At 42.6% G+C, this 72,089-nt stretch overlaps 1 protein-coding gene across 1 annotated transcript; it reads right to left on the bottom strand.

Moving 5' to 3' along the window:
- Positions 1 to 4,452: 4,452 nt before the first annotated feature.
- On the bottom strand, positions 4,453 to 59,123 carry TIPARP (TCDD inducible poly(ADP-ribose) polymerase). Its single transcript, XM_068280850.1, has 6 exons — positions 58,876 to 59,123; positions 48,518 to 49,461; positions 17,564 to 17,732; positions 15,754 to 15,935; positions 8,630 to 8,905; positions 4,453 to 5,103 (listed from the first exon to the last, which is right to left on the bottom strand). Exons 2-6 carry the CDS (start codon positions 49,432 to 49,434, stop codon positions 4,656 to 4,658), a joined length of 1,992 nt encoding a protein of 663 aa, XP_068136951.1. The 5' UTR covers positions 49,435 to 49,461; positions 58,876 to 59,123; the 3' UTR covers positions 4,453 to 4,655.
- Between the last annotated feature and the right edge of the window lie 12,966 nt (positions 59,124 to 72,089).

The following is a 72,089-nucleotide window of genomic DNA, read 5'->3' on the forward strand; positions in this document are numbered from 1 at the left end:
CAGTTTATAAAACTACAGAAAATATGTCATCCTGCCAAACACTATTCCTCCTCGACTGCTCTGCTCAAGGGATTTTCAGCTGTAAGGGGTTCATTTAGGTGAGCCAATGAAGCTATTATGTAGCTAAAGAGCTATCTGTCATTGTTATCGGCCCCCAATGCTTGGAACTGAACTGGGTTGAAATCAATTAAATGTGAGTATCCTGAGATGCTATTCGTATTAAACCTGCCTATCCATTTACTGAATAATAGGAGCAGCTCCTGTGCATCAACATTATCATTAGATAGCATGCATTCAAGTGAACAGAGCTGAAAATGAACTGATGAGACAAACAATTATATTAATCCTCCTACTCGTAAAAATGACTTTACATGTCCCATGCTTTTATTTTATATTTACACACTTACAAAGTAGGTTGAATGTTTTACTGTCTCTAATTAGTGGCAGCCTATTAAGTGTCCCAGAGTTAGAAAAAGGTCAATGGTTCATGTATTTTATCTCTCCCTGCCCTCAGAAGTTGTATCCTGCCAGGAAAACTTTTATGGCTGTAATTTGCTTTCAGTGATGTTCACTACAATCCTGACAAGGTACCAACAAGACAGAAGCTGTCACTTCCATGACTAGAAATGAACTCTTTCAGGCAGCAAAATAAAAGAAGTAAAACAGCCTGGTCATTAATATGTTTGGCACTGTACATATACATGTTTATCTCATCATGTCACATATTGCCTCAGGTACACTTTAAAGAGACACTGAAGTCTCCTAAAAATCATGTTTTTAATTAAAAAATGTGTTTAACATCTTTGCCCTACCTAAACTGCCGCATCCCCGCCACTAAAATCTATCTAAATCCTCCCTAATTCCCCCCTCCCTCTCCGCCGCAAAATCCACGACTCTCTTGGTCGTTGATTTTGCTGCTATAGGAGGCAGAGCTATGAGCCACAGCTCTGCCTCCTTACGCATCAATCACCCGCATATCTCTGCCTCTCCCCCGCCCCTCTCAGTGAAGGAAGACTGAGAGGGGAGGGGGAGAGGCAGCAATCTGGGCTTATAGATGCGCTGAGAGGCAGAGCTGAAGCTCTCCCTCTCACGGAAGCGCTGCCCGGATTGCCCCCCGGGGAGTTTGGGGGGATTTAGTTAGTGAACAGCGGCAGGGATGTGGCAGTTTAGGTAGGGCAAAGATGTTAAACACATTTTTTTATTAAAAACATGATTTTTACGAGACTTCAGAGTCTCTTTAAAGCAGGATCCACCATCAAGGAAGTGAAAAAGTTTATCATTTTATTATACGATTGTTAGAGAAGGGAACTCATCCGGCACTACATCACAGGTTCCTCTTCAATAAACTGCTTTTCAAAACGTTCAAGCATAAGTTGCATTAGTCTAATAAATGTTTAAAAAACATACCCTGTGCTGCCTTTGCTGTGGGGCAATGTGGGAACGGCAGTCTGTCTGACGACCGTTCCGCTCTAAAAGAGCTTCTTCCGAGGCTCCGTGCACACATAAACCATTGACCTTTTTTTTAACTCTGGGACACTTAATAGGCTACCACTGATTAGAGACAGTAAAACATTCAACCTACTTTGTAAATGTTTAAATATAAAATAAAAGCATGGGACACGTAAAGGCATTTTTAGAGTGAAACGGTCGTCAGGCAGACCGCTGCTCCCACATTGCCTCACAGCGAAGGCAGCACAGGGTATGTTTTTTTTTACAAATTTATAGAACTAATTCAACTTATGCTTGAACGTTTTGAAAAGTACCTAAAATAGAGTTTATTGAAGACAAACATGTGATATAGTGCCGGATGATTTCCCTTCTCTAACAATTGTATAGAAAAATGTTTGTTCTGGCATCCTGAGCACGCTAAAGGTTTATGGGAAATCTTCAGTGCTTTCTGAAGATTTCCCATAAACCAATGCGCTATCATCAAAATCCTTGCCGTGTTAAAAAGTAACCATAACCAAGAATTGAACATCCCAATCAGTAGCTGACACCCCCTTTCCCACAAGAAATCTTTACCTTTTCTCAAATGGATCATCAGGGGGCTCTGTATGGCTGATATTGTCGTGAAACCCCTCCCACAGCGTGATATCAGCCTTGTTGCATCGTGGGAAAAATAAAAGCTGTTTCCAGCTGTTCAAAATGCATCATCTCCTTCCATACACATCACCTGCCAGCAGTAAAGATGTGGCCATGTGATAAATGCCAGAATGTAAATCAGAGAGAGGAATGATTTTACAGTGGGCAAACACTGACTAAATCATTTATACATAATTATTGTAAAACGAAGCACTATTTTCATTACGCTATTTTCACTGAAGTTCCTCTTTATCTTCAGTTGTGGCAGGTTTATTGAAACCAGTGGGCGGAGCAATCAGGTGAACTCAACATCATACTGGTATATTTATGGCCCAGCTTGTATAGTATTATGCCTAAGTGACTTACTGTAGATCCAATTTGAAGTGTGCCTTCAGGTTACCCTTCAGTACACCCACCTCTGCGCCCACAAGGTTGTTTGTCCCTGGACAATTTTATCAATCTTATTTTGCTTTCCACTCATGAAAAAATAAATTATTCTTCCTGTTCTGTGTGTAATTTTTTAAAACATTTGTTTCTGTGCTTAAAAAAATGAGATCTATTTACTAAATGGGGTGTGTTGAGCTGTGGCTGCTTTAAACGTCTAATCCTGCAGCTAAGGTCAGCGCCTATCTCTCCCTGGGTGGTCACCACCATTATTAACAAAGACCAGAGTTCCCAGACTAAAAAGTGTTTTCCCCCCTGATGTATAAACTTGTGCAAGTGACATAATGTACTGAAAAATGCAGCATTCATTTTTATTCTGATAACGTTTCCAGTATTAACATCTAATATTTTTAGATTGTTGGCACCTGTGCCTGTACACTCTCGTTTATGCAGCGAGTGGTATATCTGCTTGGTTTTTGTTATTGGAAATGTTTTGCCACCAACTCAGTGGCTTCCTTAGTTTATAGGTGAAAGAGCACCCAGAAATGTATGTATGGGTAGTATGTATTTCAGGCACCAGCAGTCCTGGCTATAGCTCAGTACACACACCAGAAGAAATCCGGCCGAGATGGGCGATCAACAGTGTGTGTATGGCAGCCCCGACCCCAAAGCCAGCAATACTTCCTGGTGGATCGTTTTTGCAGAACTATGGACTTCAACATTGTTCTCCTCACTCTCTCATCTCCAACGTGATGTCACTCCCCAGCCACTCTGTAACAACCCCCCCCCCCCAGCATAGCAACAGTACACATAACTAGCCTGGCTCTACAATGCCACCCGTGTGATCAGATACCGATTCCCACCGGGCGATATTGTTCTAGCGCTTGTACAGTCCTTTAGATGAGATATCTTTCGAATTGTGGAGATATTTGCATTCATCACAACAAAATGCATCACATTATACAAATGTCAGTTGTTCAAGTTACATGACTGAAGCTGTATAAAACTGTTAAAACTGTGAAAATGTTAAAATTTGGTGTATGCAGTCCAATGTTCTGAGGAGCTCAAAAATGTGCTCATTCAGGAGAACAAGCAACTTCTGGGCAGGTGCATGATCCAGCATAGGTGGGCTAAATCTCCATGTCAGTGATCTTCGGACTTCATGCGTCTCAAAGAGAAAGGACATTTTGGACAGAGAAGAAACTGGTTCATGACAGCAGTGCAGGAGGCAAGCTATGTCAGACTAGGACAGTCATCAGGGTTGGGGACCTCTGACATCACTCATCAGCAATATACAATGCTGCTTTAAGATCTTCACCTACACATTTAAATAATTCACAGCTTTGCCTCTGTAACATAAGGTCTTTAGAATGAGGTTCCTGGTGCTAAACTGAGGCAGTGAAGTGTATTGTGTGTTGACATAACCATCAAGTATATACAGAGACTCTGTAACTTAATCTAAGCCAGGCTTTCTGGTGCCAGAAATAAATACTGTCCAAACATGCACATTTCTGCCCTCATTGTAAAGGACGCCTGAACTAAGAGGGATATGGAGGCTGCCATATTTATTCCCTTTGAACAAAGACCACTTGCCTGAATCATGCTGACCTATTTGGCTGCAGTATTATTTGGATCACATAGCTGAAACAAGCATCGCACTAGTCAGTCAGAGCATCTGATCTGCATGCATGTTCAGAGTCTATGGCTAAATGTATTAGAGGAAAAGGATCAGCAGGACAGCCAGGCACCTTGCTTTGTTTAAAAGGAACTACATAATGTCAGCCTCCATACCACTCTCACTTCAGCTGTGCTTTAACTGATTTAGCTACTCGGTTGGTGGTAAAACATTTCAAGAATACAAAATAAATAATCCAGATGTAAAGAAGATTTGGGTCACAAAGAAAACCAGTTACTAGTATGTTTTGTAAACACCTATCATTATCAGACTCACAAATAAATTACTTAGGAACAAACTGATATTTCAACTCCGGAACATAAATAAACATTTTATTAACAAAAAGGCACACAATTAAACTGTTAACAAAGAAAAAAAACTATGTACAATATGCACATAAATTATGAGCAAGTGCACCATTGGTCATTATCACAGAACTTGGAAGTTTTCAGAGTCCTTTTCAAATCAGAATAAGACAGCGACTCCTGGAGCTTATGACAGCAGCATTTCCACCTTAAATGGAGACAGTGTTACTAACTTCCTCATACTGGATAATAAAATATGGGTAGCTCTGGTCATCGTTAAAGATAACAAAGATTTGAGGCTCAAAGAAATTGTCCACACAAGAGTCGTAAAGGTCGCTGGTTATGTCCCCGGGGTTTAGCGGCGGAGGCCTGCGCATGGTGTGATTTCCCACCACGTATCTTCCCGTTAATACTTTTGCCAGGAACATGTAGTGAACTCCCTTCGGTGAACGCTTGGAGAAATTGTGGGAATAACTCGCCTTCCTGGCAAAGTAACTGCCCTGTCCAAACATGGTGGCGTGTTTCCCACATACACGAGGGTCAAAGTTATGTTTGCAGATTCCATCAACAACGTCCTGGGAGGTCCCATGAAACAGATGCCTCTCATTCATAATCCTGTCCAGTCCTGTCATCTTCCTGGTCATGAATTCCTTCTTCCTAAAGCATGAGAGAAGAAACATGAGGTTAATATAGAAGCAGGAAGAGAGATGTACAACTCACATCACACTCATTCTGTCATGAAGGTTTGGCTGGACTGGGAAACATGCAGAGACACTAACATGACACTAACATGGCAGCTGCTGTCACCATTTATGTTTAGCAAACATAGGTTGCCTGGCTGACAAACTGACCTTTGCTTCCATTAGGTTTTATAGTAGTTGTCAGACTTGTTGTAGGTCAAGCCTGGAAGCATTGGACTAGCTCAGCGGCTGAGCAAATTACATTGTATTAAAGGGAATGAAAATGTCAGCCTCCATATCCCTCTCATTACAGGTTTGCTATAAACAATCACCCAATGACACAAAATGTCTGCTTTGGATGAAGTAAAAGTGTTCCAAAGAGCTTGTAAAATACAGGCAATTTAGTGTGAAAATACAATGCTGGCCACAGAAAGAAGCTGGACAGGACTGCATTAGGAGAATTATCAGGACTGTAATCATAAAATCATCATATTACACAATACTCTACGTCACTGATGTCTAATATATCTACATACAGAGTATTCCGTGCCTCTATTACTACACTGCATCAGTTGGAGCATAAAGCCCAGGTCCAAGACTGGTTTTATAATGTTACAGAATATGAAACAGGGTTATGTAACTATTTTTGAGGTGGGAAAAAAGTGGAAAGGGGATTTTTCTTTTATTTCTGGTTTCTGAAACCACCATGAAACTTTGTAGCTTTATTATGCAAATCAGTGGTTCCGGGAAAGGAAATGAAGGACAGAAACTTTTTCCCAGTGTGGACATGAGGTAATCTATTCTCACATTTGAGGACACGGGGTATATAAACTAAACTCTAGTAAACCTAACCTATGCAGGCAGTGCACATAATGTTTACTAGGCTCTACGTAAATTATGTAACATGTTACATAATTTGTGTAACTTGCATTACTACTACGATGCGTGTTACTCAAGATATTTAGTTGCTGCATATATAACCTAAATTACATAACGTGCAGGGCAAAGGTCCCTGTCATCACCTGACCATCTCCCCCTTATGACTTACTTATTTAATTATCTTTATGTGAGGTGAGTTTAACTGACTTCACTGGCCACACCTTGAACAACACAAAAATATACATTCTGTGTGCTGTTTTTCTACCAGTGAACATGGTTACAGATTAACATGAGAAAACAAAGTCGTACTTCATTATCATAGAAGGGACAATTCCATACAATATGTAACAATACAAGCACTTCTTACTGCATAATGGTGATCTACTGAAAGCTGACTAGTTACTATGGATTACTGGACAGATAGTGCAAGGAAAATTGGAGCAAAGTTGGAGTGGAAACCCTGTTCAAGGATACTGATAGGTTGCTCAGAGCAACCACTTCTCTTTTTGCACCGGTTAACTTGCACTGGTTTAGATAAATGTGTCCAATAACCGATAGTAGTTGTCAGTCTGTCACTGTCCCTTTTAGATTTAACTGAAACTCCACTTTTATTAAAATGACCACTCCAGCAAAAGAAGAAAGCAATTAAAATCTGACAGAACCGACAGGTGTTGGACAAGTCCATCTCCTTATGGTGTATTCTCAGGGTTTTCTTCATTTTCAAAAACACTTCCTGAATGGCAGTTCAACTGCCAAAATAGTAAGATACCAGCCAGCCTCCCTACTATCATGCACACTATTTTGTCAGTTAGACTTAGCAACTACCATTTAGAAAATGAGAATCCCCCATGAGGAGATGGACTAGTCCAAAACCTGTTGGTTCTGTCTGATTTTAACTGCTTTCTTTTTTTTTTATATGAAAAAAGACGTCTGCATCACCTATATGTAATCGGAGTTTGCTGGGGTCAAGATAATAAATGCAAAGTAAAAAACAGAAACCCCTTAATAACAGCACCACTCAGATAATATTGAAAAAAATCTGTAGAAAATCTTTATTTAACAATATTCATATAGATCTGGGGTTCAACACTTGTTTGTCTAGGCAGACCACTAGCACAGCAGGCTAGTCTAGGCATACCACTAGCACAGCAGGCTAGTCTAGGCATACCACTAGCACAGCAGGCTAGTCTAGGCATACCACTAGCACAGCAGGCTAGTCTAGGCATACCACTAGCACAGCAGGCTAGTCTAGGCATACCACTAGCACAGCAGGCTAGTCTAGGCATACCACTAGCACAGCAGGCTAGTCTAGGCATACCGCTAGCACAGCAGGCTAGTCTAGGCATACCACTAGCACAGCAGGCTAGTCTAGGCATACCACTAGCACAGCAGGCTAGTCTAGGCATACCACTAGCACAGCAGGCTAGTCTAGGCATACCACTAGCACAGCAGGCTAGTCTAGGCATACCACTAGCACAGCAGGCTAGTCTAGGCATACCACTAGCACAGCAGGCTAGTCTAGGCATACCACTAGCACAGCAGGCTAGTCTAGGCATACCACTAGCACAGCAGGCTAGTCTAGGCATACCGCTAGCACAGCAGGCTAGTCTAGGCATACCACTAGCACAGCAGGCTAGTCTAGGCATACCACTAGCACAGCAGGCTAGTCTAGGCATACCACTAGCACAGCAGGCTAGTCTAGGCATACCACTAGCACAGCAGGCTAGTCTAGGCATACCACTAGCACAGCAGGCTAGTCTAGGCATACCACTAGCACAGCAGGCTAGTCTAGGCATACCACTAGCACAGCAGGCTAGTCTAGGCATACCACTAGCACAGCAGGCTATCTGGTAATATGTCTTTTAAAGAGAAACTGTACTAAAAATGATGTAATGAATACATTTTTTTACCAATATTTAATTATACTGTAAATGATTTAGTCAGTGTTTGCTTTCCTCTCCCTGATAGATGCTGGGAATACACGATGCTTTCTGCCCCGCGATTCTCCATTCGATCGTTTTTGCTGCACGATTCTCTTATCTTCCGCTCGTTTTCCTTACGTTTTTCCATTCACTTCTATCAGAAATTGCGTGGCAAAACGATCGACCGTGAGATCGAACATGTCGGAAATTATCTATCGAACCATCTATCTGCTGCAGAAACGCATTGTGTATTCCCAGCATTGCATTCTGAAATGTATAACACACTCGGTGATCTGAAGCCAGTACAAAAAATACCTGGTCTCCTAGAGTGCTCTGGGAGAATGCTGCATAGCTAAACAGCCTAGGCTGTGACATCACTGGGGGAGTGGGGGTGGGGCTACATATCAATATACAATATTGAACAATAACATTTGTAAATCGCTTTTCTCCCATAGGATTAAATAAACAGCAATATACAGATAAAGGAAGTATTTCTGATGCGGAAATCAGGATAATTAACGTTAAAATCAGTATCTTAAATTATTTACTGCATTCTACTATATGTCATTAGAGTGCCTATTTAAGGATCCCTGTACATAGAATAACTGGGTCAGTTGCATGTAACTACACAGTACTCAATACCGCGGCATTGTAAACAATTTCTTGCCAGAGTCTGTTGTGATGAAACAAAATAATAATCACCTTTTATATTTCTCCCAAAGGAAGAGATTCTGAACTCGCATGATCTTTAGAATCCTGAACTTGGTCTCAGGCACTGTTTTGTGGAAAAGAGTGTAAACTGTTCGGTAGCTCTTGTCTTCCTTTGGCATAGGCACTTGGATAAACTCCTGAGATGAGTCCATTGGGATCCAGGTTTCGGGATAAAAGTTTGGGGTTGTTATGGCAACAGGTGATAAAGCTTGCAGCGATGTAGGATCCGCAACTGGACAAGATGCTGGTGTGACTCCACTCAGTGTCCTAGGAAGAGACAGAGCTTTCATCAGTTTCCAGTCTAATAAACAGTCTATTATAACACAGCAGCATAAAACACACACAGATGTAAAACCTGGTAAAGCATATATAGTGATCGACTAGACCAGCATCTTTCACACAAAAAAACTTAAGTTATATACAGCATCAGGTGACTGCCACACAACCCCAATCATTTACAGTCAGCCTGGGCAGTGATCTGATGGTCATATCCACAGGATACTGGATTGGTTGGATTTTCCTGGAACACTGCTATTGCTTTCTCATTCTCTCTTTTCCAAAGGAAATAATGTGTGCAAGTAGGTGGCTATCTAGTCTGTTGCTAGTCAGGTTCTGCCTGTATGTCTGAGCATTCAGGTAGCACCAGGCGTCATCTGAAGTTACTTCAACAATGGAATAAGGCTCTCTCCAGAGTTTATAAAAACTGTAGTTCTAATTGTAGTCTCCCCGAGGATCACTCATCAGCCTCCCCTTCTGATAAATCATGCTAAGCAGAGAGCAAACAGCATAACCCTTTTGGAGGAGAGGGGTGGGGAGTGACTAAAGTCAATGGCAGTTTTCATATGGCTGGATAATGCTGGGAACACTTGATACGTTTTTCTCGCTCAATTCTCCGCTCGATTTCTTATCTTCCGCTCGTTTTTCTTATCTTTTTCCATTCAATTCTATGAGGAATTGAGCAGTAAAATGATCGAGAGGAATATCGGACATGATGGATTTTATCAATCAAAAATACGTAATGTGTGTTCCCAGCATAAGACAGAAGGAAAACTGTTTCAGGGTAAGAAGCAACATCTGTGCTATTAATAAACACTTCTAAATTCACAAGTAAATTCACATGTATGGATCCACTGCAGGGTCACTTTAAAAGATCGTAAACATGTAATCATTTAAATAAAGAAGCTGCAATTACTGATTTATTTAGTAGTTGCTAATTCCTTCTCTAGTGCTGATTCTGCTGCTTAATAAATCCATCAAGCAGATGAAGACTTTCAGATGTTAATGGCTGCACGGTTGTGTATACAGAGCATAATCATGGGAATAGTGTAACAATGCAAGGAACCAGGGAACACAGAACTTCAGGGGGAAAAGCCTATCTCTGCTATAACAAGGTGACATACGGTAGCCAGATCTGAAGAGCAGGAATGTGATGGAAAGCATAATCTGACACACACGGTCATTCTTGTTACTGTACTCGCTGAACCTCCATACACACTGAGGGCATTAAGCCATGGCCCTGCATCAAATAAACAGCACTCACATCGGAAACAAGCGGAAAAGCAAGACTGGTGATAAATGCAATGACATTTTACTTCATTCTGCACAAAAGAAAACATTTTATGGGGAAGGAACTGATTTCAAGCGAAGCCAGAAAATAAATGATATTTCAAATGACTGGGCATTGAAGTGTGTGTAACACTCTGCTTCCTCAAAGTAAAATAATGAAAGATTTGATTCCAGTGGAAAGTACTTCTCAGCACGGATGTAAATGCAGCTCATTCATCTTATTTCCATGTCTATAGAGTGGTTATTCACACAGTGCTCAGGCAATGCAGCAGATCTCTGCACAAGGCCAATTATGTGCAGATTACACTTCCATCAAGGCTCTGGACAGCACTAGTAAAAGGCAGGTACAATCTGTATCACTGGGAGTTCAGAGCACTGAATGGGAAGGAAAGTTCAGAGCCAAAATCCAAGCACACACATCTTCAGAAAATCTATTAAAGTGCATCTGCTGCTGTCAACATTGTAAATATTTCTTTGGCTTATAAAGCTCTAAATAATATATGAACTCACAAAACGCCAGTATGCCTACTAGTGAGCCTCTTGCTGCCACAATGGAAGTAGTATTTGTGATTTCACACACAACCTCTTTTAGATCCACAACAAAGAGTAGTACTGTGGCAAAGTGGTTAACATGGCTACCTTGTACGCTGACATTCTACATTCTACCCCCACTTAGGCACACCATTTACTATGCATTTCTAGGTGTAGACTAAATGCCTTCCACAATGTCAGATATGCCTAGGCCATATTAGAAGAAATGAGACTTTATTCAAACATTATTTTTTTTAAAGCTGTAAGTTAAGCACAATCTAAAACAAAAAATGAACACCAAAGTCACAATCATTAAACATAAGGGATCCTTCTTCATAAAGTGGCATAGATGGCAGTTTGGTGCTTGATAAGTGCAATTCAGGTGCTACATGGCGCACGCCGTGCTCCAAGAAGCCCTGCCTAGAAAGTGCCAATTTCAGCATCCAGGCGTGTGTGTGTATCACTCAGGGCTGTGGAGTCGGAATTGAGGAGTCGGAGCAATTTTGGGAACCTGGAGTTGGAGTCGGTGGTTTCATAAACTGAGGAGTCGGGAGTCGGATGATTTTGGTACCAATTCCACAGCCCTGGTAAGTATTAGACTAAGGAGTCAGAGTCAAGGAGTCGGAGCCATTTTGGGTACCTGGAGTCGGAGTTGGAGCCGGAGTCTGTGGTTTCATAAACTGAAGAGTCGGAAGATTTTTGTACCGCACCACTGCCGCTCAGGCTGCAGTCAGGTCAGGTTGCTAGTGTTTGTGCGCGGAAGCAGGAAAGTGCGCCGCTTATTTAATTAATTTTATTTAAACAGGCTAAAAAGACTAGTAACTGATAAAGAGCTACAAATAATTATGAAAACTATATGCTGCAGCTAATCTCACAGCAGTGATTATTATTCATCTGCTTGCAGCTGCCAGAACAGTTGTCAACACAAACAAAAAGCAACGTGACAGTGTGGAGCATAAACACAAGTAAAAACACCAGAGATTTCCTGCTGTCCTTGTGTAACCATCTAACACGTCAGCAGCCTCTCCACAATGACGTCCCTAATTGGAACAATGAGTGTGAACTCTGCATACAACAATGTGCTAATGCATTTCTCACGCTACAAGCTGAGGTATGTCAGTGCGGACAGGCAGACCGTCTCCCTGCACCTACAATACTTTGTACTGACGTCTGTCCACTGCTCAGGCAAAGGCTCAATAACTCTGCAGATAACTACACATGCCAGACTATCCTCACCTGAAATAATCATTGTGATTGCTTCAGGTGACAAAGTACAATGTGTACAAAGGTCCCCTGCCATTATCTCCTTCTCCTTTAGCAGAAATTTCCCTGAGCAACTGTTACTGCCACTGCAGCTCCTGCTCATCCTCCTGCATAACCCCATAAGCAGGGCTGGTCCTAGACTTTTTGCTGCCCGAGGCAAACTTGTGAAAATGCGCACCTCGCCCCCCCCCCCCCAAATTGGAATGATCGCACAGCACCAGACAATTTGCACCACACGTTACAGCTGCGGTGAGCCCCCCACAAAACACCCTCAGTATAGGTAGGTAGCCAGTTATAGATGCCCCCAGTATTGGTAGCTAGGTACAGCTATCCCCAGTATAGGTTGACAAAGGCACACTCTTCACTTCCTGTTTCTGCCCCCAGACTTCTGCCGCTTGAGGAAGTCGCCTCACTTGGCATCAAGTGGCCTGCCCATAAGACAGAACATGCTGATCAGCTGGAAACTCTGCAGCAGTCTATACTATTAATGCAAACTGTCACCTGAAATGATCACAAATAGTAATTTTGGAAGATTATCTTGCATGTGTATGTAGTTAAACAATGGCTGCCAGCAGAACTGAAGCCTACTGAAATCTTGGCTAATTTCCAAAGGACAACATGGTACAACAGGATTGCTATCAGGAAGATATGAATTGTTTAATTGATTTACCATATACTGTATAATGTGTACCTTGCTTACTGCTCTACAATAGCCAACTATGAAAAACAGGAAGAAAAAGAATGCAAAGGACATCAGTCTATGTAGAAAAGGGAATTCAAAATACACTTCCCATTTTTAATACAGAAAAATGCTGCCGTTCATGTAATAAAGATGCAGCCAGGGACACTGTTAGTGTCACGTCACAACTCTCCATGGGAAAGAGGTAAGATCCTATCAGGTAAATAAGGCCATAATCGCAGCAATTTATGCTGCACACATCGCGTCGGCGTTAACCCCTTTCCAATCTATTTTCGCGATCACCCACATCCCCCAGCACTCAATTCTTTCAGGTGCGCTGGGCGGGTTGTGGGTGATCGCAAAAATGCTGCAGCCATTAGCAGTCAGAGGGTCTCTGCCTCCTTGCACTAGAGCATACATGTCAAACTCCGGTCCGCGGTCCAAATTCGGCCCTCAGAGCCATTAAATTTGGCCCTCAAGTGGTTTCCCCACTTTGCGTTACGTTTGGCCCACTCTAGACCACCAGGGAAGCTATATTGGAGGTGAAGCCCTAGAAAACCAGGGAGGCCATATGGGGGAGGGAGGGGGAAAGCACTAAACACCAGGGAACTGTATAGGGGAGGGAGGGAGTCTCTCGATACCAGGGAACTGTATAGGAGAGGGAGGACCTCTAGACACCAGAGAACTTTATAAGAGAGAAAGGTGGCCAGTAGACATTGAGGTTGGCCCGCGACTAGGCACCAGTGTACAAATTTGGCCTGTAACGAGGTTCCAGTGTATAATTTCGGCCCACTTTGTACTTGAGTTTGACACCCCTGCACTAGAGCAAGGAAACGGCCTGGCATTAGGGGGAGAAGTTGGTAACTTTATTCAACAATGTGATCTACAAAGGATGACACCATCACCATCTGCACCCCTACAGCAAGTCTAAGGGCCCTTTTCCACTAGTGGCGATTGCGATGCTGAATCGCAAACCGCTAATTATTTTAAAATCGCTACAGTTTGTATTTTAACATAGGAATCGCGGTAGGTAATTTCCACTACCGCGATTCATTTTTTACTGAAACGCAATGGCGCCGCGGAGCGTTTTTTGACGCAATTTTGCTATGCAGTCCAGTGCATAGCAAAATCGTGATCGCAAACGCCAGGAAAATTTGTTACTTTGCTGAATCGCAATCGCTAGAGTTCAGCACGAACACTAGCGATTGCTAGTGGAAAAGGGCCCTTAATGCTCTACTATGTTAATTACCGTAGTAGTGACCGCCCTGGTGAATCACTACCGCATGGCTATTGTAAACATCAGCCGTTGCTTAGTTACACACGCTATGCTGCCAGTATTGCGCATAGCAGGGTAATTAACTTGCGCTAGTTTATTAGCGGTTGAAAGGGGAAATAACTCATTAGGTTTGATGAATCATCCCCTTTGTGCTGAAGAGGCTGAAATCGTGCCGGATTTTATCCAGTAACAGCGCCACCTAGCTGCAGCCATTTTTCCTATGTCAGTCTATGTAGGATTGGAAAGGGTTAAACACTGTAACCAGCCCTTTATACATAAGCTGGTGCTTTGTGATGTGTTGCGATGGGCAGCAAGATATAAAGCGGGGAGATATAAGCCTCGGTTTAAGCCTTGGACCGGTAAGCTATGTAAGGTCTCAAGCGGGTTAAGAATCCTGAAATTCTTCCAGTAAGCCGTGTATCCTGAGATGTGAACACACAAGTGGCACACACGTCCTGGAGTGCTCAAGCCTAAACATGCCTGCCTGTGGCATACACCTCCAAGTGCTAAAAATAGCAGACAAAACATTACGCATTTTTTAGTCTTTTTCTCCACTCCTACGTGCAGCCTGTTGCAAAGTTCATGGCGAATGTGTGCTTTCTGTGATAACATGCTTAACTGCTTCCAGAGCCTCTTTCAGTAACTTCCAGCATGGTAAGCTCCTGCTAGACTGTGCATGTCAAGCCTTTGGGCAGACTAACAGCTTCCTGCTTTATCCTAAGAGGACAGCGTGTTCCTAAATACTGGGCTATTCAATCCTGCCTCCAGCTGTGCATGTGATGCCACAAACAGCTTTTCTACAGCTTCAAATCAAAACAGATTAAGCTGCAGCACCTGATAAACGTGCGCACCCACCCAAGCCAGCACTGCTCAGGAACATGACGGATCTGCTGTGTTCTGGCACACAGCACTCTATGTTCACACCGCACAATGTTACCAGCAATATTTACCAGTGTGGTTCCGATTAGGCTTTGTACGCCAATAAGAATATGTCCCCTTCTGTATGCAGTACAAACACAAGCTGTACACTGCTGAGAGCAGCAACATGTGTAGAAACCACATGTACTCCTGAACTGGGAGTGGTCACTGTGGATAACTATTTCACTCCAGTACACCTTTTACATTTTTTTTTTTATTTACCACAGAGAGGTCTTATGAACACAAATGTCTGAAGAAAGATCTGATCTTGCTCAACACAGAAAACTTATCTAAAAGGACACCTGAAGTGAGAGAGATACGGAGGCTGCCATGTTTATTTTCTTTTGAACAATACAAATTGCTTGGCTGTCCTGTTGATCCTCTGGTTTAATACATTTAGCCACAGAACCTAAATAAGCCTGCAGATCAGGTGTGTCTGGCTGGATTGGCCGCATGCTTATTTCAGTTGTGTGATTCAGACACTACTGAAGCAAGAAAGCTCAGCAGAACTTCCAGTCATCTGGTATTGTTTGAAGGGAAATTAATAAGGCAGCCTCCATATCCCTCTCACTTCGGGTTTCCTTTAATTCACCTTTCAAGTTGATAAGGCAAAACACATGACTACAGTGTTCTCCACACCTCCAATCTAAGGGTGACATCCTATAGAGTTTTAATGTACCTGAGAAATAATCCTAACAATCCTTGTTCAGTATCCAAGTCTTCTGGCCAGGGATAAGCTGAAAATTCTCCTACCATGCACATTTCCACTGCTAGCAAGTGAAAGACACTAGTTGCTAATCACTTAGCGGACAGTTAAGGGTTTGAGTACAGTTTGGGTAAATGGACTGGAAGAATACAGAAAGAGTGAACTTGATTACTTACTGTAGATGTGGCAATAACATGACAGATGAGCGGAAGAGCGGCCTTCTTTTGATTTCTTTCCTGAAGCAAGAGTTCTGCTGAAAGCCATCTTTGATGTTCAATACATAGTGATTGTGCCATGTAACAAAGCGGACTTCCTTCAGCCCACGGCAGTTGGCTTCCTCTATCAACTTCACCACAGGCTGTTTTGGAAAAGAAATAGAGATGGTTAACTTCTTCTGATAAGGCATAAAAAGGCATTATTTTTACTAACCAAAAAATGGGTGGGAGTAACAAAAGATAAATGAACTGAGATATATCCCCTTCCATATATGATACCATACCCTGGCTGCTAGAGAAGGATCTAGAGCTTCACAGTAGACCTGTATTCATAACCACTTTAGCCTCAGCTACAGTATCTCTACCGTATGTCCTCTGTGACTACAGGCAAGCTACAAGGACGTAGATGTAGGTCTTGCAGCTGAAGCACAGCTGTGCACAATCGTGCCTGCTCCTGTGATATGCCACCGGTACTATCGGCTGCAGCACTAATTTGTGAAAGGGAATATATGTTCTCTGAGCCAACTAGATTATTTTCTCCCTAATTTTTTACCATTAAAAATACTTTTATTTTCTCAGTTCAAAATTAAAAAGAACACACTGTAGCAAAAAAAAAAAAACACATTTATTTCAAAATCAAATATTATCACCATAAATTGTGACCGGAACATAATTTAAGTTTTGAGATAAACGGGAGAAATAGCCAAATAAGATTTGTTGATTTTATCTAAAGTATCGCTTTTTATTTTTAAACTAAAATTGGTAAAAACTGAAAAATAATGTATCTTTTTTGTTCTTGGGGAAAAAAATGCCAGTTTGTCTTGAAAAAGCGATTTATATATAATTTATGTGTTATAAGTAGAGATAAAGTTATTGCTGATTAAATAGGGACATAGCTAAAATGTCAAAACTGCTCAGGTCCATAAGAGGGAAACAAGTTCTAGATGCAAACGTGGTTAATTAAGTACACAATATGCTGCGTGCTACCATGACAGGGCCCCCTACAGCACAACTAATGTTAACATTCCATAGGAATATCATTGCATAACCTTGGGATGCAATGCTATTGTCCGTTGCAACTAGATGCAAAGTATTCCATGTGAAAGACCCTAAGATGTAAAAATAACACATCACTGCAGCAGCATTTTTTTGGGCTAGACTTACAGCAAATAACGCCCTCCCCTTTACATGGATTATGTAAAAGTTTAACTCATTTGGGACGGGAGCCTCTAGTTCCTTTAAGGACCAGAGGCTTTTTTTAAAGTTTTTTCCTTACCCGATCACTGTAATTGGCTCACAGTGATCAGGAAGTCAGGAGCCAATGAAAATGGCTCCTGACACCTAGGAGGAAGCTTCCTCTAAGAGTAGCGATCGGCTCGGGACAGCGGCAAGCAGCGGTGTAGAATCTACACCACATCAGATTTAGAGAGCCACAGATGTGGCATAGACTCTGTGTTTCTACACTGACAGCACCAGACAAATGGAAAAAACAACAAAAACAGGGGCTTCTGGGCCACAAAGGAGTAATGTGAAGAGCTGTGGTAGCATTCCCCCACTGAATGCTTTTCATACCCTGACTGGGCCTTCAAAAAATACAAAACAAACAAACAAACAACCACAAGAGAAAGAGCATTTCCTAATTAATCTGGGCCTCTAGACTACACCTGTTGACATGCTTTTACGTACTGGAGCTGCTGAGCTCACACAGGACACAGTGAGCTCGTTCATAGTGAGACAGAGATGTGGAGCAATAACATGGGGATGAGCTTACCTCAGAGTATTCCCTCCAGCCAAAGTGGTCTCTGCAGAAGTACTTCCACACTGTGTGGTAATTAGAGGTAATGCCAGAGGTAGAGGGGGTAGACAGTCGTCGGATTTGGTCAAATTCAAGAGATTCATAAATAGTCATACAGTCCAAATTCACTAAAAAGTCGTGTCCCCTAGAAGCAAACACAAAAAAGAGGCGATTAACATACATGTTTCCAAAAGTAACATATACACGTAGGTACAAAGACACATGTTTCATGACAGACACTGCACACAACAACTACCATATACCATTGTTAATGTTACTGATTTAATATGGTGTCATCATCATCTTCTACGGCATAAGAAACAAACAGATACAGAGGTGGTAGACAAAGTATATGTGACAGTGTCATGGTTAACAAGCAATACAGCAATTAACAATTAACGCCAGCCCTTGCAAGTTTAGTATCTAGGTGAGGTTTTGGATACACTGTAGGATAGAGCAACTAGATTTCAGAGGATCACAATAGTTATAAGTCTAATAATTACACAAAACTGCACAGCCACTGTTACAGTCAGACTGCAGCCAATTCTGATAAAAAAAAAATATTTTTACCAGGGCACAGTGATGCCAACACATCGCCAAGCACACTTATAATAGGTACACACCATACAATTTTCTGGCAGATTTACCTGCCAGATCGATTATTTCCAACATGTCCAATCTGAATTTCGATCGATTTTTCATTTTTTTTATTGTTTTTCTATTGTTTTTTAAATTGTACCTAGCATAAGGAGCAGCTACGCCCTCTTGTCATAAGTCTCAGTAGACACCTAGTCAGTGCAGGGGATTCAACATACTAAGGATATCATCTATGGAATGCTTCACTTTGGCAATGGAGTTCAGCTATTATACAGATGAAATGTCATGCAAGGCTATTGGTAGGGACTGGCCTAGTCTTAAGGTGGGCACACACCATACAATTTTTTAAATATCTGTTCAATTTAAGAATTGCAATAAATTTTTCTGACTGATTGTAACATTTCAAAAATATGACCAATGTACCACACACCTATGTTAAATTTTTTCCTCAATTGTGATAAAAATGATTGGAAACTCAGAGGAAATTGCTAGGGTGTGTATATTAATAAATTAACAATCCAACACACACCATACAATCTTTGGTAGAAATTGAAGAGAAATATCTGGCATTCCGGATCGATTTAAATCGAAAAAAATGGGAAATCCGATCGAATTTTTCAGTCGAATGAAAAAAAAGCTTTCAATTTTTTCGAGAGATACGATCGTTTTTATCGAATTACTGTAAAATCGGATCATTTTATTGTATCGTGTGTGGCCACCTTTAAGGTGGCCATACACTGGTCGATTTGCCATCAGATTCGACCAACAGACAGATCCCTATCTGATCGAATCTGATCAGAGAGGGATCGTATGGCTACCTTTACTGCAAACAGATTGTGAACCGATTTCAGCCTGAAACCGATCACAATCTGTTGTGGTGGTGCTGCTGCTGCCGCCGCTCCCCCCCCCCACCGCATGAATTACCTGCTCCGCCGGCGCGACTCCCGGGTCTCTCTCCGCTCTTCTTCTCTGCTCTGGTCTCCGGCTCCAGCATGCTTCACTTCATCCAGCCCGGCAGGAAGTTTAAACAGTAGAGCGCCCTCTACTGTTTAAACTTCCTGCCAGGCAGGAATAAGTGAAGACATGCCGGAGACCAGAGCAGAGACGAGCGGGGGCAGTCGCGCTGGCGGAGCAGGTAATGTATGCGGGCTCTATTGCGTCGGTCGTCGGGCACTCGAACGCCGCTAGCGATGCGCTCTTTACCCGCGGGCGATCGACGGTAATTTTACGCACAGCGCGATCGACGGGATTGGACGAAATGAATCGAAATTCAGCGTGTAGCACGAACGATTGGCAGCAGATTCGATCCCAGTGATCGAATCTGCTGTCGAAACGGCGGTAAATCGGGCCAGTGTATGGCCAGCTTAAGCCTTAACACAAACACTTTTCAATTCAAGAATAGCAATCAATTTTTCTGACTTATTGTAAGAATTAAAAAATCTGACCAATGTACCACACACCTATGTTCAACTTTTCCCCAATCATGAATAAAATAATTGAAAGCTCAGAAAAATTGATTGGAACTAACTGTCCATCAAGTAATTGACAATCCATCACACACCATACAATTCTTGGTAAAGTTGGTCTGAAATTTCCAACATGTCCAATCTCCAAAAATGGAAAAACAAACAAACAAACAGAAAAACAGGAACTTCGATCGGATTTATCGATCAAAAACAACCGATCTGAATTAGCAAATTGGTGAAAAATTGGATCTTTTAATTGTATGGTGTGTGGCCACCTTTACTGGTGTCTGTGAATACAATTTCTCTAGGTAAAATTACTGGAAAATCAAATAACCGGCAGCAGAAAAAGGACGGCTCCAGTAAACAACAGGTGCACTTGAAGATCCTGCAGCATCTTAAATACTGCCCAAGTTTCCTGTTGTAACATGCTGATACTAATACATCGAGTTCTAACTTACACTGAAGGCCAGAAGAACAAAGTGGGTGCCTGTATTTCATGCATCGTTTGTTTCTGCAAGCCTCGCCGAGAATTAAAACTAAGGAATTAATGATTTAAATGGATCATCTGTTCTACAGCTGTAAGCAGAAACGTGAACGAAAAACGAAACTGGGCAGCATTCCTGAACACAAATCCCTTGAGAACTGAAAGTACCGCACACTAATGCTACATGTCTGACACATACAGTCCAACTCCTTAACCTTCAGAGGTGTTGCCACGGCAACCCACAGCCCTAATCATTTATGATTATTACTGTTCAACAAAGCAACAATACATCCAGCAGAAACAAAAAGCAGATAACATCAAAAGCCATTGGAGTTTACAGGCACAACATGTACAGCACTCTCTGCTGATACAGCAATAGCTGCTGTGTATACTGGGGGTCATTTGAGGCTTTACATACACACATAGGCCAATTAGAAAACAATCTTTCTGTACAATGGCTTTTCTGACTGATGGAATGTTCTCTTATCAATCATTTCTGATCATCCTGCAGCAGAAATCAGTTTCAATCAGTGGATCAAATTATAAATAGACCAGGAGTACCTGAAGGCCAATATCAGAATTAATGGGATTGATCCAATTCACTAGGTGATAGATTTTCACATCTTATCAATACAATGGGTTTAACAGAAAATTGTATGGTGTGGCATCAATTCATCAAAGGCTGCTAGGTACACACCATAACGATTTCTGTTAGATTTACCTGCCAGATAGATTTTTTCCAACAGGTTGGAAAAAAATCTATCTGGCAGGTAAATCTAACAGAACATTGTAGGCGTGTACCTAGCATTAAGCCGCCAGCAAGCAAGAAAACAGAATAATTTTGGCAATACTTTTTCACCTGCTTTTTCAATTGCAGAGTATTGAAAGTTATTTTAAACAGAAGATGAAAAAATAACTTCTAGGAGAAAAAGTGAATGGATCAGGCCCAATGTGTATAAAAACTACAGCCACGCCAGGACTCGATATGCAGCCTTTAGGCCAACGCACAAGGATGTCTCCCGATGTTTGATCTGCATTTCTCAAACACGATTAATGAAACTTAAAGGCAGGGACTGAACCACTATTAACAAGTGCTAACGCAATGCAGAATTCAGAATTTGGCTTCATTTGGTATGTGTTGTGTTTTTTCCAAATGCAGCCTGTGCTATCCTGCTGTGTTTGGCGTTTGTTCCTGGTGGCCCTTATACTGTCGGTGGCCAGCAGGATCAGACCAAACGCACGCTGAACGCATAATCAGCACTATTCCTGTGTTATACAACCTGCGTTTCATGTCCTTGTTTTGCCAACGGCTGTGTACACAAAACCACCTTGTATTTAAATGCTTTCTAAACATTGCCTAAGGGTTACTGTACACACAGTTGTGAGCTCAGGCCACCTTGTACACACTTCCAATAACTGATGCCTGTAAAGTTCCTTCTGGGAACACTTTGGGAAAGATATTGGTATGGACACATATTAACAAATCTGATCAAGTATTTTAGTTACGTAAACTGATAAGGCAACTTTAGGAAAGCATCATGCGCAATTACACCTTCATGCAAACATGTTTGTGCCATGGTGTACTTGAAACAATGTTTCCCACTTCAGTACTTCCAACACTGTCATTCATTAGGGGGTACCTGCTAGAATAATGCTGAGAAAAACTGCTCTACAGGCTATGAGGGGAAAGAATAGTGCAGATGAAAGAGGCATTATCCATTCATTTTATAGTATAGGTCTATTTGATGATAAGTAAAATAATGCAGCTAATCAGATCTCAGTATTCACAGCACTAAAGCTATGTACACTAACTAGATGTGTTTGTTGCCCTAAAGGGTAAGGGTTCATACACACCTACCAACTATCTGCCAAACTTGTCTGTTAAGCCCCATTCACACGCTCAACTGCGGTCTTTTATGCAGCACAATTGTCAAACAGCTTTTGTTGTGAAACAAGTTGAAACAACTGAAAGAAGACGTGTGCTATAGTTCTAAAAGCTGATAAGACTGATAAGAAGTCAATCCAACAGTTGGATTGACTTCTTATCAGTCTTATCAGCTGTTTGAACAATAGCAAAAGACTTTTTTCAGTTGTTTCTACTTGTTTCACAACAAAAGCTGTATGGGGCTTAATGCTGGGCATACATGGGTCGATCCGGCGGCCGATTAGCTGCTGGATCGACCCCCGTCGCGTCCGCGCGGATCGATTCCCGCTCGTCCCCGCCGGCAGTCCTTATCAGCTGCTCGATTCCCTGCCATTGTCCGCCGGAGGGAATCGAGCGGGCGGGAGTCCAGCGGCTTGATCGTGCCAGCTGAATATTATCAGCTGGCTGGATCAGCTGGTCGATACACGGTACAGAAACGTACCGTGTATCCCCAGCATAACAGACAAGTTCGGCAGATAGTTGGACAGATAGTTGGTAGGTGTGTATGAACCTTTATGATCATTTCAAGTAAAAATCAAGTCTTCGGGCTCCACTTCAGTGAATTGTCTTCTTAAAGGGGAACTGAAGTAAGAGGTATACGGAGGCTGCCATATTTATTTCCTTTTAACCTCCTTAGCGGTAACCCCGTGTGTGACACGGGGTAAGCCGCCGGAGGGTGCCGCTCAGGCCCTGCTGGGCCGATTTGCTTAATTTTTTTTTTGCTGGACGCAGCTAGCACTTTGCTAGCTGCGCCAGCACCCCGATCGCCGCCGCCGCGCGCCCGATCGCCGCTATCCGGTGCGGCGCGCGGCCCCCCCCCCAGACCCCGAGTGCTGCCTGGCCAATCAGTGCCAGGCAGCGCCGAGGGGTGGATCGGGTCTCCCAATGACGTCCCGACGTCGCTGACGTCGGTGACGTCATCCCGCCCCGTCGCCATGGCGACGGGGGAAGCCCTCCAGGAAATCCCGTTCTTTGAACGGGATTTCCTGATCGCCTATCGCCGGAGGCGATCGGCGGGGCTGGGGGGATGCCGCTGAGCAGCGGCTATCATGTAGCGAGCCCTCGGCTCGCTACATGATAAAAAAAAAAAAAAAATTAAAAAAAACTGTTGCGCTTCCCCCTGGCGGTATTTTTCATACCGCCAAGGGGGTTAATCAATACCAGTTGCCTGGCAGTCCTACTGGTCTATTTCTCTGCATTAGTATCTGAATAACACCAGAAACAAGCATGCAGATAGTCTTGTCAGATCAGACTTTAAAGTCTGAAACATCTGATCTGCTACATGCATGTTCAGGGGCTATGGCTAATAGTATTAGAGGCAGAGGATCAGCTTGGTTGCCAGGCAACTGGTATTGCTTAAAAGGAAATAAACATGGCAGCCTCCATATACCTCTCTCTTTAGTTGTCCTTTAAGGAGCATACACACATCCAATTTTAATTGGCCAATCAATGACCAATTTTGCCACCTCCATGTAGTATAAGGGCCAACAAACTCAATGCCATGAACAGATTGAAGGTAAGCTCTCAAACCATAAAGAAAATCGGCCAATGATTGGTTAATCAAAACTGGATGTGTACCAGGCTTTATGCTATACAATTTTCTGTTAGATTTACCTGCCAGATTGATTTTTTACAACATGTCCAATCTCAATTTCGATCGATTTCCATAGAAGTGAAAGGAAATTGATCGGAAAATCGATCGAAATTAAGATCAGACATGTTGGAAAAAATCGATCTGGCAGGTAAATCTAACAGAAAATTGTATCGTGTGTGCCTAGCATTAGGTCCTACTGAGTTGTCTGCTATTGTCCACAGTCAGACATCTCCAACTCAATCACCCCACACCCAGACGCAATCACAAAAGATCAATTTGGGAGACATTCATCCCCCACCTCTCCTTTCCATACCTCAGAATAGTATGATCAGCATAGATCTGACCAGCTGATCTGTACACTGGTCAGGGATAAACTGTCACCTGACGCAATCACATAAGATCAATTTGGGAGACATTCATGCTTTATATGTATTCAGTGCAAGCGAATACACCTGCTTGCAACAGCCCAATTCTCATGCCTTCTCTCTCACCCCTGTATATTTAGAGATAAGCAGGACAAAGCTGTATCTAGGGCACCTCCACACGAGCACAGAGGATATATATTAACATAACCTTCATCTTATATGTATCTTATATAAGGCATTCCTCTTCAAGTAAACACAATTCATTTCTACATGGCAGGGAGACTATAGAGTGTGTGCTGGGAAGGAATTTCTGCTTCCAGTGGAACTGCTCTGACTACAGCTATCTAAACATGTGCAAAGCACGACTATAAATAATAATATGCATGAGAAAGACTGAGGCTGAAACAGTTCTCTCACGCTATCTTGCTAAAGCCAGCCATTTTGCAATCTATGGACTTCTCAGAATAGGTATCATTAACTGTGACCTGGAAAAGCATTTACGTAAAGCCAACCTGTCATCAGATTCTGGATTATCTCTGATGCTAATAAAAATCCTGTGTGATTGTATGTGTCTGTTTACAGCAAATGCAGATATTTTCCTCCTATGCCTCCAGTGACACACCAGTGCGCACATGGGTGTCATCTTTGTTCTGTCAGCTGTATGGCTGGACTCGGCATGGAAACTCCTCATCACCTGAGGCAACATTAATCTCTCAGAGGTCGCTGGTCCTTTTCACCATTAGGCATCTTTAATGTATTATATGATAGATTCAACAAAAACCATGCATTTAAAGTGGACCTAAACTCTTGCACAGGACAGAAGGAAAATATGGAGAAATGCACACTGTATGTATTTAGAGAGTTTAGCCTGTCTAATTCTCCCTCAATTTTTACTCATGACAAGTTGTAATTTGAACCCTCAGCTGTGTCAGCTGACTGCCTCAGCAGAGAGGCTAATTTGAAAGCACAGGATATTAACCCCTATGTCTGCTTCCATGAATCAGGAAGTAGACACACTGCAGATTTATTGCAGGATTTGTATCGGCTGTAACAAAGAAATGCTTTTTCTGTAAAGGTTATTATGCTGCTGATTATCTTTTAGAGCAGAGAGGGAGTTCTGAGTTCAGGTGTACTTTACTAAAGTGTAAAGCCTTGTGTTTTTTTTTCTTTAACGTCTGAGCAGCATGTGGGGATGTAATGACTTTGATAACATGTCAGGCTTGTATGATCCCCTCACTCAGTAGGAGGAAGGCCTTGTTCACATTATGAATCGCCCAGCGCTTTTTCAAGCACTGAGAATTTTTTGCGATCTTTAAATTCGCCTTTCTCTATGCTTTCTAAGCGCTTAGAAAGCGGGGGTATTCTTTTTTCACTTCCTGGCGTCAGTCAGGAAGTGAACTCTTATACCCGGAAAGGAATAAATACTATGTATTTATTCATCAAAGCGCTTGGGAATTTGCTATACAAAGCGTTTTTTCACGCAAATCGCTCTCAAAATGGTACAGGCAGCGCTTTGATGAACGGATTGGAATCTCTCATAGAGAATCACTGCACAAGGGCTTTTAGGGCGATTTCTGAAATTGCCTGCACTCAAAAAACACCCACAAATCCCCTTAGTGTGAAGAAGCCCTTAGTGATCTTCCTTTGCTGTCTGTGGACAGTACTACACACATGCCATTTCTGTTTATCTCTATCAGGCTGGTATGATCCCCCTCCCTTCACTCGGTATGAGTAGGTGATCTCCCCTTGCTATCTGTTTACAGTACACATGCCATCTCTGTTTATCTCTGCCTTTTAAGTGCTGATATGAAAAAGAAGTTTCTCAATCCACCCAGCCGCTTTCTATGCCATCACTAGGCTCCTGAAATGATTATTTGCACTCCGCATGTGATGAGGCTGTCACACGCTCCTACGTATTGTGAGATAATCTCCCACTGTGAATGGCCGCCAACAGATTATAAATGAAGGCTTCAGTATTGCATTTACAGGATTATGTGCGATTCTATCATTATGGGAAGAAGAAGAAAGTGTCCAACCATGCAAATAAACAGGTCAGCCAATTCTTGTAGACAGCTAGCTATCGCAAGGCAAACACTTTATAAATGAAGAAGTAGTGGAATATTCTGATCAGGAACATGTACTGTACAGAAAGTCACCACAGCAATTACAAAACACTTTACAACTGGAACGTTACACGGTTATCAGAATATTGCCAGCTGCCGGAAAGCTGTCACAATCTGATCTCTGTGACAGGAAGCTAGAAAAGTTTACTTCCCATGGAGTGGTTACGGAATGCATTCTGACTGGAATCTGTGAACACCTTGAAAATGTCTCTGGCTGGAGAATTTACCGTAACCGAATGCCATGTCCGTGTCCTCCTCATTCATTCAGTCAACTCCAACTCTTCATGACCATATGTACTTCTGATCACCAATGCTATGTACAGGGCACTACATTTTTTAACACTCAAAATGACTATTAGTAAGTACAGGTGCAACCCCCCCCCCATATCAATGACTTCCCCCATTTAGTGATCTGCTGGGATGGACCCTACTTAGTTGTCTGCTAGTGTAGTATGTGCTGCAGTACACCTGCCTCTTGCTCTGCCCCACCCTTTTACTACAGGACAGAGTGGGCTGCCTGATCGGGAGCCAAGCAGCACGTAAGTGCACTGAAATATATATACTGTTACTCAAGGGGGTGCGAGAACCACATTATTGTGAGCCAGCCCACTGTTTAACATGGTTTGCCACATGTGGAGCGTTACTGCATGCGGGAGTACCGTGCGTGATCACCGCCTCGAATGAATCAGAAATTCCACTTCTGTACCAAATCAGCTATGCATATGTTGAAACCGTGGGTTTCTGAGATTTGCATTTCACATTAACACACTTGGAGCTAACAGCTCTTCACAATGGAGATAGGATTGCAACCAGGAAGTGACTAAGATTCAGGGATTCATGCCGCAGTGGTACAGAAACAGAAAAATATTTGTCACAACCAACACTTGATGTCGCCAGCTTCGTCCTCTCGTCGCTCTTTACAGTTCTACTGCTCATGTCCTCTTAAAAAAAATCTGTTAAGGATTACTGTACATTTTTTATTATCAAATAACCATGTAAAGAGTGATGAAGATAAATTATAGTGTTACTGAAAAAGGAAAGTATCTTTTATGTGTTGCGGGTTATAATAATAAGACAGTGGAGACTACAGCCATATAGTATCTTAGGAATCATGACATACACTCATCAGTTGTATAATTTCTGCAATGCATGGTAAGTCCCTCTTCTACAGTAAGTCATTAAATTTTCATGTCTTTCCCATCTCATATCTTGTACTGTACATAAATTACAAGGTTTCTTTGTACTGCTGAGGTGCTGTATTCCTCCTACCCTCTGCAATAGCTGACTGGCTAATTAGATCTGATATTATAGCGCATGTTTTCATCACGGCACAGTGCACTAACACCCACACTGATTCAGATGTGTATCCTGTAATTACCCAGGTTTCTACCTGACATTGGAAAAGGGCAAATCAATTCTGAGCAGGCAAATTTAAGGAAAGCCGAGGTGTGTGTGTCCTATGGGGCGGCCAAGTGTTGTTTAATGAATGATGACGTGACTTGTGCTATTTCTAAACCCTATATATGTTTCCAGATGCGTGACAGAGAACCTAGCATGGAGAAACTCACACATTTCCACAGAGCTGCCAGATATGACATGACTGTGAATAAACTACTATGCACTGAAATATCACGTCTCTGCTACAGACTCTATAACATAGGATGCGGAGTGCAATTAAGCATTTCCAAAATGATTAAGCATTATTCAGTAACTTGGTGCAATCCTGATTGGCTGCACTAACCCACAACAACCAATCAGAAATGATCTATGACTGATCTCACTAAAGCAAAGGGAACAGAAGCTGCTCCAGTATGCATAGCCTTCTACTATCTGTCACATGCTAAATCCCAATGCTAGGAGGAAAATAGTTTTGGGTGGTTTGGATAGGTGTGAGGCCTGGTGCACACCAAAACCCGCTGGCATATCTGCAAAATGCTAGCAGATTTTGAAAGCTTTTTCTTATTTTTCTGTAGCGTTTCAGCTAGCATTTTGCGGTTTTGGGAAGCGTTTTTGGTGTAGTAGATTTCATATGTTGTTACAGTAAAGCTGTTACTGAACAGCTTCTGTAACAAAAACGCCTGCAAAACCGCTCTGAGCTGCCGTTTTTCATAGCGGTTTGCGGTTTTCCTATACTTTACACTGGATTCAGAAACGCCTCCGCAATCCAAAAAATGCCTCACCCCGGGACTATGCGTTTCTGCAAAACGCCTCCCGCTCTGGTATGCACCAGCCTATTGAGATACATTGACCAAGCGTATCCACAGCCGCAAGCCGCTGCAAAACCCCCGAAAAACCCGCTCGGTGTGCACCAGCCCTTAAAGAGCTTCATTTGTGTTAGAATCCTGTCCATTGTCTTCATATGTTAACATTTTTCTTACTTCCTGTTACAACAGGAAGTTGGGAAATTTCTCCAAGAGTGACAGAGACAGCAAGAAATGAAACATTTTTGCAGAGTTGGGAAAAGTTAGTTGTTATTGGAGTCCCCATTGGAAAACCAGTTTGTACTGAGCCACAAATGTAACAGCTGATTCTTACATAACAAACAATCTGTAATTATTCTGCTTGGCTCTGCAACGTGTGCAGGTACTTGCACTGGCGGCAGTCCCCAGTAATCTGCAACAGGTCGGCCATGCAAGTAGGGTACTAATCAGTGTAAAATACTTTGCAGTGCAACCTCACTTGTTAGGTGACAGGTTGCAGGAATATTAATCAATCTCATCCCTGTAGCACTGGAATAGCTGAGGCAAGGTAATGCTGTACATAAAAATGATAATACTGCATTATTTCCCTATGACACTGAATTGTCCAAATACACTAAAGCATGGTTCAGCTACATGTAAGGGAATGGGGATTTGTTGGTCATGTAAAATGTTAAACACCTGATGCCTTCTGCCAAATCCCTATCACTGTTTAGAACAAATCTTACTGTATCTAATACAAGAAGACATTGACCTGATTAAGGGATTACTCGGAACAGCTTGTATAGGAGTGTAAAACGCAAGCAAAGTGGATGCTTCTCTCTTTCCAACACTATGCGGAACTATGTTATGTACTTGTTGCCATTCCGGTAAGACTGGGTCAGGAAGTAAACTTTGTGTTCCCAGGTAGCATATCATACTCACTGGAGCTCACATAATAATGCTCTGCTATGTGCACATCTATGCTGCCGCCAGCAAAAACAACTCAGATTCTGTCATGTGTTGCAAGATCTGTTCCCACAGGTTACAGAAAACACAATTATAACAACCCCAACTCTTCTGAATTATAAAACTCCAACAAGCCTTCTTAACGGGACATTTTATCCATACTAAAAATGTAAATAGATGTATTCCTCAGAAAATCAACATATTATTGCATCTAATAATATAGTGAGCTATGGTCACAGAGCACTAGTATGCCTGTGTTGTACTATATTTCACCACATGGTGATGCTGTACTGAGACATGGAATACAGTAAGCTATGGTCACAGAGCACTAGTATGCCTGTACTATATTTAACCACATGGTGATGCTGTACTGAGACATGGAATACAGTGAGCGATGGTTACAGAGCACTAGTATGCCTGTGTTGTACTATATTTCACCACATGGTGATGCTGTACTGAGACATGGAATACAGTGAGCGATGGTTACAGAGCACTAGTATGCCTGTGTTGTACTATATTTCACCACATGGTGATGCTGTACTGAGACATGGAATACAGTGAGCTATGGTCACAGAGCACTAGTATGCCTGTGTTGTACTATATTTCACCACATGGTGATGCTGTACTGAGACATGGAATACAGTGAGCTATGGTCACAGAGCACTAGTATGCTTGTGTTGTACTATATTTTACCACATGGTGATGCTGTACTGAGACATGGAATACAGTGAGCTATGGTCACAGAGCACTAGTATGCCTGTGTTGTACTATATTTCACCACATGGTGATGCTGTACTGAGACATGGAATACAGTGAGCTATGGTCACAGAGCACTAGTATGCCTGTGTTGTACTATATTTCACCACATGGTGATGCTGTACTGAGACATGGAATACAGTGAGCTATGGTCACAGAGCACTAGTATGCCTGTGTTGTACTATATTTCACCACATGGTGATGCTGTACTGAGGCATGGAATACAGTAACGGTAAGCTATGGTCACAGAGCACTAGTATACCTGTGTTGTACTATATTTCACCCCATGGTGATGCTGTACTGAGACATGGAATACAGTGAGCTATGGTCACAAAGCACTAGTATGCCTGTGTTGTACTATATTTCACCACATGGTGATGCTGTACTGAGGCATGGAATACAGTAACGGTAAGCTATGGTCACAGAGCACTAGTATACCTGTGTTGTACTATATTTCACCACATGGTGATGCTGTACTGAGACATTGCATCTAATACAGTGAGCTATGGTCACAGAGCACTAGTATACCTGTGTTGTACTATATTTCACCACATGGTGATGCTGTACTGAGACATTGCATCTAATACAGTGAGCTATGGTCACAGAGCACTAGTATACCTGTGTTGTACTACTGGTAGTATACCTGGCGACAAATGGTGCTGAGGCTTTGGGACTTGTGAAATCTTGACAAGCCCCAAATTACAATATACCATAAACAGGGTCATGCAGAGTCCACACATAATGCACACTTCATTTATTTCAGGATGTACTATTAAGTTTCATGAATAGGCAGTTTTTGTTTATGAGTCAGTCAGTTTCGGTTCTTGAATTCAGCATTACTTTATGAGCTCTTAGATTTTACAATTCAAATACTGACAGGAGATTACGGAAGACAATAAGTCTGAGATGTACTAAGTTAAGCAGTAAACAGCAATATTTTTCTTAAGTTATAACTCTTGTCAATTAGGTCTGGTACACGCTGTCCAATATTTACTCTAATTCAGCAAACATTCTGATGAAAATTATTAGACAGACCATGTGATCAAACTCTTCTGCCAACCAATTGGAAATGACAGAGACAACTATTTTCTTGGCTGTTTAAGAGAAACTCTACATTTCAAAGTAATAATAAAAAAAATAGAAGATAGATCAAAAAATGTATAAGATTTGCCATGTAAATGTTGTTTGATCCACTGTTAACCTGCAGGTCATCATCTTTACAACTGGAAGACAAGAAAAAACTCAGATAGCACCAACTATAAACACACCCACTAACAATGTGATAGGCTAGAAGGTTGGTTGTTTGTTTTTAACTACAGATACTGTATACAGTATGCACAGAGGAAGAGACTGCTTGCATGGCAGTTGGAAACAGACATTATATCCCACAATGCAATGAGGTTCACAGACAGGAAACTGTCAGGTACATGACCTAAACATCACACTCTGGGAGGGGTTTCACCACAATTATCAGCCACACAGACTCCCATGATGATCGATTTGAGAAAAGGTAAACATTTCCTGATGGAAAGGGGGTATCTATCCGCTATTGTTTGAGATAAAGGATTTTTTTTTTGCTGCAGAAGTCATCTTTTACACAAAATGGTAACACATGAGTATTGTAATTTACTAAGCTATTTGTACTTTTAAATATGTGCTTGAAGATGGGCTTTAATATAAAAAAGCCACTTGACAGTTTTTACATCAACACTTGTCTGTGGCTAAATCATAATGTGTTTGCTGTTTTCAGGCCTATTCTCAGCATAATGAAATCCATGAACATCATTAGACTTTAGCATCCCATTACGCTGTGAGTGAAATACGCTATCAAGCGCACACACGTTACAGTGGACTGGTGCATCTGTATACCGTATCCTGCAGTGTAACTGGCTTATGTAGGCTTCATTATCTCAGGGGGAAATCCAATCAAGAAATGAAGAGCAATAAAGTTGAATGTGCATAACAGCCCTGAACTGAACTGCAGCTTTTTTTCTGGAACAAAGTAAAGTCTGTGGCACAGCATGGCATGCACGGTTATGTTGCGAAATCAAAAGTAAATATACTTTATCTGGCTTATTTAAAAGCAATACTATTTTAATTATATTTAGATGTGGTATCAGTGCAAGTTAATATTTTATGAACCTTCCTTGTTAGTAAATCTTGAACTGTTATATGTAGATGGGACAGCCAAATGTATGCAATATATAGGTAGGCTCTGTGTGGACACACCTCCCAATCCAAAACCACTGTGCAAAGGTTCTGTGTCCATACATGAAGGCACGCAATAGCGGTATACTGCAGACGCCATTGCACGGGCCACAAGATAAACATATATTATCTCAAGCAACATTCACAATGTATCAAAGCCCTTTGGCAAGGCACAAAGTCAGCTTAATGGACAACTGAAGTGAGAGTTATATGGAGGCTGCCATATTTATTTCCTTTTAAGCAATACCAGTTGCCTGGCTATCCTGTTGATCATTTGCCTCAGATATTTTTTACCATAGACCCTGAACAAGTATGCAGCAGATCAGGTGTTTCAGATATTATTGTCAGATCTGACAAGATTAGCTGCATGCTTGCTTCTGGTGTTATTCAGACACTACTGAAGCCAAATAGATCAGCAGGGCTGCCAGGCAATTTGTATAGTTTAAAAGGAAATAAATATGGCAGCCTCCATATAACTTTCACCTCGGGTTCCCTTAAAGGAGGCTGACATATTTATTTCCTTTTAAACAATACCAGTTGCTTGGAAGTCCTGTTGATCTTCTGGCATCAGTAGTGTCAGAGTCACAACCCTGAAACAAGCATGCAGCTAATCTTAAACAAAAGTGGGGACACCGAGAGCCCAATACAGTGTGGTAAGCAAAACAATAGGTTGGAATTGAGAAGTATATAGTGTATATACTCACATAGTATAGGTAACCACTGTGCAGGCAGGTGAGGAGATTAGACCTGTCCTCACTCAGGATTAAAAGTCGCTCTCTGTAGATCAGGAAAAAAGAGATGGGAATCGACCCCTCCACCAGGGGTGGATATTGGTAATATAAGAGTGAACAGAGACGCCAGCAGGATAAAAGGTACTAAAACGTTTAACATTCCTCAGGAGGTGGTGGACTCGCCTCCTTGAAGTAGACAAGATACTGTCAGCTTTTTAACAACAACAGGTTTATTTATATACTCCAGACAACCATGCAACGCAGTACAGTCTCAAGGTCACGATAAGCGCTAATCTTGTCAGATTTTTGTTCAGGGTCTGTGGCTAAAAATCTTAGCAGGGCTGTGGAGTCGGTCCAAAAATCCACCGACTCCGACTCCTCAGTTTAGGATTCCACCGACTCCACGACTCCGACTCCTCTAATTTGCATATTACAATTTTGTTGATTAAAAGTATGTAACATGAAATTCGTCTCTTAACTGCCAACGCTTAGGAATTTTACAAGACAACTGAAGTGAGAAGGATATGTAGACTACTATATTTATTCCCTTTAGACTAAAACTAGTCCTTGGTAAGAGTACTTGTAAAAGGTACAAACCGGAACAAAGAACATCTATCAGGCCCTAGGCAATGTAAGTGTGGTTGCATGTAAGAATGATGTGCAGGTACTCTGCAGGGGAATGAGGAGATTGTAAACAGACAACACCTCTGTGTTCAATGTGCACAGCATTCTCAGTGGATTCCCTGCAGCTCTGTGGGGAGTGCATATGTAGAGTATACTACTACTGTGTAACAAAGTAAACCTGAGACAGATGAAATTAAAGTTTTATACATACCTGGGGCTTCCTCCAGCTGCCTTCAGGATAATCAGTCCCTCGTTGTCCTCCTCCACCACCTGGATCTTCTGCTATGAGTCCAGGTACTTGAGCCAGTTAGGCGTAGTGCGCATGCACACACTCCGCCGCCAGGAGCATACTACACCTTTGCAGCACTATTGCGCAGGTGCAGAATGTTCCTGGCTGTGGGAGCGGCATGCGGCCGGACAGCGCTGACTGGCTGAATTACCAGGACTCATAGCAGAAGATCCGGGTGGTGGAGGACAGTGAGGGACTGATTAGCCTGAAGGGGGCTGGAGGAAGCCCCAGGTATGTATAAAAGTTTACTTTTCATCCGTCTCAGTTACCCTTTAATTTGTAGTCACCAAACCAAATTTTAATAACATATCAAATTATTTGATTTCATCAGCAAAGGGAGTGCATACACTTGCATAAATCAGCATCAATGCAGAATTATTTCCATCTCGTTGACCATCTCTATTAGTGACACGGCTACACATCAGGCTTTATTCTTACAGCATAGATGTTATTTAGTATATATGTTACGGCCAGAACCCGAAGTTTGGCCAGAACTAGAAGTGGCCGGCCACTTCGGGTTCTGGCCGGCCAATGCGCGAACTGGCCGCTGCGCTGCGGCCAATGTGAGGAATGAAACAATTCCTGTAAGGTTTAATGTGATGTTGTGGCCGCAGCGCAGCGGGGTAAATGTATCACACATCTTTACTTTATTCAATGGCATTAAGCCGCCCGGCTTTTTTCCCTCCGCCTCTCTCTCCTCCCCCCGCCTCTCTCTCCTCCCCCCCCCCGCCTCTCTCTCTCCTTCTCTTTATGGGCACAGCCGGGCCAGGGACACGCGTGTCCCTCCGGAGTCGTTCGTCGCGGCAGGAGGGAATCCTGCCGTTCTTGCAGAGCGGGTGCTGGCAGAAGCGATGTCTGCAGCCTCCCCGCTCTGCTCTCCTGCCGCGACGAACGACTCTCCTGGACACGCGTGTCCCCCGCCCGCTGCCCATAAGAGAAGGAAGAAGAGAGAGGCGGGGGGGGGAGGAGAGAGAGGCGGAGGGAAAAAGCCGGGCGGCTTAATGCCATTGAATAAAGTAAAGATGTGGGATACATTTACCCCGCTGCGCTGCGGCCACAACATCACATTAAACCTTACAGGAATTGTTTCATTCCTCACATTGGCCGCAGCGCAGCGGCCAGTTCGCGCATTGGCCGGCCAGAACCCGAAGTGGCCGGCCACTTCTAGTTCTGGCCAAACTTCGGGTTCTGGCCGTAACATATATAAGAGATTCCCGTGTACACATCATATATACAGTCACAATCAGATATGTATATCTGACCTTAAAAATACGGGGACTGCTTTATTGAAGCAGCACAAGTAACTAATTTTGATTGGTTTATTTCATTTTTGTGGACTAAGCACAGCTATTACTGTATATATACATTATTTTAATGACTATTATCTGAGAAATAGAACATTTTATCATATTTTCTATTTTAATTACAGTTACAAATTCATTAGGAGTCGGAGTCGGAGCATTTTTTCCCGACTCCAGGCACCCAAAATTGCCCGACTCCACGACTCCGACTCCACAGCCCTGAATCTTAGAGGCAAAAATCTTACCGCAATGAAATGAACTATATCTTGTTTTTTTCGCCACCAATTAGGTTTTCTTTAGGTGGGACATTATTTTATTCTAAAAGTGTTTTAATGGGAAAATAGGAAAAAATGTAGGAAAAAATTATTATTTTTCAGCTTTCGGCCATTATAGTTTTTAAATAATGCATGCTACTGTAATTAAAACCCATGAAATGTATTTGCCCATTTGTCGCGGTTATAAAACCGATTAAATTATGTCCCTATCACAATGTTTGGCGCCAATATTTTATTTGGAAATAAAGATGTATTTTTTTTCCAGTTTTGCATCCATCCCTAATTACAAGCCCGTAGTTTATAAAGTAACAGTGTTATACCCTCTTGACATAAATATTTAAAAAGTTCAGTCCCTAAGGTAACTATTTACATTTTTTTTTTTTATTACAAAAAAATAATTGGGGAGTGTGGGAGGTAATGAGTTAATTTATTGTGTAAAACTAATGTATTTGTATATATAAAATGCTTTAGGGTGTAGTTTTACTATTTGGCCACAAGATGGCCAAAGTGAGTTTGTGTTCATGCGACCTGTAAGTGTCCAGAAGGACGCTTACAGGAAGCACTACGAGGCTGGGAAAATCACAATGATCGCGCTGTTTCTCATAGAAGCAGCAGATCATTGCGGGGGCTTAGATCAACGAACAGGAATGGACTTTCCCGTTCATTGATCTCCGGGCGAGCGGGCGTGCACGAGCGGCGGGAGCGCGGACAGCGACGGTAGCACGGGAGGTACGGATTTCTCCGTCACTTGGTTTTTTAGGGGGGGGGGGGGGGGGGGGAAAGGGACGTAGAAATTCATACCGCGGGGGGTAAAGTGGTTAAATATACACAAATTTCTTTGTTGACTTTTGGTTACATTTATAATCCAAGGCAACTGCAGTGAATTTGTGGCTCTATTGCTTTCTGTACATAGCTGGTTGATGCCCACACAGGTATGACATTGCCACATTGAAACAACTGGGCCGCACCACTCTCTTTTCATACCGGGTGTATTGCGTTTTTTTTTAATCTCACATACCACTATTCTTATGTCATATACTGTACACAGAATGTTCTGCCAACAGTCTCTAAAGATGTAAACACTCCCTGTGCTCCCGACTCTCTGAGCTCCTTTTTAAGACTTTCTCCTTAAATTTTGCAGACAGAGAGGAGCAACATCACTGAAGCAGGTGGTTTCCTGCAACGCTATAGCACTAATACTGTAGTGCTCACACCGCACAATGGTAATTCGGGGTTCTAGCGATCGCCCTCCGAGTTCCTATGACTGGAAGGGGAAATAGTATTTAATGCCACCGGGGATTTGAGTGGCAGCAGGGACAGCCGTCATTCTGCTCACCCTGCGCACAGCTCTATCTACGCAATATCACGGGAAGAGAAAAGCTGATTTTCAGTTACCCACTTGTTTTTACTGCCCTACCTATTTATGTATAGTCTTTTAATTAAGATCAGGCCAATGTCAAACTCATGGTAATCAACAGCAACCAATCAGCAGCCTTCTTCCATTGTTCTGACAGCTGTAAAATGATGAAGGTTGGGTCCGGCACTTAGCACGCCAGCGTTGCTCTCTCATGTGCAGCTTGTATCATTAAGCTGTGGTGTAATAAGCTATACTTTAGTCAGCAGTTCAGGTCACAGGGATTTGCTTTGAGCTCCTACATCCATGTCTGCTGATAAAAGTCTTCTAAACAAGCACAGTGAAATCCATTAACACAGATTAGCCTATGCAAGCAGGCCATTTTGTAACTGCCAAGAAGCAAAGTCATCAGTTAATGGTTGTGCACACACGCACATCTATGAGCATTGGTGGACTGCAGTAATGTGCTGGGCTACCCCTGTAGATAAAACTCCATGGATCAATCTACAGCATTTCATTGGAGAAGTAACCTACATAGATTAAGTCCGTTATGTAAAATGCAGGTCAGCTGCAGACATTGCCATCTGCAGATAGAGTGCTGGGCACTCCAGATATAAGGCTTCTAAACGCATTAGAGTAATCAGTTTTTAGTTTCCATTACATGACCCTCCCTCTTAGAAACCATCAGCCTCTTATCTGTGAACCTGAGTGGTGAGCAATTGCTCTTCCCTGACATGGGAAACTGCAGCAGTCTGTGCTCTGGGAAATGACTGGATGGAACAACACAGAACATCTAGTCTAGCAGTACAACACACAATCTTGCTTGGTGGTCCTGTCTCTGACACTGAGCTGTATACAAACACCCTGCAGAGCAATAGAACCTTCATTCATTACTCAGTGAAGAGTTTCTCAGCTGCATTAGGAATAAAGTACAATTATGTAGCCTGTAGATTTGTTTTCCTCCTGTCATCCAGAAAGACACTGTCTTGATGGGTATAAGTGAAACCTTGTAGATAAAAAAAAACTAAAACTTTAGCTACTTTACTTACCTCAGGAATGGGAAGCTTTTGGATCCTCCAATGGCTTCCCCCATCCTCCTGAGGCGGTACCAGCACTGAGTCCTCTGAAGCTCGCGGCCACACTGTGTCTGTGCAGCAGCACGGATCTGACTGGACTCGGCTTTTTCCACCGAAGTTTGATTGGCTCCGTGCTACTGCGCATGCACGAGCCGCCGACAAGCCTATGTGGATGGTTTTGCAAAGGACACAGCGCAGGAATGGATTGCTGGAAGAGGATGGCAGCAGCCACTGGTTTATTCAGAGGCTTCCCTCTATTTAAGTGCATACCCATTTGCAGCACATTTTACCCTTACAGGTACACTTTTATTTAATCCTTAACTTACACTTTTCACATTTCTTTTAATAGTGGTATAACAGCCTCCTGCACACGTACACAGCCCAAACCAACGTCAATAAATACAAGCCTCCCTGAAATATAATCTCTGTTTTGTACCAGAGAATTCTTGTTTGTACATGTTGAGCTATCTTCAGCCGGTAGTCTGTGCGGAGAGTAGAAAGACAGAGAGAGAGAGAGACACTCTGCTGTGGGGGCGCAGGCAACACAAAACAAGCACATTTACCAGCATTAGGTTAGGTGGACACAAGTGTCGCGGTATCCTTTCTAGCCATTCATTACCTGGCTAGCTATTCTTCATCCTTGCAGCAACAGAAGGCAAGGGCACCTTGTCCCAGCAAGTGCCTCCTGCTAACAGGCAGAATCCTAATGCAAAGCTTGTTTGTGTTCACAAGCACAGGAAGAAAAATTGCTTTCTGAATCTGGCAGAAAAACTACACTATCCAATCCATCTGGGAGGAATCATTTTCCCTGCTGCTACAGGGAATCGCAAGACCTCAGTTCACTCCCTTGTATGCACAAGACTTAATATCCTGGTTACAGTAACCATATACTTGGACAAAATACGGCACTCTGTACTCATTTCAGATCTATAAAGATGTGTCATGTGGCCTGATTGCTCACATTAATCTGGTGGAATGAATGATAGGACTGCTTAGTACATGCTTGTAAAGTGTACCGATAGCATGCTGGTAAAGCGGTTTCCTTGTAGTATCCTCAATAAACACAAGAGCACTCGTTATTCTGCTGGAAGAGCAATGTCCTATCATAGCATAGGTCAGAGATGACAATCGTATGGCTATGATGAGGTGTCAGTAGTTACCCAACAAGACCCACATGCAGCTCATGAACAAGGGGTAAGACAAAAAGATCTGCGTCATTGCCAAGTACCAGATCCTCTGCAAGGCTCCCAACATGAAAACAGGTTCTGCTTCAAGGAGAGAAGTGGGGAGAGGTCAGGTCACACCATGGTCGGAGAACTTACTTGGAACAAAAGACATTGGGAGAGGGCTACCCGTTTTGGCAAATTGCTACAGAGGACACTAGAGATGTCACAATACACCTGTACACACTTTACACTTGTGAATGAAACAATGAGCTTAGGAAAATCAAAAATGTGTGCACAGCTTAAAGGACAACTCTAATGAGAGGAATATGGAGGCTGCCATATTTATTTCCTTTTAAGCAATACCAGTTGCCTGACTGACGTTCTGATCCTTTGCCTCTAATACTTTTAGCCATAGACCCTAAACAAGCATGCAGCAGATCAGGTGTTTCTGACATTATTGTCAGATCTGACAAGATTGGCTGTGTGCTTGTTTCTGGTGTTATTCAGACACTACTGCAGCCAAATAGATCAGCTGGGCTGCCAGGCAACTGGTATTGCTTAAAAGGAAAGAAATATGGCAGCCTCCATATCCCTCTCACATGAGTTGTCCTTTAATCAATGGCTGCCTCAGTGCTTGTATTTAGCAGTCGCAGGGCCATGAAAGTGTTCACCATGAGAAAGGAGGCAAGGCTATTAAGGAGTAGAGAAATGATGTTGCCCTAGAAGTGCACCTCATTGCATCTTTATAAGTAAGATGGCAGGAATCTTTGCTGGTAAACCTGTAAAGCCAAATTCAATTTTTAGTGCAGTTCTATAAATAGGCCATTGCTGTAGTAGCCAAACAGACAAATAAGGGTTGGGGCCCACTAGGAATCGCAAATCACTATAAAAAACACACTAGCATTTTTTATGACGATTTGTACACAAAACAATGAGCGCTTTCCATAGCAATCTCAAGGAATGCAACTTTGGACCCTGCATAGCGTAAATTAATTTGCTCTGAAAATGCATCATGCTGCGCATTTGTGGTTTCCTGAAATTGCTAGAACTTCAGTGGAATCACTGCCATCCACCTGCGTTGTCAAACGATTTTGAAATTTCCGGTGATACCTTAAAAAAAAAGCACAAAACGCTGCCTATAGGGCTGCAGTGGGCCCTGGGCCTAAGCTAGGACATGGACAATCCATGTAAACACTACTACAGTGTAATTTACCCATGCCCAGGACAGGAAGCACTTGTCCACGAATGGATAGCCCCCCTGGGAAATAAGGGAAAAGGTTGCTGTGCAGTCAGCAAAAATCATCTATCAGTTATTCCTCCTGGAAAAGCAAAGAGCCAAGTGGTAAAGACTGTTTGCAGAGGCAGCCTATGAAAGGAAGATGTTCTGACGCACAGGTGACAGATGTTTGCCCAAACTTTAAACAGTTTACTCAGTGAAACAAATAGTGAATGCATTTGTGATTGCAGATTCTCCCGCACTGCACTTCAAAAGGCTCCCAGCTTCTTGGATGGCTGGAGTAGGAGCCAATTAGTTTTATTTCATATGGAAATGGGAAAACATGCAGATGACAGTACCCAGACTGCTGGAAGAATGTATTTTAAAGCCCTCTGACGTTCCCTGTGCACGGCTGCTTTGTCATTTGTATTGCCAAGATCTGCTGAGTTTCAAATCATTTATACATTAAACTTCAACACAGTCACACAGCACCCATTCCTGTCTTATTTGCCATTCATACGCCAAACACAATTCTAATACTAAGAGTATTCATTAAAACCCAACAAACTGCAAAGCTTTCAAGTTCTGAAAGCAAACATGTTGATTGGTGTCAATTTTAAGCATTGTGTTTGGAATTGAACTTTGCTTTCCAAATTAAAAAAATAAATACGGTAAATCTTTGCATCGCTGTGCTTGCGCCTGTGCACTACTCCATGCAGCCTCCTATCTGTCAGCTCCTGTTACCAGAGCTAATGTTTTGCAACTTCTCACATCTATTTCCTGTAATCTACAAAGCCCCTACAAAAACTACAAAGCCCCACCTCTAACAATAAATGCTAGATTACCCAGCAACCCTGCATTATAGCAAAAATCATGTGTCTACATAAAGTGTCCACATGAGATGGTAGACCTGCAGTGAACAGGAGGTAGTGGTGAGGTAGTGGAAGACCTCTATCTGCTTACAGGAGGTCTCCATAGCACTGGAATCTGTATGAATAGGTGCACAGCTGTAGGCAAGCGCACCTACACAATTATTATTATTATTTATATAGTGCCAACATCTTCCATAGCGCTGTACAGAGTACAAAACAGACAGCAGTGGGGAGCATAGGTACATGAGTAGTTCAACACGCACAGTACAATCAGAACATCCACCAACACAAGTACAAATACATACATTACATAGTTGACGTGTGGTTTTAAGCATCACCAATAATGGGACATGTTCATTTGCTAAATTACAACAAAAACGGGAAACACTAGGGGAAGGACTTTGTCCTTTGACAATTTTTTTTTTTATCTTTAAAACTCAGTTTCAAAGGTAATAATTATTATTTAGTATGAATAACAGATTGCCCAGCAAACCTTGTGGTGAAGCAGAACTCCCATGAGTGTGTAATGCTGGGAATACACAATGCGTTTCTGCAGCAGATAGATAGATCATTTCCGACATGTCCGATCTCACGTTCGATCGTTTTGCCGCTCAATTTCTGATAGAAGTGAATAGAAAAAGATAAGAAAAACGAGCGGAAGATAAGAGAATCGAGTGGAGAATCGGGCGGGAAAAACGATCAAGCAGAGTATCGAGTGGCAGAAACGTATCGTGTATTCCCAGCATAAGGGGCTAAAACAGACCAAAAAGCCTTAGTACTAAAATGCCATGCAAAACAGAAGGTATTTGTGATTATTCAGGTTGGAGTGAGAATATGATGTCTCCCACAATGCATCACTGCTGAATATGCAAATCGTTCCTTTGTTCTCCCTGAAAGCCAAACACGCCCCCAGAACTGCTGGAATGCAAGGATGATGCAGCATGATATTATTAGAGTAAAACGAATCCAACATGCATAGACTGTGTTGGACTGGTTGGTTGAGTCTCTATATTTAAAACATTGATAACCAAAATATATACTATAAACACATTAGGAAATATATTGACCTGGATTGTAAGGTAATTTAAGGATTGAAAAGAGGATCATGAATATATTACAAATCAGGCCTGTTACATAAGGAAAAAATACATAAATCACCTACATAATTTTGGGGCCTTATTTCAGCATCCAAAGCTATTTAGGAGGTGCTCTCCAAGCAGTTAGGCCTGAGAGCAGCTGAAGGTGGTGAATTTACCGCCTATCAGCTGCTCACTTGCACCAGCCGGGCGCTCAGTGACTGTCCCCCTCCCCTATGGTGAGCGCGGCTGTAGCCTTGCCCACACACGACATGTTACCGTTCTCTGCCGGAGGGTATCGCCCCCACGTGTCAACCCCCGCAGACATACGTGGTGTTGTAAACGCTGCCATTCAGCTGCACTGTAACTGCACCCAAATGGCGCTTGTGGGTGGCAGAGGGGACGCTGAACTGCCTAACAAGTGCATAGTTCAGCCTCTCGTCTGAAAGAAGCCTAAATCAGCAGGCAAACAGCATTGTGTGCAGCCAGAAAGCTATAGGCCGCAATGCTTTAGAGCCCAATACAAGATGCAGCACCTTAGAAATCTCAGTGTGAAAATTCTACAAGTAAAAATAAAAGTTCTTTGGCTGCAGTAACTCTCATATACAAGCATTAAAGTGCACCAATTCTTCCTTTATTGTCATGTAAGAATAAATCTGTAATAGTTTTTCTTCACCTGAGGTTCTGGCATAGAGCGGAGGCATGGAAATAAAATCAATGAAGGGCAGTCCATAATCCCAGCTCCCCAGTACACTGCAGTGCTGTGAGGTCACGGCGTACACATGTGCATTCCTTCCATCGGGAACAATCACTCCAATAACTGTCAGCGATTTGACTAAAGGCAATAAATGGCTTTCAGCTCTGCTAGTTAACATAACTTAGCAGTTGCATTTTTACAGGCTGGCATGTGTGAGGACATTTCACTCAGGTGTCAGGAGCTGAAAACAGCACAGGCAACTGATATTTATATACAAAAACGCTAAATATAAAGAAATGTGTAACTAAGCAGCAGGGATCACCAGTCAGCATAGATATTATATGACAGTCACTTGACCAGCTGGGTCAGGTGACAATGTCCATGGCAGCAGCAGACCACCTCCACATGAGTGAAGTCAGGAAGGACAGCTGATAGGGAATGTTGTAAGATCCTGCCTGAGTGCTTATTGTTCATCAGGAGATAAAGCGGTGCCAGCAGTCTCTTCTGCCCTCTGCAAGCTATTCGCAAAATGCATGGCCAAGCTAAAGCACTGTTCACACACTCATTTGTGATAATTTCATAGTTGTAGGAGTGATAGCTGTACAGACAGTTGTTCTGTGGAGGGAAAGTGGAAAGGAGGGGCAGGTGAGTGGTAGATGGCTGAGAGGGGTTGAACAATAGTGCTCATTTGTATAAGTTATTCATTCCGTCTAGGTCTAGGAGCACACTAGGCAGTGCAGAAAACCAAGCGTGTTCTGCATTTTGCGTTCCTACATTTTTGGGTGTGGTTTTGTATGCGTTTTTCACACGTTTTGGGGGCAGTTGCATTTTTTCCAATAGTTTTCCCTTTTTCAATGGAGTAATTCAGTATATTATTTATTTAATAAAAATGTAAAAATGCAGTCCTCAGCGTCTTCATTGAAATACATTATGTGCATTTTACATGCCTTTTTGAGAAATAAGCAGCAAGTTGTGCGCACATTGTAAAACACAGATAAATGTGGGGTTTTTTAAGTGTCCCATAGATTTTCGTTATGGGCAAAAACGTCTGCATTTTCTGCAATGCTAGCGTTTCTGCCTAGTGTGTTCCTAGCCCGAGTGATTCAGCATAGCAGATCACTTAGGGCCGGTTCGCCCTTGCAATCGCAATAGACAAGACAAATAATATTTATATCGCTCTTTTCTCCTGGCGGACTCAAAGCACCAGAGCAGCAGCCACTAGAACGCGCTCTATAGGCAGTAGCAGTGTTAGGGAGACTTGCCTAAGGTCTCCTACTGAATAGGTGCTGGCTTACTGAACAGGCAGAGCCGAGATTCGAACCCAGGTCTCCTGTGTTAGAGGCAGAGCCCTTAACCATTACACCATCCAACCCTAGCATTTGCATTTGTTCATATTTGCGCTTGAACTGCGATTGTGGTTTTCATTTACTGAATGAAATCACAATCACGATTGCTCTGTAAATTCTATATGCAGTGCGTTTGCGTTTTGACATGGAACGAGATTTGTACTGACAGTATATTTTCACTAGATATGGTCATGAACGATAACAATTTACAGTATGTAACTATCAGTGTTCCTGCCATGCCTGGATAGTCCCACTACCTTGTGATGTCTATAAGTGCCATAATAAAAGTGACACAATACATTGATTACAGAAATACAAGTACCAAAAACTGCCTTCAGCTTCTAAAAAACGCATGAATCAAGTATAAAAGCCAAAACACTTTTTATTAGAGCAGCATAACCAAGCAGATGTTGTTTGGGCCTGTTGATCTCTACAACTGTGATCCACCTATGTATGTATTCAGTGATAAGAAACCTCTGCTGATAGAACAGGAGCCATAAATTCTTTCCTTCCCCTACATGATTAAAGTTATCTCAGTTCATGGCACTTGGGTTACTGGTGTAAAATCAATGATTACCTAGTTATGAAGAGGTACAATAAAGACATCAATAAAGAAACAGAAGGTATTTTATATAATGTGGAACAATGGAAAGCATTATGAATGATAGGGCACTAACTGTTTGCAATGCCAAGGAAACAGCATAAACAGCTACCAGCTACGGGTTACCAGTGAAGCTGGCTCCTGCTTGGCTTTGGGAAGTGCTGAATATGCATTAATGGCGTGTGCAGGATGCACTGATAGCTTTGCTCAGCCCGTCTAACCACAAGAGATTAATTGCTCTGACCATATAATGTGGTAACCATGCAAACTATGTGCAACTCTGGCTTGTTTGGAAGCTCCTTAGAATGGCTCAACACTCAATTATTTGTGCCCTGTTGCCAGGAAACACAACACTGCCTCGAATGACTGTGAAACATAGGTTGCAGTGACCATAAGGAAACTATTGATCTGCCTGACTCAATGGCCCAAGCTGACATCTGTGAGCTAATTACAGAGAGCTAAAAACTTTCTGCCTGCTGACACACTATGTGGATTGTGGAGGAGAGAGCATTGCATGGTGGCCCTATTTTTATGTTTCTACTGTATATACAGATACATTTCTTTCATATACATTTCAAAGCTAAATAATCCTATATCAGGCAGTATTTTAATGTAGGCTAAGTAAGTACAATTCTATTAAACTGAAGGCATCACTATGTATCTCTGTTTGTGACGTCGATCCTCCCGTGTGTTGAAATGCAATTGCTGGTAAGATGGGTGGGGTTGACATCATAAAGCAGGCATATGTATGGAGGAGTGGAAAGCGTCCAGGTCAAGGTCCACATGACGGCAAGGACAATAGAGTTTGAATGGACTTTGGCACATGATAATACACACAATGCTATGGAGGTGGGAAAGCAGGGTAAAGGTGTCCATACAGACATCAGTTTTCCTGTTTGGTACTCGGCAGATTTGATCATTCTGATCAAACCTGTGGGGAATCGATTACCTGAAAATCAAATTTTCACTTTGATCAATCAAATTCTGACTTAATTCTGCAGCGTTGCAATTTTTTATAAAATCACAAATGTGGTGCATACAACATTTTTTTTAAGTGACACCTTCCCTTGAAATAGAAGCAAAAATTGCTATTTCAGTTATTTCAGTGAGAACTAACCCTGCCTTGTTACTAGTTACAAGTCTTCACCATGTGACTTCCCCTCCAGCCTAAGCACATACCAGGAGCAATATTCCTAATTATTCATGACAAGAGGGGTTTTTTTTAAACTTATAATAGTAATTTACTTGGTAAGCATGATGTGCGTGACTGATTAATGTGAAGTGTATCGGAGTGATAATCTGACTTTATGTTCAAATTTAATAGTCCATTTAAAATGATGAATGAACTACTCAAATATTCTACATCACTTAAGCTGGCCACTAACGGTCCAATTTCTAGCAAAAAATCGTTCGAGCGATCAGAAATTCTGATCGGACGAAAAATCGTTCACTACACCATCAACCAATCATTGCTTCCTATCTATCACGACCACCAACAAAATCCAAATTTTCCTTCGACGAAAATTCATTCGGGCGACATTTTTTTCACTCATTCATAATTGATTGTGCCCACCAATGGAGATTATTTACAACCAATCCGATCAGAATTTCTGATCGCTCTAACGATTTTTCGCTAGAAATTGGACCGCTAGTGGCCAGCTTTAGGCTGATCCACAAAGACACATGCAAAGAAGGGGGGGGGGGGAGCCAGTTGCCTTGGACAACTGCTGCTCTTTTGTCCCATGTCCCATACATGAACAGATGTTTTCCCATAATTTAGTATTTATTTTTTTTTAAGTTTATTGCTTCAATAGCATCTTAGCAAAGAACAACTCAGTAGAAGCTGTCTGATTAACGTTACAGTTTCATGTACATCAGCTTCACCACCAAATGCACAGAATAAATTGCTCCAAAACCAAGAATACATACTGCCCAATATTGGTCAAATGACCCACATTTATTTGTAAGAATCCCAAGCATGAGCACACAGGGAGCATCTGTGATTAGGCTCTGGATGTACACAAAGATAACCAATCATGCACACAACAGGATTCTGGGAGAGTGCATCACATTATAAGTGACACAAATTACTACTGCAGAAAACCTCAAGAAACCAGCAACTATGCAAAAGACTGTGGGGGAAGGAAATGCTTCTGTTGATCTGTGCTGACTTTGGCCCTACAAATACAGATCTTTCATGCCAATTCAATCACTCTGACTGAATCTGCCAGGGATCAATCGTCCCCAATATGCTTGATCAGTTACCATAAGTTCTGATAAATATTAAGTAGCTTATTGATCAAAAGGGTGATGGAAAATGTCTGCTTAGCAAGGAGGTCAAAGGCCACACATCACTGTACAGCATCACTGGTACAACACTGGCGGGTCAACTGATTCACAATCTGATTTCTGATAAAATCTAACTGAGATCGCGTAGACAAGGCTTATATTGATCAGTACTATCGATCCATGGCCATAATAATAATAATAATAAAATACCATAATCATTCCCTGGTTCAATCAATTATAGCCAGACCATGTTAATGCTAATGCAAAGCAAAGAGTTTACATTTGTACAGTTCTCTGATTAATAAACAAAGGGGGGGGGTCATTCTACACCTAATTTCTGCAGTCAGCCTAGATCTTGGCTAATGTACAGATTAATGTACATAAGAAAAAGATCTTCTCAGACCAAGCTGGACAAATTGCTGTGGCCATGTTGCCAATGATCTAATGAGACTCCAGCTGGAGTTTATGTGCAATCCATGCAGCCAATTACCTACATTCTCACTACAACATATGAACAGCCAGCACTAGAAATCTTAACATTTTAGTTTATCCTACACAATATTTTCATCATGCTTTAAAAAAAATACCAACATACACACTGGTGCTACTCTTCAATAAAACAACAGGCTTTGTGCAGCAATAGAACATGCACACCTGTCACCACATATTACAGCTGCCATAAGCAGGCAATATTTGGGTAATCAGTACCTTAGGAACAGGCCAATAATTATTACTGGTTACCTATTTTCGTGTGCCGCCATAGGGGCCCATAATAATAATCAGCAAGAGGGTAAATTTGGGTGCCCAAATTTCCCCTCTTGCGAGTAATTACAATGGGCCCCTATGGCGACACCCAAACTTCCGCCACTAGCGGAGCACCCAAACTTCCTGCTTCCACTTTGGTTTGAGTGGAGAAACCCTGCTGTAGACAACATTACAGAACTGCTACAAGCAACTTCGTCAGATCAAAAATTAAGTTCATTCTAAATTCTTTCAGAACGCAAACTGGTGTCCATTTGAATCAATGTTACTTCTTTCTTTAGATGTAAGCTATGAGCCGTAGAAATGAGAACCTTCCCAGATAAGTTGCTTCCGCAATGTATCAGTACATAATAAGAATGCTCAGTGCTAACACATCATCTCCTGCACAATCAGGCATAGAAAAAAAGCCTACTGGAGACCTATTTCTACTGGCGCTGCTTAGACCTTATACGGAGCTAGGATGGTGGAATGTCACATAGGTATAAACATGAACCAGGTCATCATGCAGGGCAACAATACATCAACCACACAAACAGGGCTGTATGCTAACATCACATGAGCAGCACAATATACTGCATTCTGAAATACTTACTGATATCGTAATTTGATCCGGTCACTATCCGGGCTACAGTACAATCTTTCCAAATGTTCCTGGGAATCATCTATTATGCTTTGCCAAAGGCCGGTGGCACGTTGCCTCACTTGCCAATGATACGGCAACACTGTGTGGTGTTTTTGGCAGTCTTTACCATAAAAACATAACCCTTGTAAGAACTCCACGCATACGTCGATGCCATCTTTCTGATGGACGTGATATTGGAGCTGATTCAGCAGTTCGAAAACAAGGAGTAGAGATGCTTCCTCTGTTTTGTCCTCAAATATCCCAGCATTCAAATGACTATTTTGGCTCACATTGTATTGGTCCAGAGAGCTGGTGTCCTGAAATAACCCAGAAGAGTAACTCTCTAATATTTTGTCCAGGCAGGTTGGGTCGGTAGAATCACTAGAGCTGGTTTGTAGAAGAGGATCCTGGAAGGAGCCAGTGGCAGTGTTGGGAACAGTCCCACTAGTGCTTTCTGAAGAAAATGTGGGCTCAGTGCTCTCTATTACAGTGTCCTGCTCCTCCTCCAGGTCTTGGGCTGCATGCGCAGAAGCCGGGTGCTCCGTTACCGGCCTAAGACTTGGATTCCCAGATATCAGTGCATTACTTGGGGGAACTATTGCCTTTTTTACAAGGGGTTCACATAAGTTACTAGCAGTCCCAGTTTGATCATTGGATACAAACAACCCATTAAGAGTTCCTGAACCTAAGAAACTAGTAAGGATTGGCTGTAAAGCGTGTAGGGTTTCAGCGTCTAATATTTTCTGGGCTTGCTTTTTTTTGAAACAGGGCTTCACCAGTGGAATTTTGTCGGAGTGCCTAGAGAACTCCCTGCCCGTCACTTCTGAATCCTTTAATGTACAGTCATCCATAGATCCTGCTTCCATGACCTGCAAAGGGTTTTCCATGTTGGTGACCAATGTCTCCAGTCTGGCCTACAGAGAAGAAAAGACATTAGCATTGAGTGGTTTAGCGCAAGACAGAATACAGCATCATGTAATGACTTGTGTTTATGACATTTGTGGGTAAGTTTCATTGTAGTCCTTTTTCTGATGAACAGAGTATTCTTGAACGCAACAGTAGTTATACAGACTTTCTACATGGCCCTCTGCACTGATTTATCAACAGCACAAAAGACCCTAAAAAAAGGTGGAACTGTGTCATGACTGGTATACACAATACAATATGTTCTTCTGATCAATGAATGATCTGAATAATAATATTAATGGTGTATTTATATAACACTAACATCTTCTGCTGCACTTTTACATGGTGTCTATAGTCACGTCACTAACTGACCTTTTGGAAAGTGTACGCAGTGGTGCAGAGGCGCCAGTAGTGTAAAATATTGATAAAAAGTTTAAAAATGAGGGAGGTCAGCTGTGGACTTACCTCCCCGATGTCAACACAAGATACCATTGATTTTATTCAACAAAAATAATTTATTCACATACTCCAAATACATGCAACGCGTTTCGTGGTCATATCCCACTTCATCAGGCTATAAAACAGGAGTATCTCAAACTGTGGGACAGAGGAAACGAAAAAAAGCTAAGTACCCTAGTAAGACGAGTTCAAATTTTGTTACAGCTGTTCGTATAGAGATAAATAAATAAATCAAATAAATAATAGAATAATCAAAGTGTAGGAGAAATTGAGTGTATAAACTATAGTATATATATGAAAAAATAGTATATATATATATATATATATATATATATATATATATATATATATATATATATATATATATATATATATATATATATATTAACCACTTCACCACTGAGGGGTTTTACCCCCTGAGCACCAGAGCAATTTTCACCTTTCAGCGCTCCTTCCATTCATTCGTCTATAACTTTATTATTACTTATCGCAATGAAATGAACTATATCTTGTTTTTTCCGCCACCAATTGGTCTTTCTTTAGGTGGGACATTATGCCAAGAATTATTTTTTTCTAAATGTGTTTTAATGGGAAAATAGGAAAAATGTGGGGAAAAAAATAATTATTTTTCAGTTTTCGGCCATTATAGTTTTTAAATAATGCATGCTACTGTAATTAAAACCCATGAAACGTATTTGCCCTTTTGTCCCGGTTATAAAACCATTTAAATTATGTCCCTATCACAATGTTTGGCGCCAATATTTTATTTGGAAATAAAGGTGCATTTTTTTCAGTTTTGCGTCCATCCCTAATTACAAGCCCATAGTTTATAAAGTAACAGTGTTATACCCTCTTGACATAAATATTTAAAAAGTTCAGTCCCTAAGGTAACTATTTATGTATTTTTTTTAATTGTAAATTTTTTATTTTTTTTTAATTACAAAAAAAAAAAATGGGGAGTGTGGGAGGTAATGAGTTAATTTTATGTGTAAAAGTCATTTATTTGTATGTGAAAAATGTGTAGGGTGTAGTTTACTATTTGGCCACAAGATGGCCACAGTAACTTTTTGTTTTAATGCGACCTCCAAGCTTCCTTCCGGAAGCTTGGAGGAAGTATAATGAGCATGGACACGTGAGTTTTTTCTCACAATGATCGCGCTGCCCATAGGAGAGCAGCTGATCATTGCGGGGCTTAGATCAACGAACGGGAATGGATTTTCCCGTTCATTGATCTCTGGGCGAGCGGGCGGCGGCGGTTTTACTAGCGGCGGGCGGCGTGTTTACGAGCAGGAGCGCGGGCAGCGTCGGGAACGCGGAAAGTACGTGTTTCTCCGTCCCTGGTTTTTAAAGGATGGAAAAAGGGGCGGAGAAATACGTACGCGCGGGGGTAAAGTGGTTAAAAAACACAACAACAACAACAGTATAAATAAAAACATAAAATACGTTTTTATGTTTATATTTTTATATATACTGTTGTTGTTTTTTTTAGATATATATATATATATATACTACTTTTTTATATATACTATAGTTTATACAATCAATTTCTCCTACACATTGATTATTCTATTATTTATTTTATTTATTTATCTCTATACGAACAGCTTTAACAAAATTTGAACTCATCTTACTAGGGTACTTAGCTTTTTTTGTTTCCTCTGTCCCACAGTTTGAGATACTCCTGTTTTATAGCCTGATGAAGTGGGATATGACCACGAAACGCGTTGCATGTATTTGGAGTATGTGAATAAATTATTTTTGTTGAAAAAAATCAACGGTATCTTGTGTTGACATCGGTTAGGTAAGTCCACCGCTGACCTCCCTCATTTTTAAACTTTTTATCAATATTTTACACTACTGGCGCCTCTGTACCACTGCATACAATTTGAGTCCACCCCTGGTGGAGGGGATTTGGCCCCTTTTCTTCTGAACTACAGAGAGCGATTTCTTAATCCTGAGTGGGGACAGGTCTTAATCTCCCCACCTGCCTACATAGTGTTACCTGGATGGCAACCCAGACTTGTGAGTATAATCTTACAACCACTTTCCTCACTCCACATAATCCAGTACATACTACACCATATCGGGCTCTCGGTGTCCCCCTCCCTTATTTTTGTCCTTTTGGAAAGCTCACAATCTAATCCCTGCCATAGTCAGTCTTTGTCTAATGTTTCCATTGCAGTCGAAGGCTGTTTTTTGTATGTTTTGGGGAAGTGATAGAAAATCCACACAAACACAAGGAGAATGTGCAAACTCCATGCAGATAGTGTTGTGGCCAGATTTCAACCAGGGTAGTTATTGTACCAACTGATTGAAAATTACTGAAAAATGAGAATGTCTGTTGTGAAGTGATTGGACATGCTGATATTTTCAGGCCATGCAGATGTGCAAATAACACTTTCAATCATGATTGGCTTATCACTGACCAATTTTACTACCTCCATATACTAGGAGGGTCAACAGATATTGAATACTATAATCAGATTGTGTAGGTAAACCCTCACACTGCATGGGGGTGGAAAAATTGGTCAATAATTGGCCAATCATAATTGATATTGTGTACTAGGCACCATTCTTGTATATTTTATAACTGATCTCATCTTATATCAGGAAAATCGTTCAGAATGATCGTCTATCCAATTGCTTGTCTGGGACTGTGTGTACCAGTCCTTAGATCCTTTGTCTTTTTCAGTTTGTTGCACTTAGCAAAAGAGCCAAAAGTTTCTGCACATTTCCCACAGAAATCTGCCTCAAGGTTTCACTTTGTATCAAGAGCCCATAAATGTCCCAGTGTTGAGATGATCCACGTCACAAACAAACGTTATCATCCACACATGTAGCAGCAGCATTGACTGCATACCGCACATTGCAGTGGTTTGCCCCCTGGTATTGAAAGCCACAAGTACTTTGAACTCACGACCACATCGGAGCTTTGCACACGTCTTTTACCTTTTATTTGCACTGCAGTGAAAGACTGAAAAATGCACACGGTGTATCGCAAACAGGCCTAGCAAAACAGACATGCACAAGCTGACTGAAAGGCTGCCTTGAGGTCACATGTGCACACACCCCGTCTCACTCACTATCTTGCGCTCTGATACACACCCTGTCTGACACATTCACATGTCCATTTCTCTTTCCCAACTGTGAGAGGAGCCGTTTACACACCCAACCTCAAATAACAACTGGCTGATTGTTAACAACCTTACTAAGGTTAGTCACCTCAATTAGGGTTTCAAGCTCAGACCAGTAAGATCACACGTGTGAAAACCAAATGTCCGCTATTCTGGTTATTTCTCAAATGTGTGTATGGAAAGCAATCTGAAAAAAAAGTAGTGTATACTAAAAACACGGCTTTCCTGCAAAATTCACAGCGGTCTTTGTTACTGGGTTTGTAACATAATAAAAAGAAAACAATAGGTGAACATAAAAGTAGAACTCTGACCAAATCATTTTTCTGGTTAGGTTTTGGTAGAATAGAGAAGGGTTGGCATCAGGCTTTAATGCTGTCTGGCTTCCCATTGTAAGATTTTCCCCAATGTCCCATTCTCGGTGACAACAGTCACTGGGGCTAGTTGTGTGGGCATCTTACAAATGATCAATCGGACAGCGGTAAAGAAAGTGTAAGCCTTTCCGATTGAACTTAAAATTGTGTGTTTTTGGTTCAGTCCATGTTCCCAGTGGGGGGGATTTCTCTCACTTCCTGTTTTCAGTGACAATAATCCATTTAACAGAAAATGAATTTATCCTGTACAGCAATTGTTGCAGCAGGCACAAAGGAACATGGTGCCACTAGATCAATGATCATAGGTTTCCTTTGTGTTTGTAAAAGCTGCATGTACCCTTGCCACGCACCTTCATGCTCGTGCGCCTGTAGTCGGGAGCGTTCAGTGCCCGCGCAGTTGGTTGAGTCTTGTAACTGCAATGGGAGCATGACCACGGAGACATATGCAGTAGTACTTTAACTGGGCTGCCAGTGGTGGAATGGCTGAAACCAGACGGACAGCGAGGGAGCCCACAGACTACAGTGGGCTCAAGGAAGCCCCAGGTAAGTATAAATCCCTTTGTCTGCAATGTCTCAGGTACACTTTAATTTAGAAGTACTTAAAACTGTTGCCAAGTTGGCTTCCATAGGCTACTTTATGCAGCTACTCTCTGCCTTGTGTATTACTAAATTATTAAATAATCCCATAAATGTGCACAATATGCATAAATATACGTATATACACTTCACAGTTTGTTCTTTGATGCACTGATGTACATAAAGGTTTTTTACAAGTAGATAAAAAGCACATTTCTTTAGTCTGTTTCTTGGGCTAAGCAACTTCCTTTGTAGGTTATCTCCAACCCTGCCCTGAAGTTTCCCCAAGCAGCAGCAGCAGAATTCCTTGCATTGCTGCAGCAGGCGTGTGTGTGTGTGTGTGTGTGCGCGTGTGCGTCTGCACACCAGGAAGGTTTGGGAAGCGATTAGAATCTCTTAGCAGTGATCATGAAAATCTCCAAGAATGCTGAGATTTCTGGAGGATACAATTCAAAACACTGCTGGGGTCAAGGCTTGAGCATACTGCTGTGAATGTCTGTCCTGTCTCCACATGGCCAAAATGAATGATGCTGCTGAAGTCACTGCACATATCATTATGCTAATTATGCATTTATACAGCACTGACATTTTCTGCAGAACTTTACAGAGTACACTGAATAATTCATGTCACTTACTGTCCCTCACAGCAGCTCACAATCTAATGTTCTCCCTCAGCAAAGCAGACCACACCATATTTATTCAATATACAGGAGCAATATTGCTAAAGGCCATTAAGTACAGAAACCCTTAGCAACCTCATTTCTGTTTACTTCAGCTGGCCTGTTAAGGCGAGAGTTCTGATTGGTGCACACAGTTTACAGATTCTTTTAAGGAACAGGAAGTAATTTGTCCATTTTCGCAATCATTACTTTTGTAGAAACATCTCTATAAAAGTTCCCAGCACAATGCACAAAGCAAAAATATGCTAAAAAAACAAGGAACACCTTTCCATGAAGTCCTATTCACTGTGGATGTCTATGGCTTTCCTTTGTTCTCCTAGTAAATACAGATTGCCCAGCAAGCTCATGGTGAACCAGAACTCCTGGGAGTGTGTGCTAGGGACTAAAAAGGACCAAAAAGACCCCTTACTGAAATGCTATGCAAAACAGAAATCTAGTAAGTGATGCTGTGCCATGCTACACATACTGTAAGCCACAAAACACAATGCCACAACACTGCCTTATCTAAATGTTGTCAATAGTACTAAAGCTCGCCCTGCACCAACAGGCAGCTGAAGAATGCTAGGTGGGGATTTCACAGCATACAGATCTATTATCTACACCAAAATGGCTTTCAACAAAGAGCACCATTCAGGTAGATGGAAATACAGCCTCTGCTCCTAGCTTTGATCCTAACTCAGATTAAGCACATATCCCAATTACTACTACTCAGCCATTTAAAAGTTGGAATGGACTGTCCTTTGAAATAAACATTGGTTAAGATGTAGCTAATGATCAGAAAAATACAGAGGAGATGTACAGTACTCACAAACCTATAGGCTGTAACCATCTGTGAAACAGGCTTTCAGAAGTCAATACACATAGCTAAATAGATGAATGGAAGAGACAATGAAAGATAAGAATATATAACTTCTTTAATCCTCGGTCTTAGCTTAAATTGGACTTACTTGTATGACGTTAGCAGCAGAAGACTACCATATAAGCTGCAGCACCCACACACACACACTCTAATCACAAACCCAGCAGCAGTGACCTTACACTGAGCACCTGTGACACAGATCGAGAAAACCAACTACTTCCAACACTAAAAGAGAATGACAAGTGCACCATCATGATGACACATAACGTAAGCTGACCTGCACATTACCAACGGGGGAGCATATTGCAAAACATGATGTAATTCTGGTTGTTTTTTCTTCTTCTTTTTTCACTACAACTTATGGGAATTGCATCAAGTGTGTAAAAAAAAGAGAATCCCCCAGATCACAGCATTCATTAAAGTACTACAACAAAATCTCACGGGAACGCATGACGTCCCCTGCAGATGACAAACACTTATGTCTGCGATCTTCTTCCGCTAAGAGTGCTGTTTCCTAACATATGTTCTGTCTTGACTGGATTGTGACAAATAAAACAGATTATCCTCGTAAGGGAGGAAAAAATAAGTATGCGTAAAGTAAATCTATTCTAGCGATTGACTGTGATGTATTTTGGGATTAGGGTAAAGCCACTGGCTAGCATGCCTGTCTGTGGATACAAGGTTCTGGTAAGGAGCACATACACATTCATACACTGAGTGCTTCTCATTTATCTACAAACTAGTCTGAAACACACTTATCAGACAAAGGAATACAGGGCTGTCTTCCATTACTTCTGCATTAGGTGTGCAGGTCCACAGAGCATCTAGAAAGTTACCCCCTGTATCTGCTAGAAGAAACTTGGACACTAATAAAGTCAGAAGTGGAAGAACAAAAGCTTATATACAGAGTCAGAAGGTTTCATTCACTTCTCAGTCCTCCAATGAATAAGAACTAAGGTCAGTGCTATAGTTATACAGTACATGCACTTAGACTGGCCATTCACGTATACATTTCTCTGCCAGATTGAGATAGTTCTGGTAAACTATTAGCCACAACATGCAGGATGGATTCATTTTAAACTGATTTTGGGCAGTTTATTCATTGAAGGAGTGATTGGACAATCTAGAACATCCCACTAAGCTGGCAGGGTTGAAATCAAGCAATTCAACACAAGCAAGTCTGTTAATTCTAAATTTCATACCTGCTGAAATCTAACTGAATATGACAAGTAGTAGTACTGACCACTCCAACCCAATCAACTGCTAGCCATATCAGGTCATTGCAGGCTTGCAAAAGTGTACCTGTTGGATGTTCTATTAAACCAGCCAAGGTTTGTAATTCAAAGTATGTTCTACTGCACTGTACCTATTAAAGACAAGATGTTAACAACAGACCAATTCAGTAACCCTATTTATACTGCAAGTCACCCTCTTCATATAGCCAGTGACCAGGGCAAACAGCCAAATGCTCTGACAGTAATCCTGTACATAGAACTACAGTGGTCATACACACTACAATTTTTTTTCCCCCCAATTAGACAAAAACTTGTGTTTTTCATTGTACCATGGTCAACATAGCAAGAGCCACTATGGCGGTTCTTGGTGATGCCAATCGTAATGTCGATTGCGGCGCCGATCGAAAACATAGTCATATGTGTATGGCTGGCTATCTATGCTATATTGCAGTGTAAATGCAAGTAAGGTATGATCCTCCTTAAAAAAACAAAAATGCTGGAATGTGAGGAACCATCCCTCTATATGGCAAGGTGAATGCAACTTTGCAAATTCTCTAATACTGATCAAGCCTGTTCTTAGAGGTGCTGCACCAACTCTGGTCATTAGTGACTCCTTTCAGCATTGCACAGTTTGGTCAGTGAACCCCCAGCATTGCACAGATCGGTCAGTGAACCCCCAGCATTGCACGGATTGGTCAGTGAACCCCCAGCATTGCACAGATTGGTCAGTGAACCCCCAGCATTGCACAGATCGGTCAGTGAACCCCCAGCATTGCACAGATCGGTCAGTGAGCACCCCCAGCATTGCACAGATCAGTCAATGAACCTCCAGCTTTGCACAGATCGGTCAGTGATCTCCCTAGCATTGCACAGATCAGTCAGTGATCCCCCAGCATTGCACAGATCAGTCAGTGAGAACACCCAGCATTGCACAAATCAGTCAGTGATCCCCCAGCTTTGCACAGATTGGTCAGTAATCCCCCCTCCCCCCTGCATTGCACAGATCGGTCAGTGATTCCCCCAGCATTGCACAGATCGGTCAGTGAGATCCCCAGCATTGCACTGATTGGTAAGCAAACCCCCCAGCATTGCAGAGAGTGGTCAGTGAACTCCCCAGTATTGCACAGATCGGTCAGTGAGGCCCTCAGCTTTGCACAGACTGGTCAGTGAACCACTCAGCGTTGTTCAGATTGGTCAGTGAACCCCCAGCTTTGCACAGTCTAGTCAGTGAACCCCTCAGCATTGCACAAATCGGTCAGTGACCCCTCAGCATTGCACAGATCGGTCAGGGAACACCTCAGCATTGCACAGATTGGTCAGGGAACCCCTCAGCATTGCACAGATTGGTCAGGGAAGCCCCCAGCTTTGCCCAGATTGGTCAGTGAGCCCCTCAGCATTGCACAGACTGGTCAGTGAACCCCTCAGCATTGCACAAATCGGTCAGTGAACCCCTCAGCATTGCACAGATCGGCCAGGGAAGCCCCCAGCTTTGCACAGATTGGTCAGTGGACCCCTCAGCATTGCACATATTGGTCAGTGAACCCCTCAGCATTGCACAGTCTGGTCAGTGAACCCCTCAGCATTGCACAGCCTGGTCAGTGAACCCCTCAGCATTGCACAGCCTGGTCAGTGGACCCCTCAGCATTGCACAGTCTGGTCAGTGAACCCCTCAGCATTGCACAGACTGGTCAGTGAACCCTTCAGCATTGCACAAATCGGTCAGTGAACCCCTCAGCATCGCACAGATCGGTCAGGGGGATTGGTCAGTGGACCCCTCAGCATTGCACATATTGGTCAGCGAACTCCTCAGCATTGCACAGTCTGGTCAGTGAACCCCTCAGCATTGCACAGTCTGGTCAGTGAGTGGCCTGCTGACGATACGGCCACCAGAGAACAGCAGACTTCTTCACAGGATCGCATATAGTTACACACGTTATGACAGAATCCTTTGTTGTGTCCCGCATTGTTCACGTTCCAGAGGCTGCAGAACGTCACGTCTACAACAAAACTCCACACTGTAAAGTTATCCATCCATCCACGTCCGGCATACGTGAGGGGCACAAAGTAATGCGGGAGGGTCTCCGGACTTCCCTGGCAGGGCCACTTACCTGCCTGAGGAGCACAAGAGGAGCTGCTGAGTTCCCGGCACCCCCAGATCTGTATGCAGGCGGCCACTCTACATGAGGAGGTGGGAGGGAGCCTGCCGCTGCTCTGTACGTGACATGCCACCCATTCCTCCCCTGCACTGTCTGCGCTGCCTGAGCCTTCACATCTTACATTATTAGCTCGCTTCCTGTAGCCACTCCCAGAGGAGCTTTGCACGACTCAGGGAGGAGCATGTGCTGAGCAGGGTGTGAGGAGTACACAGTCTCGTCTCCTAATAGTAATAATCATACTACAGTATACTGTGGTGGCTGCCTGCCTGCTAGGGTGGTTTATAGCGCCACCTGCTGGAAGCACAGCGGCATGGTGGCTGAGAACAGGTGACACTGTGCTGGCTTACCTGCAGCTGGACCCGCTTGCTCCCCCCTAGATCCGTCCCTGATGGGCTGCTGTATAACGCTTGCCTTTTACACCCGGCTGTAACCGGGGCTGAGAGGTGAGCAGCATGCTGTAAATGTCAGTTTATGGTAATGTCACATTTTGTTCTGTCGTGACTGTGAAAAGGAAACTGAGCATTGAACTAGTTCATTCACAGTACAATAACAATGGCTTCCAGTAAAACGTAATACATCTCTATTGTAGAGACTAAGCTGAGTGACGTCCAGTTAGGCTTTGCTCACATTATGAAAGGCAGGTGGTCGTGCGTTTGGAACGCAATGCACGGCATCTGCGCTGCTCTTCGTGGTGTTGCTGATCCCACTCACTGACAATTTGGATGTTTGGAGAGAAGCGCATAAAGTCACGTTCATAGTAGGATGTTGCGTTTTGTTTCCTGTATAATAGGAATGTGATGGAACGAAAAAGTTGTACCGCGCGTTGCGGCCATGTTGCGTTACATACAAGGAAGCATACAGTCCATGAAAAGTATGTTTTACTGTACCTGGTAATGGGTGCGTTTAGTGGTAACGCACTGCATGCAGTGGGTTTCTATACCGCAACCCATTATACCACAACGCTACCGCGGCACTGTGAACATCGCATAGGTGGTGCATTGCACTGTGGTAAGCCGCCTTACAAAATATAAATATGTCAATATAAAAGCACAGTTCAGTGTCCACACAAGCACTGATTCTACTGGTATGTGCAGCAAACAAAGTGCAACATTTAGGCTACTTGCACACCAAGACGTTGCGTTAGGTGCTACGTTAAGGTCGCATAACGTGCACCTAACTCAAGGCCTGGTGCTCTTCGATGTGGACGTCAGAGTGAGCCGCGTTGTGCAGCTCACTCTGGCGTCCGTGATGCCGTGATGCGCACTCTTGGACGCATGCAGCATCACTTGGTCCCGCCGGCCAATCGCTGCACAGAGCGGCCACACCAGGAAGTAAACACTGCACGTCACAACGTGCAGTGAATATTAATTAGCCATGTGCCTGGCCGCTCACCGCTCCTCCCCAACATGACTGAGCATGTGCAAACAGTGTAACGTGGCTTAAGCCGCTGTAACGCCGTAGCATGCTGCACTTTCAGAAGAACGTGCAGCGTTACATGTAACGCAACGTGGGCAGTGTGAACAGCCCACTTGTGTTACATTGCTGTGCGTTGGGGGAGCGTTACAGGCGCACTAACGTGCGCCTGTAACGTCTTAGTGTGTAAGCAGCCTTAATTCTTTTAGGCAGGGGACACATTTGAGTCCGTGGAAAACAGCAGCGTTTTTACGCAGACAAATCTGCAATGTCTGCTCACTTTTGGTCGACAGCAGCTGAGCTGACTTCCGGCAATATGAAATCTCACGCAGTGTGCAAAAAAAAAAAAAGCACCACTATACTGTGATTCTGCATTGGGGAGCATTATGTGGGTATTCCCATGTGTTTTTGCATTGTAGTATTACTACAGTATCCGCATAAGGCCCGGTTCACACTTGCGGTGGCCCTCCGGAATCGCCGTGCCGGAGCCGCACCGCTTGCAGAACGGACGGAACGGACGCACGGCATAGCAATGAAAGCCTATGCGTCCGTTCACATGCGTCCGTTCTGCCGAACCGGAGCCGGACCGGATCCGGGCCGGATCCGGACTCCGGCCTCCGTTCCAACATGCGCTATTTTTTCATCCGGCTCCTCCGGCAGCCGTATCCGGGGCGGAGCCGGACTGCACCATCCGGCCAATACAAACCAATGGGAACCGGAGAGCGCACAACACACTGGCTGAGAAATCCGGATGTTCTACCCCACTTCCTATGGGGATTGTTGCGGCGATATTGGATGGGGACACATGGGCAAGCATTTTGGAGTGGAGCAGCACAGCTGGATCCGGATCCGGAGATGTTGGCAGCATGTCGGAGGTGGAGGTGAGTGCTAAACAGCAGAGGGCCTGATTCCACAGGTCCCCCTTCTGCTGACCTCCCAGACCCCAACATTTTTTTTGTTTTTAACGTTACTTTTGCCAAACGGATCCGGATCGCATCCTGATGGACACCTGATGCAACCTGACCGGATCCGGATCGGATCCGGATCAGAACCGTACGGTTCCGATCCGGATCCGGTCCGGATCCGGTCAGGTCATCCGGTCCGTTTGGCAAACAACCGCAAGTGTGAACGGGGCCTAAGGCTAAGTATATCATATGTGTGCAGTACAATGCCCATGCTGCAACTCAGACATAATGCAACACAGCACATAGAATTGCAATGTAACGTACATGTTGCTGCACAAGTTATCCAGAAAAACAGTGTAAAAAGTTGCATGTATTATGTAGTCCTTTATAACACAGAAATGTGAATATGCCCATAAAGTTCTACCAATCCCTTAGGGCTGGTTCACACTCTGAATGCAAATACAATCACCTAGGAATTGCAGCAGTTTTTCAGTGACTGCACTTTGTGATTCTCGTTTGGGAAACAAGAAATCACATCGTGATTGCTCCCAAATTGCAAACGCTAAAGTGAGAATGGTACTATAGGGATACATTGTATACATCGCTTTGCTGACCCCCGGAAGATCTGCAAAGTGCTGAAATGCAGCAGAAAAGCCTCCCAGACACCTGAATTGGAATAAAAAAGTCAATTTTTTTCAGGCCCATCACTTTTTCCTGTGGGTGATCCTTCCCTTTACTTCAGTCTCTGATATCCCGTTCACGCATGGCAGGGACGGATCTAGACCAAGTTGCCCCAAGTTGCGCCTGGGGCAAGGTCAGGTTTTGGCGCCTAAACTGCTATTCTCCATCCAAATGTTGCTGCCTTTTTAAGAATTCAACAAACTGCGCCTGGGGCAAGAGACCCGCTTGCCCCCCCCTAGATCCGTCCCTGACGCATGGTCCCTTAGCATCACAAGGAGACCTTTGCAGTTCCACTCTGTGCTTTGAAACTACTGCACAGCCATCTGTGGTTGTTTCTTGTCCACCAGAGGGCGCCTGTTCAATTTACAGTAAATATAAATGAATAGTGCACTGCAGACTGCACTATTAATTTAATTTCTTAATTTATACTAGTTGAGACAGTAAAAGATGTAAACCTTTTTGCCTGTAAATTGGCGATCCATAAGTTTATGAATACACCAACCATGACAAATAGGAGAGCCAATGAGAGAGATGAATTGGCCCTAAATGTTTTAAATTCCCTGCTTGAAGAAAATAGTACTGGGGTGGTGCAATTGGGTATTCCAACTAGTAACTTGCCTACTAAAAGTAAATATATCTGTATTAATTACAACTTTATAAGAGTTTGTACAATCTTAAAGGGAACCTTAACTGAACGGGGGGGGGGGGGGGGGTTAAAGCGTTTCACTTACTTGGGGCTATTACCAGCTCCCTGCAGCAGTCCTGTGCCCTCGAAGCCGCTCTGGAATCCTCCGGTCCCCCGCTGTCACTTAGTTTCGTTTTTGATGACTCACCAGTCGGCCGGCCGCTTTGCGTATTATTGGACGCATTCCCTACTGCAATTAGTGCTGTTGCGGACCGCAACGCGTACAAAAATACGCGTTGCCGCATTCCGCACGCGTAGATATGTGGAAACGCGTATCTTTGTGCGCGTTGCAGCCCGCAACAACGCTAATTGCAGTAGGGAATGAGTTCAATAATACGCATGGCGGCCGGCCGACTGGTGAGTCGTCAAAAACGAAACTAAGTGACAGCGGGGGACCGGAGGATTCCAGAGTGGCTTCGAGGGCACAGGACTGCTGCAGGAGGCTGGTAATAGCCCCAGGTAATTGAAACTCTTTACCCCCCCCCACCCCCCCCCCCCGTTCAGTTAAGGTTCCCTTTAAGATTGTACAAACTCTTATAAAGTTGTAATTAATACAGATAACTATGTTGGAAGTCTTGAAATATTGATAGAAAGCAGAGCTTAGGATCGTCTTTTGTTGGCAGGCAATTTCTTTACCATCTTATTGAGTGCCGTTCTGTAGCTTTTTGTGGGGCTGCCCTGTCGTGTGGGGTTTGGACACCTGTCTTAATGCCTCCTGGATGTAGTCACTGGTGTTTATTCGTGGTTTGATGACAATTGTCTTCATTTCAAAACTGTAGATGAAGGTTTAAACGAGCATTGTAATTTCTTGTGCTGGTATGATGGGTTTTAAATGGTACATTTTTTTTTTATTATTATTACTTGTGCTGCCTGATTTTAGATGCCACAGTTATTTTTATTTCTTGTACTGGTAGATCGGTTTTAAATGCCACAATTCTTTTTAGCCTATAAAAAACATTGTATGTACTCTGCCTAAGTACTTTTGAATTCTGCTTTTACGATGCCACCTCATCACCCAAGTCACTCAGTGGTATGTGATGTTTTAGCAAACAAGTAGTCTTATCTATTTGTCCTAAATTAGCAATGTATTAGTACATCGCTCTACTTCTTAAATGCGCGTACATGCGCTGTATTGTCAAAAACAACAGGTCTGACAGACCCGCCGGGCGGATCAGTCAAAAACAGTCTTATCAGTCTGCCGACAGCCAGTACTCACGTACTACTGTCGGCAGAACGACCGCCCCGCGGGAGGGTCTGACGGACCCGTCGTTTGTAACAATACGACGTGTGTACGCGCCTTAAGGGAAAAGAGAGATAACTGCTGTAAATAATACAATAAAGCCTGGGCCCACTAGGAGCTCTTTTGCAGTGCTTGTTGGCAATTGGCAAATACAGTGGGTTGCAAAAGTATTCGGCCCCCTTGAAGTTTTCCACATTTTGTCATATTACTGCCACAAACATGAATCCATTTTATTGGAATTCCACATGAAAGACCAACACAAAGTGGTGTACACATGAGAAGTGGAATGAAAATCATACATGATTCCAAACATTTTTTACAAATAAATAACTGCAAAGTGGCGTGTGCGTAATTATTCGGCCCCCTTTGATCTGAGTGCAGTCAGTTGCCTATAGTAATGCCTGATGAGTGCTAATGACTAAATAGAGTGCACCTGTGTGTAATCTAATGTCAGTACAAATACAGCTGCTCTGTGAGGGCCTCAGAGGTTGTCTAAGAGAATATTGGGAGCAACAACACCGTGAAGTCCAAAGAACACACAAGACAGGTCAGGGATCAAGTTATTGAGAAATTTAAAGCAGGCTTAGGCTACAAAAAGATTTCCAAAGCCTTGAACATCCCACGGAGCACTGTTCAAGCGATCATTCAGAAATGGAAGGAGTATGGCACAACTGTAAACCTACCAAGACAAGGCTATCCACCTAAACTCACAGGCCGAACAAGCAGAGCGCTGATCAGAAATGCAGTCAAGAGGCCCATGGTGACTCTGGACGAGCTGCAGAGATCTACAGCTCAGGTGGGAGACTCTGTCCATAGGACAACTATTAGTCATGTACTGTACAAAGTTGGCCTTTATGGAAGAGTGGCAAGAACAAAGGCATTGTTAACAGAAAGCATAAGAAGTACCTTTTGCAGTTTGCCACAAGCCATGTGGGGGACACAGCAACCATGTGGAAGAAGGTGCTCTGGTCAGATGAGACCAAAATGGAACTTTTTGGCCAAAATGCAAAACGCTATGTGTGGCAGAAAACTAACACTGCACATCACTCTGAACACACCATCCCCACTGTCAAAAATGGTGGTGGCAGCATCATGCTCGGGGGGTACATCTCTTCAGCAGTGACAGGGAAGCTGGTCAGAGTTGATGGGAAGATGGATGGAGCCAAATACAGGGCAAGCTTGGAAGAAAACCTCTTGGAGACTGCAAAAGACTTAAGACTGGGGCGGAGGTTCATCTTCCAGCAGGACAATGACCCTAAACATAAAGCCAGGGCAACAATGGAATGGTTTAAAACAATACATATCTATGTGTTAGAATGGCCCAGTCAAAGTCCAGATCTAAATCCAATCGAGAATCGGTGGCAAGATCTGAAAACTGCTGTTCACAAACGCTGTCCATCTAATCTGACTGAGCTGGAGCTGTTTTGCAAAGTAGAATGGGCAAGGAATTCAGTCTCTAGATGTGCAAAGCTGGTAGAGACATTCCCTAAAAGACTGGCAGCTGTAATTGCAGCAAAAGGTGGTTCTACAAAGTATTGACTCAGGGGGCCGAATAATTACGCACACCCCACTTTGCAGTTATTTATTTGTAAAAAATGTTTGGAATGATGTATGATTTTCGATCCACTTCTCACATGTACACCACTTTGTATTGGTCTTTCACGTGGAATTCCAATAAAATTGATGCATGTTTGTGGCAGTAATGTGACAAAATGTGGAAAACTTCAAGGGGGCCGAATACTTTTGCAACTCACCATAGTTCCAACAGTGGAACCCTATGTTGGTGGTTCCACTTGCAGACTTGCGATCGTGGAACAGCGTGCAGCATTTTGGGAGTCGTCCCGAAGGGATTGCATCAATGGCAGCACAGCTAAATCGCCATGCTATGTGAACTACATTTGAAATCACATCACTTTTGTGATTGGGAAATCGTGGGAGCTTTTCCATTTCCCGCAACGCACCGCCAGTGGTTTCCTAGCCTTACGGTCACTACTGGCAACAAATCATTATTTCATAATTTCACTGGTTTTCCTGAAAGTAAAAAGTTATTGGAGATGTTTTGTACCTAGTAAATATTATTTACTCCTCCTGTGCCCAGTAGCTTTACGGTGTTATAAGGGGTTGAAGGCTTCATATAGAGGTTTTTTCTTTATTCGTTTAAATGGTACCGCAGTTAGTGTTTTTCACTTTAAGTTCATACTAGAGAGGTAGGTAGGTTTAGATGGTTTTCGTTTCACCCCTCACTCCTTCAGGATAGGTGCTGCAACAGAAGCAGCCAGCTGAGAGCTTTGGTAGAAGGGTAGTGATTGTTTTAAACATCATGTTTGTCCTGTTTTATCCTTAACAACATAATTTTGAGTCACTTGGTCATGATTGGGCATGTGTACCTATTCTGTGCAGAAAAAAAGAGCATTATAAAGGAAGTATTCTAAGAATGTAGCAATGGATGAGGCTGCTTGTCAGGTTTTATGGAGGGGAATTTGGCGTTTGAAATGTAAGTCTGTAAAGGAGGTGGTAATGTTTTTGAATACTATTTGTTTTTCTCCTGATTTATTAAAGTGAACCTGAGGTAAAAATAAATAATCAAATAATTGTATCTATCCTTCTACTCCTAAAATGACTTTTTTTTTTTTAGACATTCCATGGTTTTATTTTATGCATGAAGCTTTACAAAGTAGATGTAACATTTTATTGTCTCAATGGCAGTCTGTAAAGTGCCCCCAGTGAGAATACATGTACGATTGATTTTTTTTAAATCTATACACTGCTCTCAAAAGTTATCCTCGGCAGGAAAAAAAGTTTTATGGCTGTAATTCATTACACTATAATCCGATGAAAGAGAATAAGGATCTGACCAGAGAAGCTGTCACTGGCATGCCTGAAGGTTAACTCTTTCAGGCTGAAAAAGAAAAAAGAAACACAGCCTAGTTATTCACGTGTTTGGCACAGTACATACACATGTTTATGTATAGAAATAAAAAAAAAATGGGGGGGGGGGGACACACTTTTTTCTCAGAGATAATATAATTCCCCACTTTATTTGATTTCTTCTGAAATATGCTAAGTTACAAAGTAAAACTCTCCATGGACATCAAGAGTCTGGGATACAATCACTAAATATCTTTCTCACTGTATATCTTTCCATTGATTGCATGCAAGAACTAAGTATGGACATATAAGGCTGTGGAGGAGGAAGAGGAAAAGCAGGCAGACGTCCTTGCCAGTTGCCACTGACTCATCTGCAGGAAAACAGTCATCCTCTAAAGAAATGCTTTTGCTATTTCCCTCATGGATCAAGAAAAATACATTGGGCCAGAATAACAGAGATGACAAGGAAGGTAGACAATTGGTGGGACTGATCTCGCTGGAGGAGGAGCACTGCAGGATGCTATCTCTGCAGAATGGCCATGTGGGATAATCTGCTCACTCTAGTATCAGCTACAGAGGCAGAAACCAAGGGGAACAGTCAAAGAGTTTCTATGGCTTTAGGTGAGTTCAGTTGACATATGAGAAACAATGGGCCAGGTGCAATAAAGAGAGAATTTTTCACATTCCTTGTTCTCTGTTCAAATACCAGGTTCTGTTTTGCCTTCCTGAGGCCAGGTCACACTGTACAGGTTGAAAACCAGATCCTGTAAAAACTGATCCGTTTTCCGTTTAAGCGGATCAGTATGTTATGTTAGGCGTCCATCAGTTTTTCATACAGTATCAAAATCATTTATTTCACCAAATACAAACGGGGGTTGTACCCAGAATAGGTTTTGGCCCATTCTGGATACAACCTCCCTTTTGTACTTGGTGAAATAAATGATTCCGTTATTATTTCCGTTCCGTATCGCGTTACCACCCACTCGGTATGCCTGTCACTGTCACATTTGCATCCCTCTGCTGCTGCTCGTGTCCACTATACGAGAGAAAGGCCAGTATACAGATCTGAGCCCCATCAGAAGCATGAGGCTACCTCAAACCAGGGAGGATTCTCATTGGTCTGTTGCAACCCAAGAAGAGTGATGTTTTCGATGGGGCACAGATCTGTATACTTGCGTTTCTCCCATACAGTGGACAGGGCAGCAGTGAAGGAGCCCTGTGACAGTGACAGGTGAGTTTCCGCCTAGTGTGAACATACACTGGCTATTATTGATTCCATCAGCATCCACTTTCTCCGGCTGTCATACAAGATCAGCCCCGGATTTACCTTACAGGAGTCTTTAGGCACAGATGTCCTGGCACCCTAGACTTTGCCCTCCATGAACCTACAAACTGCACCGTAAGTGCGCTAGCTGGCCCAGCTGTCACTTCTCCCTTACTTTCCTCGCCTGTCATAGGTAGCTACAGGTGTCCCTTCGCATTATGTAGCCTAAGGTACCATCAGTATTAAGTAGTTAGTGGTGCCCCCGAATGAAGGGAGATCTCGCCAGTGGAATGCCAAGAGCTGGGTGAGTAATCTCTTATTTACGCTCTGTTCGGGACTCTACAAAATGAAGGATTGAGTGAGGCACTGTATAGGACACATATTTGCGTTCTGCTCATTGGAACGAACCAAACAGATCTGTTCTGAATGGACAAATGTGAAGTATCCTCCTCCTTTTGTGTCCTACCTGATCATGCACCTCCATTACTGTGAACCCATGCTATGCATCTGAGTGAACCTAACTTGCCTAATCTCCATGCTCCCCTCCAGTGACTGACTAAGGATTACCTGGGGCCTGATTCACAAAGCGGTGCAAACACTTTGCACGCCTGTGAAAAGCCCTTTATCACGCCTAAACTTAGTTTAGGCGAGATCTGAAGGAATTCGCGTGAACTCCCGCGCGCAAAGTTTTGCGCGCGCAGTACACCGCGCTACGCGCGCAGCGCACCGTGCTTCGCGCGAAGCGCCCATTAAACCCTATGGGACTTTGCGCGCGGGAGCTTCGCGCGAATTATAGCACAAAGCGGTGATAACTTCTCTAGTGCAAAGGTTATCACGGTCTAAAGTCTTTTAGGCGTGATAACTGAGTTATCACCGCTTTGTGAATCAGGCCCCTGGTACTCATACTGTGCTGTGTGATCTGGTTTTCTTGTATTCCTGTATTGTCATTTTGCTGTATGTCACCCCTAAATATTGTCTGTAACCTAAACTAATGTCCAGCGCTGCGTAATATGTTGGCGCTTTATAAGTACAATAAATAAATAAATATTGCTTTGCATAGGATCCTATGCTTCCAGTCAGATCCATTCAGCTTTATTCCACTAAACAGAACATCTTTAATGCCAATGTGTACGCGGCCTAAAACAGAAGGTATGTGCAAGTTTTCTGCTTCACGTCAGCAAGATGTTTCTTCCCTAATACCTCACTTCAGGCCACTTACTGGCCCCCTACAGTCTATTCATTTTACGGAGCCATTTACTCTAACTCCTAGGTTCTCAACCCTATGGGATTCTGTAGGGGTATTTGAACTTGTCATAATCAATTCATTATGGAACGTTTTGAAATTTAGAAAATGGTAAATCATATAAACATGAGCGTGAACAAGTGGTTGCAGTTAATTAAAAGCATTCAGGAATGCCTGAAAATCATTTATAAACAATAATGGAGTACTCCTTACAAATATATCTGCATCAAAGGGTACTTGAGAGGATGTTAATCACAGTAGGTGGTACTTGGCCAAGACACTTATTAATACAGGCATGCATGCTATAGTAATGGTGAAAACACTTACCAACCATTCCAGGGTGTTTTTGGTGTTCATCAATGCTAGGTATGGATTGTTATGACTACAGTAAGACTTGTGAGATAGAGGGGTTACATGGTACCCACTTCAAGAGGAACTAAATAAATCAATACATTGCAAAGGAAGAAGTTAAAAAAAATAGAAAAGAGATCAAGAAATTATTGATATTCCCCATGTAATTTGTTCATATTGTTTGATCCACAATCAGTCTGCATGTAATTATCTAATTACTACTGGCAAACATGAAAAAAAACAGACAGCACCAACTGTCATTATCTATAACCACACCCCCTAACAATGCGATAGTCTAAGGGCCTGAACCCACTAACACAGTTGTATCCGCTTCTGTCTGCTTTTCAGCATCTGTAACACTGATGTGTAACTGAAAAGGGGACACAACTGCATTAGTGGGCTCAGGCCCTTAAAGGTTGTTTTTGGTTTTTTTAATAGATATACTGTACATATGCACAGAGGGAGATACTGATTGCTTGGCAGTTGGAAACAGCTGTTATTTCCCACAATGCAACGAGGTTCACTGACAGGAAACTGTCAGGACCTATGTCCTGACATTACACTGTAGGAGGGGTTTCACCACAATATCAGCCATACAGAGCCTCCGATGATCTATTCGAGAAAAGGTAAAAATTTCTTGTGGGAAAGGGGGTATCAGCTACTGATTGGGATTGTTAAGCTTGGAGGTGTAATCTCCACAGTCAGCTTGCAACACATAAGCTGACGTGACGGAGGTACACACACCAGCACAAGGAATCAGGATATCCCCAGTTTAGTGGAGGAGAGGACTGACTCCAATAGGAGATTGTGGTGCACAGAGCCGGTGCAGATCCGAACAGCCACAAACAACACTTTCGTAATAACGTCTCAGCGCAAAGTAGCGCTGAGCGCATAAACCAGGACTGAGGAGATCAGGACAGGTAGACAGAATGAACGCCTGCTTAACTAGCCACTACTTAGTGACAGCAAGCGTCCACAACAAGACAGACTGGAATGAGGCAGCCAATGCGTAGCAGCGATGGCGTGCCTCACAAAGACAGGACAGGATAGCCAGGAAATAGGAGGATCAAGATAGATGAACGTAACACAGACAAATATACAATAAGTATGTTTTCCTAGCATATTACAATTACAGCTATCAATGAAACTATTTGTAACGTCTGACTAACATATGTATATATCGGCAATGAACCGATAAGCAGGAACACTGACTAGCACTGGAGCAATACAGGGAACAGGACTCAGAAGGATTCGCTATCTCTTCGCAGAGATGAACGCAATCCACAAACGGTAACAGGACAGGATTCAGAAGGATTCGTTATCTCCTCGCAGAGATGAACGCAATCCACAAACAGGACCAGGAGCAGAATACTAGCTCAGCACGGGTGATCACGATACGCGCAAACTACCAAAACGTGCTGGAAGGCTGACTAACTGAACACAGGAAATAAACAGTTCGTGTACGTATATATCAGCGACACTGATGTATCAACGTAACACGAATACAAGGAAAATAACAAAATGCGCAAGTATGCGTATATATTGGCGATGAACCAATATATGACACAAGACAAGCAGAGTAACAACTTCTAGAACAAGAGCAGAACTAGGAGGACTCGCTGACCCCTTCGCAGGAGTCAGCGCAGTCCACACGGACTAGGAACGAGGTGGGGCACGAGCAGAGTAACAGACAGAATCTGAGACTATGGTAGCCCATCAAGCATTGCAGGAAGCAGTTCTTTATACTGAGGTCATCCAATGGGAGCAGACCTGCAGATTCCCACACAAGTGAATGGTAATTAATCACAGGCTGACAGCAGGAAAAGGCAGACAATGATATGCAGCCTGCAGGAAAGAGATTGCCCCTCCATTGCAGCAGACAATGTTTGTTTACACAAAAGCATATTAAACTGTCATTAACTTCAGAGCGACTGCAGATGGAATCAGCAACTAGTTTAAGTGCAAACCAAACTATGCAAGCAAATGCATGTAATGACATCAGAACTGCTTGGGTTGCAATACCACTGCAGCCAGCAGTAAACGCTGCAGACATGATCATAACAGGGATGAAGATCATTCCTTGGTTGCAGTTCCTCTTTAAGGCACAGAGGACCTAGACTACTAGTTTAATTCTTTTAACTCCAATCAGGATCAATAGAATTTTTTTCCCCCCGAAAAATGAGTTTTTCATAAATCTTAGTGATTATTTGAAGAGTGAAAGAAGCAAAGTGAAGAATAATCTATTTATTGCACTGGGGTCATTGTGCTGACCATTCCTAATAGCCCAGGTGGCAGACAGACACTGACGGTGGTACACTGCTGGGAGAACACTGCAAGGCAATACCTTTACTGCAATAGTCAAGATCAAACATAAAAGCTTTAATAGGCATTTAAACCGATTGATGGCAGTAGATTTGCCTTTGGCAGTTAACTTTATAAAACAATGTCCCTATCTATCAGAAATGCAAGTGTGAAACAATCAAATGATGTGTGCCTTGCTTTAATAGATTCAGTGT

This window comes from Hyperolius riggenbachi, chromosome 4, assembly GCF_040937935.1.
Source record: "Hyperolius riggenbachi isolate aHypRig1 chromosome 4, aHypRig1.pri, whole genome shotgun sequence".
In the NCBI taxonomy this organism is placed as follows: domain Eukaryota; kingdom Metazoa; phylum Chordata; class Amphibia; order Anura; family Hyperoliidae; genus Hyperolius; species Hyperolius riggenbachi.

Bases quoted from the DNA above. Each gene is read 5' to 3' on its own strand.
- TIPARP (XM_068280850.1), bottom strand. From the start codon at position 49,434: ATGGAAAACCCTTTGCAGGTCATGGAAGCAGGATCTATGGATGACTGT. The intron at 15,936-17,563 runs GTAAGCTCATCC...TTTCCAAAACAG, and splicing joins GCTGGAGGGAATACTCTGAG to CCTGTGGTGAAGTTGATAGA. The intron at 8,906-15,753 runs GTAAGTAATCAA...GTCTCTTCCTAG, and splicing joins ATGTTATTGCCACATCTACA to GACACTGAGTGGAGTCACAC.